The sequence below is a fragment of the Nelusetta ayraudi genome, unplaced genomic scaffold, assembly GCF_046127955.1.
Source record: "Nelusetta ayraudi isolate G7.1 ecotype Tasmania unplaced genomic scaffold, CSIRO-AGI_Nayr_v1 ptg000005l, whole genome shotgun sequence".
Taxonomy (NCBI): domain Eukaryota; kingdom Metazoa; phylum Chordata; class Actinopteri; order Tetraodontiformes; family Monacanthidae; genus Nelusetta; species Nelusetta ayraudi.
The window spans coordinates 4,962,589-5,032,887 of NW_027466055.1; the positions used below are offsets into that span (position 1 = coordinate 4,962,589).

A 70,299-nucleotide genomic window follows, 5' to 3' on the forward strand; every position below is an offset into this window, starting at 1 on the left:
ACACAGTGACAGCTGAGTGCGTTAGGAAAAAAAATGAAACTACACGGGATGGTTACCAGGACACATCAGCAAAGACATTTCAATAACAGAACTAATGGTCACTTTTATGCTGAGAGTGGACCTCTATAGGAACTGTGAACGTTTGATGCAAATGCTGATTTCTATTACTCAAAATGATTCAGCCGTTAGGGTGATAAATGCAAAGGAAACAGAAAAAAGAGAGAAACGGTGAGAAGCTTTATCATTTGGGCAGCTGGTTTTCTTGTCTGTTTCCCCAACTTTCTGAATAAAGAAACCAAAATAGTGAAGGGACCTCCTACGAAAGAGAGCAAGTGTCCATTTTTAAAGGCTCAGACCTGGTGGGAGGGACTCAGGGGGCCCTAGACTGAGAAAAACAGGTGTTCCTTGTAGGGTGGCAAGACACCAAAAATATGCACTCAACAAAACACAAGCAGGAACAGGGACTAACTGGGACACGGATGATCTTGTTCGGCGTTTACACCGCACCTTATTTTCATGTGTCGTGATTATCATTGTCTAAGCACCTTCTCCCGACCATGTAATTAATATGGTTGACAGTAAACTATTATTACTCCACCCGTCCCTGGCCACAGCTTGGGTGTGCGACAGCTGCGCCTCTGTCAAAGCTCCCGTTTACTGTCACAGAGGCACTCAGAGTGCGTGCGGTAGCTGTTGAAATGCCTGCAGTGCTTCTGGATCCTCCACCACTCACACACTACTATGTCCACTCCACATTCAAGATCCCACTCTCAGGCATGCGTTTGGCTCAGAGGGAAGCGGGACAAGCTTGATGATGTGTGTCTAAGGCTCTGATAGCTGCTCACACGCTGAACTATGCTGTGAGGAGAGGTGATCCCATGCCACCCAATATGATACCCCAGAGAGGAAAAGACTTTCACGGGGGGCTTATCCAATAACATGTGTGTGTTTTGTATGAATTGCACGGATGCATGAGCGGTCATTACAATTCATCAATCTGAAATGATACAATTTGACACACGATAGTGTCTGTTTCTGTGCATTTAAACTGGGAAATGATTGTCCAAATAGTTGACTTGACACTGGGTTGCCTTCCTCTGGGCGGTAATTAGGTCATTATTGTCATCTTGTTCTTCACAAATAACCCTCTTCAGATGAGCTACTATCACTTGACGCTATACAATACTTCCTACATGTCACTTGGAGGGTGCAAGAAACCGGAGTGGACGTCTTGGTGTCAGAGGGGGGCCGGACCTCCTTGACGTCTGTGCCCCATGTATAGTCACAAAAGCGGTCAAATGTCGCGCAGGAGCGAATCACGGACGAGATGCCGAAAAAAAATTCGTCTCCCGCGTTGGCAAGCAGCTGCAGTTGTTTCCAAAAAAGTATTGGGTATCCAGTAACTGCCCCGCCGAACTACATATTTGACTCAGTACATCCCAGGCGAGCTCGCACTCCAGCTTGACAGTCAGTGTGGTTCGGACGCTCCGATCCTTTGGTTTTCCTTTGTTTTTTCGCTGTGCGCCAAGCAGCCCCAGACACTAAGCAGCCATGGACGCCATCAAGAAGAAGATGCAGATGCTCAAGCTCGACAAGGAAAATGCCATGGACAGAGCTGAGCAGGCCGAGGCGGACAAGAAGTCAGCCGAGGACAGGAGCAAGCAGGTGGGGGACATCGCTCCGCGACTTTAACGCACCGCGGTGGAAAAAACGCGCCTCGTTCGTAGCCGAACTGAGGTTGGAACGATGCGTTGTATAAATGCGCTTAATTCGACTCCACGGAATCTCTTTAATTTCATTGCATCAGTCTCTTGTTGTGCGATTTACGCACACTACCACGTTCACACTTTCCACACAAAAGTTCCCATTTACTCCGCAAAGTTAACATGTTCTGTCAATTGATTTTGGGTTGACGTGTATTTAGCAAAATACACGTTCTTTAAGACACATCATGATGATTTGTGTTCACAGTGGTCAGTGAGTCCTGGAAGTATTTTTGCCTTGACGTCGGTGTTTCTTGACAGTAATTCTCTAATCTCTCTGTACCTAAGCTTGAAGATGACCTGGTGGCACTTCAGAAGAAGCTGAAGTCAACTGAGGATGAGTTGGACAAGTACTCTGAGGCCCTGAAGGATGCCCAGGAGAAACTGGAGCTTGCTGAGAAGAAAGCCACTGATGTGAGTTTGGGCACCAAGGCCCAGTCGGGTAACTCTTGCCTCATAGTTTGACCTTGAGACGCCTTCCCTCAGGAAACTTAGAATACAAGCTGCAGCAAAGGCACTGACCAAGACTCCGAATCACTCCAGCGACTATTATGCAACAATAAACAAAAAAATGCCCGTATAGGTTGCATAGGATGAGAGAATGCATGGTTAAATATAGCCCATGCTCTGTATATGGTAAGGTTACAGCGCACAGGTCTACCGGTACATTCCATAGCCATTTGAACAAATCTTAGTGTCAGTGTAGGGTTTCAGTGGGGCCAGTTCCAAGCATATTTGGGCCTTTAAATCCTTGACAGATTTGGCTTCCTGTTTCAATTGGCCCTCTCTGTTCAAATCTTAATGAAATTAACCACTTTATTGACTGGGTTTCATATTACACCAATTACAGCTAATTGATTTTGTTTGCAACAGCGCCACCCGTCATACCAATGACAAATGACATTTTTTTCCAAAGAAATGTCACAACATAAATTGATTATCTAGATTGATTTATTTGATGAACTGAATGACGTCAAATTTAAAATAAATAGCCTCTTCTTTAAGCGAAGAGGCTAGCCATTTAATACAAACATTATAAACCAATACAGAAAATGCACTGAAGCAAAATATATTATTTATAAGCATTACATTAGATATTACTATAATAACATCAGCAACAATATTGATGTTGGTAATAATTATATCAATTTGTGCTTTGCGTGCAATAACAATTATAATAGAAAAAATAAATTCACATAAATCTGAATCACAAATTTAACAAATTCAAAATAAGGCGAAATCAGTGAGGCAAATTAAATTTTTTAATAAAAAAAAAATTGATAAGAAAGAAAGATGTGCTGCACCAAGTATCCTGATGATGCCTTCACGGTCATAGTTCACTGCTGTGACAACGTCCAATGTCCGTCGCGGTGATTTTGATAGGGTCAGCTCAACTTCACAGTAGGGGATACGCTTTAAACAGCGCGCGATTAGGACACACGAGGCGGTAATAAAATCCGCAATAAATCGAATTAGAATAATTTCAAATGCGAAGGATAATCAAAAAGCGGTGCATTATTGTTATTTTGTAATAATACATTAGAATCTGCAAGTGCAGCGCGTTACTTCCGGGGTTGGTGGCACGTTCCAATCCTCATCAGCGGTTGATTTAGGGCGGAGGGGGGGGGGGCAGGGATCAAACGCGCCGCATCTCCAAGTGTGCGTATCTACGAGGAGGAGGAACGCACAGACCTGGCAGAAAAGGGAGAGAAAAAATAATTGCTAGCTTAGCCCGAGCGATTGAAAACATGGCCGGTAGCTCATTGGAAGCCGTGAAGAAGAAAATCAAGTCGCTGCAGGAGCAGGCCGATGTGGCGGAGGACCGGGCATCGTTACTCCAGCGGGAACTCAACCAGGAGAGGAGCGCTAGGGAATCCGTAAGCCGACGCTAATTATTTAAGGCAATTAGTCCCCCCAGACTGTCGACGGCATTAGACGTAAATCTGGTCAAAAAGCGTGGCTGCTGCACCTAGACGGCTATTTGGTTGCACCACGCCTTGCAAGCCCAGGAAAAAAATAATAAAACAAAAAAAAAATTGATATGCGAGCGTTAAAGCGATGGGCGGATGAAAGGACATCACCCGATGACTCCACCATAAACAAACAGCCCGGTTAACCTGTGTGCTAACACTGCTTCTGCCACGACCGCTGCAGTCAAATCCCCGAGTGCATTCTGAGCAGGCCACCGGCTAGTAGGTGCACCACACGGAGATGGCAACTTTTAGATGCTGATCCCGCTGAAATGGCCACACAATGCCCGCGTTGTTCGCGAAGAATGCACCTCATTTGTTTGAGGGATGGAGCGGAGCAACATGGCCGAAACCGCGGCTTTTGACAGGAAACATTTGAGGAAGCGGGTCCAAATTAGCCAAGTGTGTGCCTGTGTGTGTGTTAAAGACAGATAAAAGACCACCCGCTGCTCAGACAGTGTGGAAAATAAGCTTATGGGACCCTCCAGCCAGCAGTCCCTCCACTGACCTCCCACCACCACCACCACCCTGAGCTCTCCCCCCCCAGGAAAGCTGCAGGGATGGGCGCCTGTGGCGGTCGTAGTAGCTCAACGAGCCTGTATTGACTTGCATTTCTTGTTCTTCCAGGCTGAGGGTGATGTCGCTTCCCTGAACAGACGCATCCAGCTGGTTGAGGAGGAGTTGGACCGTGCTCAGGAGCGTCTGGCCACAGCTCTGACCAAGCTGGAGGAGGCTGAGAAGGCTGCTGATGAGAGTGAGAGGTGGGAGTCTTGCACCTGTGCAACACAGACTACCGACACTGTCCAGTGCAAAGGAGCACACATGGTTTCTAAAGGGATCTATTGGTGTTGGAGTAAAAATGTTTTAGCTAGATGGGTGGATGGATAGATTAGTCATTTAAAAAAAAAAGAAGCTAAACTTGTGTTTCCATTCACTGATGATGAGCAGCTTCACTTGCAAGGAGGCAGCCATATTGGCAGCCGTACATCTACCGTAAACCTGAAGGTTATTCAGGGTTTGGTGCTTTTCCCCGTGACTTCACAGCAGCTTTCAAACAACTGAGACATCTGGAAATGGGGCTTCAATGTTAATATTGTCTGCAATATGTTCTCTCACAATGAAATTCTCCATAGTCTTGCACCCTGGGCCTTTATCTCATATTATCTGATCATGAGTTCTGTACTCTCTCCTAGTAATGAGGAGTATGGCAATCACATACATGTAAAAGCTTCACCTCTCCTCGTATTAGTTGATCCTGTAAGTGTTGGTTGGAATGCAAATACTAAGGGAGTGTAGAAAAGGTAACCGCAGTTTACTTTGCATATTATTTTAGTTGGTAGTGTCATGGCTGTTGTAACCAACGGTAGAAACACCTCGTTGTTGTTTCCCCTGCCTTTTTATGAAGAGCACTTGTAACATTGTGTGTTGCTGTGTTGCCAGTGACCAATCCACACTGTTTACTCTCTCACAGAGGCATGAAGGTTATTGAGAACAGGGCAATGAAGGATGAGGAGAAGATGGAACTGCAGGAGATCCAGCTGAAGGAGGCCAAACACATTGCAGAGGAGGCTGACCGCAAATACGAGGAGGCAAGTCTCTCAGCTCTCACGACACTCCACTCTCTTCACTCTCCATATTCTCGCCAACGCTGTCAGCTGCTAGCTGTTTGTAATACTTGTTGCACTTCCGACTCTCTGACTTTAGGTGGCCCGTAAGCTGGTGATCATTGAGAGCGACCTGGAACGTACAGAGGAGCGTGCTGAGCTGTCTGAGAGGTACAAACTCCACTGTGGAGCCAGGCCGCCCAATCACATCATGTTTCTTATAATATTATTCAAGACCACTTCTGTTGTAACTCCTGTCTCTGGCATCTTCCAACTTCCTCTTCTAAATCTGTAATTTAATAGCAAATGCTCTGAGCTTGAGGAGGAGCTGAAAACTGTGCAGAACAACCTGAAGTCTCTGGAGGCCCAGGCTGAGAAGGTAGGAACGCAGGAGTTGCAAGCTTTCAAATCTGCTCAGAATGTTAATTCTGTCTGGTTTGTTTGTCTGACTCTGTCTATTTTGTGCGACCGCAGTATTCACAGAAGGAAGACAAGTATGAGGAGGAGATCAAGGTTCTTACAGACAAGCTGAAGGAGGTGAGTGAATTAGTTTGGTTCTTTGAATCAGTCATGCTGAATACACAGTACAGGTTTCTACTAGAGAGCTTTCGCTCCTATAAAGTGCTTGCTGTGGTTAGTAATGCAGACCTCTCAGTATGAATTACTAATGACCGACTGTCTCCCACTCAGGCTGAGACTCGTGCTGAGTTCGCTGAGAGATCAGTCGCCAAGCTTGAGAAGACCATTGATGACCTTGAGGGTATGAATCTTTTCCAATTCATTTTCAGCCTCTCATGCAGAGTATGCAGCGAATGTAATTATTCTTTCACAGCTCGTCCACTTCTTGGTCGGACGCACCGCTTTTAGAATGTTTTTCGTCTTGGTGAAGCTGGCCACACGTTGGCTCGTGATTGAATATGAACCTATTTTAAAACCGCAGACGAGGACAATTTTAACTGACTTGAATGGCACAATCCTCCCAAAGCGCAAACACGACGGAACACCTGCCATTTGTAATAATGATTCCACAGACATTCAGACGATCAAATGTGACTTGAGCAGAAATAGAAATTTAGAGCGCCGTTGGCTGACTGTCCTGGCGTGCAAAGTGTTAAACCGCTAAGACAAACGCAGGGAAATATGAAGAGTCTGAGTTCCTGGCTGAGAGGACGGTGTAGATGCTGTAAAAGGGGCACACTGTACTCGCAGCTCACCACGTGGCTGCTTTGACACTTCACATTATGTTCTCTTTCACTGGCTATTGTGAGAAGTTCTCTGGAGCCAGCACAATGATAACAATACATCAAACTTTTTTCATTGTATTTATTTATTTAAGCGCCTCAGTATTGGGGTAAGTCCTACTTGATTGGGAGCATTAACTTATTGACGCTGTGCACTGCAGGAGCACTTGGGCCAACTGTCATTTGCGAGCAAGCCGAGGGTTTTGTAATGTCCCCCCCGCCCCCAATAGTTGATGGGGGAGGGGTGGGCAGGCTTACTGTAGTCTAGTGTGTCGCCAGCTTAAGATGAACACCAGTTATTTCTAATTCCTCCTCCTGATCCTCTTTTTGATCAACACTTGGCAAGTGTTGTATTCGTTGGCCAAGGATAGACATTTTTGCTCCTCATCAGTTTCAGGAGTAAAAACAAACAGGTGGTCGTCCACAGATACTGGAGACTTTTTCCTTTGGTAATTATTGATGACTTTTAAAAAAAAAAAAAAAAATCCGCTCTGGTAACTTTTGCGAGCACGATTCTGATCAGCCGCTTGGTGTCGAGCCAGTTGGTGGCCGCCTCACTCACATCCTTCCAGGGTCGCTGAACATGTGAGGCTGTTTCTCGGTGACTCCTCAGGAATCTGACACATCAGCAGCTGCTCTGTGCGCTCCTCCTATTTCTGTCTTGCTATTCCTTTATGTTCTTCCACTTTGTCTATTTGCGTGTTTTGTTTCCTTTTGCCATATGTTCTGACGCACTTATTTCTTTTCTCTGCCATCTGTCCTCCTCCCCACCCCCCCACCCCTCCATGGTTTTATTTAATGACAAATCTCCCCGAACATCCACCTCTTTGCAATAATTACCACACAAAAGATGAGCTGTATGCCCAGAAACTGAAGTACAAGGCCATCAGCGAGGAGCTGGACCACGCCCTCAACGACATGACTTCCATGTAATTCATGCTCATGTTTTATGTATTGCGTTTAACCTTAGCAACTCCCTCCTCCCAACTACTTTTACTGACAATAGCTCCCTCTAGTGGCATGCGAGTGCAGTGGTTTTTATCTGAGCGACTTAAATACAGATTTATCCCTCTTGAGATCTTTCCCTCTGCCTAACATTGATTTGTGTTGACCTATAACCAGCTTGAGTTTTGTCTTAGACTAGATGTCCCAAAGTCTTTGACTTTGGGAAAACTAACCCTGTTCATTCCACTTGATAGTTTCACCCAAAGTCTCCACATATTTTCCTGCCATTTATTTATCATCCCTTTTCTGGTTTTGCACGCCTTTTTTTCCTGAACTCCTGCCTTTCAGTTCTCGCTTCAACACTCTTTCTCTCCTTTTTCCCACCCCACAGCTAAATCTTTACGCCCTTCACCCCAGAAGCTGGTTGAGCGTCTTCACCTCTCTCCTGTGCAGCACAGCCCATATTTCTGTCTTCTATCTTCTGCACAACGGGTTGTCGCTGCTGCCATCCATCTTTTTTTTGTCCGTGTCTCATACAGACCCTTTGAACCACATTGTTATCACTGTAAAATAAACATTCTTCCATCAATGACAGCTCTTCACCATCTCTCCTGCCACGTTTCTTCATTTCCATTTGTCACGTCTTTGTTTTTTGTTTGTTTTTCTCTGTCTTCATGTGTTTTAATTTATTCTGCTGAGTAGCTTTTTGAATAAACTCTGAAGCTCCTCTCACATTCAATGTTGCCGTTTCTGTTTGAGAGGAATGGTAATAAAATAACGATGCCAGAACAGCGCTTAGTTCTATTGCGTTAACCGCAAGGTAGTGTATGTATAAAATACAATAATGTCCTAGTTGCGTTTTGACATGGACTGATTTTTCCAGCCGTCTTGCTCTAGTTTCATTTATACAAACAGTTGACTAGACCATAATGTCCAAAACAACTGAGCAGTCTAATGTACTGTCAGGTTAGTCATCAGTTACACCGTTATACTTCAAGGAGAAATGTAAATCTAATTAAATTGATTGAGGTTTGTGTGCTAATTATCTTTTAATAATTTGTATCACAAATTGATCATTTGAGTGAAGGACTCTTCCATCACACCGTGTTTGTATTTTAAGGAGAAAACCAAATAATCCCCACTGGCTTCAGCCCTTTAAATGCTACTGAAGGAGAACGAGTTTGCAGTACTTTGAAGAAAAAGGAAAACTAATACAGCTAATAAATTATGAATATACTTGTTTGTGCAAATCCATACACTTCGGCAAAGTAGCTGAAGTACTGTATTACTAACACTTTGTCCGTTTCACTAACCTGTCTTCTCTTTCCCTTTTCTCTTACCTGCTTTCTGACTGTCAAGACCATCTGTACAAGCAGCTTGACAAAAACCGTCTTCTCACCAATGAGCTGAGAGTAGCTTTAAACGAGGCCTAAACTGGAAACGCCTCCGTCATACTGTTAATCCACTGAAACTAAAAGACGGGAGGCATCATTTCCAATTTTTTTAAGAGGAAAAAGTCAACTGTGTCTGTGACACAATAACAACAAGTGCGGCTTGTAACACACGGAATACAAATATGCGATTCTTACAATATGCATGCTAAGGACGCAGTGTAATGTAGGAGGTGGGGCACCTCAGGTTATTAAACACCATCCTAACGGTTTGATGTATTTTCCTCAGTTATGGACAGAGCTGTAGCAGATCAGTCCAGCTGAAATCTGCATGTATGAAAACCAAAAAATAACAGTTCTGGCATTGGCATGCATTGAAAATCAATGTACACCTTGACTTCAGCTGTACTGATATGCAACCTTGCCAATTTTGCTTTCTTTGTTATTGTATTGGAGGCGGATCCTTTTACTGAGGGGGGGGAAAGAAAACTATTTCTACTTGTAGCATTTCAGTCAGGCCTCTCTGTATTGTTTCAGAAATTTTACATTTGCAGTCTGTGTGATTTTTGGCAAATGCTGGATAAGAGTTGGCTCGGTAAACTCCTCCGCATCTCATTATTAAACATAAAGTCCTGAAGAGAGGAGGAGGACAAGACTGACACGAAGATGTTTCTCTTGAGGGTCCCCAATTTAAAATTCAGTTGGTGCTCAAATTTAACATTTTTATTGAGGCTTTTTATTGACTTTTTGAGATGGTGCTTGTACTTGGAATCACTATTATGGAGCAGTGAGTTGTGAAAACTGCTTTGAGAAGAACACAAACCAGTGGTTCCTGCTCTAGACTCCATTGAAAAGTATAGCACAGCCCTGTCTATATCTTGAGTTGAGTATATACAGAATTGTCCTTGAGGATTTTATTGGGTATACACTAAATAATACATACTAACTTCTGCTAATAAGAAATGTAACACAGGGACATTTTTCGTGTGTGTTTGGTCTGTAACAATGTCCTGCATGGTCGTGAGGCTCTTATGCAGGGAGAGGACTCTCTTTATGTTATGTTCATGTTTGCACAGTTTTTGTTTCCCTCGATGTTTAACTGATGCAATGCTATATTAACAGATAAACTCACGTGCGCTAAAGAAGAAGGAGTGAAACTGCAGCGGAAGCTGGATCAGACTCTAACGGAGATATTTAGCATTTGAACCCAGCTGTATTCTTCCTCTCTCATTGCCTCATCTGCTCCAATTGTGGCTGGCTCCCTCAAGTGGCTGCTACTGTTAATGTTGGGCTTTGTGCTTACGTACTCTATGTGCCCTCAAACCTTCGTTACCAAGAGGAAACGAGCTCTCCGCAAATATCACAAAAGGCCTTGGTGAGCTACAGTTCCTGCTGACACACTGTACTAAATGTCAAATAAATCTCACTGTCCTTTTTTTTTTTTTTCAAGTTTACATGTTGGGGAACTTTGCACTTTTGTAGGGAAAGTAAACTGCACATGATCATAATGAACAAAGCCATGTTAAGTCTACGCATTGTATAAGGGATTTTTTTTTTTATGTGTACTTTTCTGGAACGCTTGTGTATCTGTTAAGTCTATCATAAACATTCATCCATTTTCAGTGGACACTTCCTGAAAGAAAGAACTCCTTAGCATCATTGCTTGAGTGTACTGTCCTGTAAAATATTGTTTAGAACACTATTCACTTTTCTGTGTATTTCCTTTTTTTTTTTTTTTTTTTTTTTTTTTTTTGCTTTTCTGTTTCCCCTTCCATTTTATCGTCAACATTTAAAGATTATAAATAAATGGTTGGACAATGTATTGTTTAGGCTCTGTTTTCGTTACTAATATGGTTTATTTTCTTTGACACAAAAAATAAAAGAATCAAATAAGAAATAATACATTTTCATCCCAATTGAAACGTATTATTCATAATCGTCACTTAAAACTTAAGATAGATATTTTATTCATCTCCAAGAGAAATTCACGTCCAGTGACTTGACAAGATGGAAACACAGGGACATGCGTGAGAAATAGCAACATAAAATTATACTTAACTACATGACTCTTCAGGTAGACACAAACTTGCGTGATTATGATAACTTGTCGTTAGTGTTATTACGCTTTGAAACTCCCCAGTCAAAACATCGGAGAAACAATTTTGGACGTTGAAAAACAACTGCAAGAACTCCTCTTCGCCGCGGGGGGCACTGTGTCCCCGTCCTGCCTCACTGTAGTCGGAAGTCCTGAGTGGAAAGTTCATAGATGGACAGCCGCGCTAGAGACCTCACGACTTGTCAGGGAAACATGGGAGAAAACCAAGAGTTTAACGTCTGTTTCCAGGACACCAAAGCTACATACGTGCTCAGCAATGTCGCCGAAGTAGTTGAACGGATTCTGACGTTCGTTCCAACCAAATCGCTCCTCCGTATTGCAAGGTAACGCGCATTGCATCTACGCTAGGCTAGAAAGTAGCTAGCATCCAATATGTAAAATTACAGTTTTACACATATTTAAACGCCCAGAGCATTTGCCACATTTACGCTTTCAATGTGGTGGAATTATTTTTACAAGCCCATTCATGCGGTGCTGTCATGTCCTCATTCACGTATTACAAAATCACAAACTTTCCCTCCAGGAAACTCGTGTCTACCTCGCTAGCTGACGGTAAGGTTGTTTTTGTTTACCCACAGTGTGTGTAGACTGTGGAGGAACTGTGCCCGCAGAGTTCTGAGGACTCAGCAGCACTTGGCATTTGTTTCTGCAAGTGGAGCGTCCGACACGGATGTTCATGTTTTGTGCAGCACCCTCGCTGAGGAGGTGGAGGTAAATCAACCACAGCCGTTCACCTACGTAAAGTTGAAAAAACAGGGTTCCCTCAGCCGTATGCTGACAGCAGCAGTGTGTGTTAATGCGAGTTCTATTTTTAATGAACGGATTTATGACATTACGTTTGGCAATGAATGCATTTGTCCAGCGTAGTTATTCAATTGGGTGTAGATTTGCCGTAACCTTACTACACTGTCATTGGTGTGAAAACGAAAGTGACATTTCCATAAACGCCTATAAAACGGAACTGAATTATCTTCAAATTAAAAGTTTTGGAAAGTTCAGTCAGTTGATTAAAACTAATGTTCCGTTTTGAAGGTTGTTTTTCTTTTTTCAGTGTCCACGGTAATAAACACCGCTGCAAATTTAAACATTTATTTTGTTTTATTTTTAGAAAGTGTTTCTCCTGCCCAAAACAGTTCTGGCCATGGTAGACTGTGAATCCCTCAGTGGAGCAACGTATAACTACAGACAGAGTATAGGTTGGTTACTTCTGCATTGTATAAGAAAACAAAAATACAGTATATACAGTAATAGTGTGTCAAGTGTAAAAACTGCCTATAAAGATAATACTGGGCATTGTCTATTTGAAAAAAATAATACTGAGAGGCTTTTCCTTCTTTTCCTGATCACCCTGAAGCAAAAAGGAGTCGCCACAGTCCAGTGGAAGATTTGCATCTGCTCTTCCCCAAAGGCTGTGACATCATGGGCATTTCTTCACAAGGAATAGTCTGTAAGTAATTCCTCTCTTCACTTTCTGTCTAAGTTTTGCATTCAGATCTCATATGGTATGCGTTTCTGTTGTATAGGGGCACCTGAGCTCAGAATAATCACCTGTTGTCGCCATGTCTATCCTCACATATAGTTGAGTTAAAAGATTTAACATATTCATTTTATGCTTTGTGTGCGTTAACGGCAGTGCACAGAACGTGTAGTCTTGTACTGTCGCATTGTGCAACTGCAGTCAGTGGAAGTTCAGTGAAGTGTATTTATTGCGCTGCATCGTGCAGAAATGTGAACACAATGATGATCCTGAGGAAACTCAAGGAGTCATAGATTTGTTATCAAAATGTTTACTGTCCGACTGATTGCTACTTTCTCACTTTATTTTTGTCAGACAGAAGGTTGATTTATCTGCCTCTCATGTTCTGACTACTAGAGCCTTGATCAGAAGTGCTGTATGAGCCCAAAAAAAAAAAAAAAAAAAAAAAAAAAAATCATTGATTTAGATGCAGTAAAAAAAAATGTCCCAAGCAATCAAACTGGTAATTTGTGATTAAAAAAAAAGAATGACTTAAAAAATATCCCTTGTCCTTTAAGAGTGTGTGGCCGCTACTGATGGGAAGCTTTTGTGTCTCACGTTCTTCATAACCAAACCACTTCCCGCATTATTACCATTTGGTTGTCTCTCCTACCTCCCCAAAACAATTTTCTCATCTTTTGCATTTGAGGTTCATAAGCACTCTCTGCCTGGTCGTGGCTATTGTCAGCGGGAGGCATAAAAATGAAAGGCAGCCAGGTGCCGTGCTTGTATCTGAGACGAATGGTTCACCTCTCAGCAGCGAGGGCTGGGTATTAATCTCGCCGCTTACTGCTGCTGCGGTGGAGAGGCGCCGCCGGTGGCGGGCACGGCGCTGCCCCCCCTCCCCCACCCCACCCCACCCCACCACCACCACCACCACCACCACCACCACTCACCCTGATAGATTGCAGTTGGTTCGGTGTTGCACTCCCCCCATTTCTCCACATAATCACAAGCCTGCGGAGACGCAGCTTTCTATCAGCCAAGTTCCCTTTCCACCACATGATGGCTTATTATGCACCGGACGTCCATCAGGTTCAACGGCAGCTCGGGCGGCTTGTGTCACGACTCACTCTGCGTCGTTATGGAAGGGGGTCACCCCATGGTCACCGTGCACAACTCATTCTAGACAACTGCCAAACATTTTGATTGGATTGGGTCGGGCCAGCACATAGCTGTTAATACGTATAGGTAGGATTACAGCTAATTCTTTATAGATGTCCCTTACCATGTTTCATGGTATAAAACCAAATCACTTATAATAGAGAATAGTATATGTAAGTGTTAATGAATGAACCAGCATGTTTTCACTGCACATGCTTGTTGGAAAACTGGTGTTTCTTCTTTAGGAAGCTGACTTTCAGTTCTGTTAATGGGTGATACGATCGTGCCTTTTGTCGAAACTTTTTTCATAAGTGATCGTCTCTGTCCCGGCTGCAATAATTTAAGTACAAATGACCTTTATCATGGATTCTGCACGACCTTTTCAAAGGTTTAAGCACTGAAATAAATTCAAAATTGATGGAGTTTGACTCGAAAACCTTCTGACTCCAAGTGAACGTGCTGCTAAGTCCGACTGTGAAAAGGCATTTGAGACACAACACACATCCTGATGTCTTTTTCAGCATTGGAAGAACTTAATCATTAAACTTTTTGAATTTGTTTGTTCCTCCTTACAGTGACACCCAGTGGCTCTTCCCCCAACCCTCCTCGGGAGCACCAGGAGGGGGATGCTGGCTTTGCCATAATGTTCCCCAGCATGGAGGGCGTCCAAATCAAACCCTTTCACTTTTGCAAGAAATCCATCTCGCCGACAGCCCTCAAGGAAGCAGGTTTGCTTGATCTCACAGCTGTCTAATCACCTAGAAAGAACAAAAAAAAACAAAAAACAACGCAGAATTTAAGAAATGTTTCAGGACTTGTTTTCCCATTTGCACTCTAATTACTATGTTGGGCTTTCCTTGCAGGGCTGGTGGACAACCCACAGCTCCGTGTGGTGCTGATATTTGTCTATGAGGCTTATCAATCTGGAGGAGGACGTTTTCTTCGACGGATATTGGATCCACTCGCAAAAAGCAAAGCTCTCATTGCTGGAGGGATTGTTGAAAGTGTTTTCTCTCCGCCCAGACCCTGGTGAATTCACATTGTTTATCCAAGCTTTCGTCTCACCATTTTCAGCTAAAAACATGTTCTTCTTCTCTCTTTATATATGAGTGTGCGTGCATATATGTGTATATATATATATATGTATGTATATGTATATATATATATATATATATATATATATATATATATATATATATATATATATATATATGTGTATATGTGTGTGTGTGTATATATATATATGTTTACAACTTTCTACACATCAAGACATCAAATATAGGAGCAAGATATATGTAATTATGCTGAAAAGATTTTTTTGAAGAATTTAGATATAAAACATGTTTCAGTTATTTTATGCGTTTCTTGTTTCCTACATAATTCCATGCGTGTTCAGATGTAGTTTTGATGCCCTCAGTGAGAAACTGCAGTGTCAATAGTCCTGAGAATGAAAGAAAATACATTCATTTCATAGGGTTTGTCCAAACTTTGGACTGGTAGTGTGTGTGCATTTATATATTGTACTGGTCCAATTTTACGACTTTTCACTTCTCCTCTGTTTCTCCTTTCATTTGTGACTCTCCAGCTGTAGCGAGGGTGCATACGGGGTGGTGGGCCTGGCGCTAAGTGGCCCGAAGGTGCAAGGGGCGTCTGTGCTCTTGGACCAAGGCATCAACAACCCAAAGGAGGCCGAGGCCACGATCCGACGGTTAAAAGCGGCCAAAATCCCTGAGCGGAACACCCTGGGCTTCATGTTTGCCTGTGTGGGAAGGGGACAGAACTACTACAACCAGGCCAACGTGGAGGCCGACGCCTTCCACAAGGTGTTCCCCAACACGCCGCTCTTTGGCCTGTTTGGCAACGGTGAGCTCGGCTGCGACCGAATCGTCAAAGATGATTACACGCTGTGCGACACTGAGATGGACAGTCTGCAGCACGAGTACACCACAGTCATGACCCTGGTCCACCTCGGCTGACCCACGGCTACAGAGGATGCAAAAGAAAAGCATAGAAACCCTTGTTTTCCTCTTTTGGGAAAGAAGAAAAAAAGATTCTTTACAGCTCTCACTCCATGTTCGACCCATCATGTTGCTGCCTCATGTTTTGCTCCGAAGGCAGTGACATGATCCCTTTTTCCATCAGAGCAGTGGCATCCCAGAGGAATCGGGCCCCTGTGTGCTAACACAGCCTCATATAAAATTTGAGATGACTTGATTGTCTCTTTACATTTAACCTTACGGGGCTCTCTTGTAAAATATGTCTGTGTTTTCCCGTTCCCTTCCGCACGTTCAGGGGAGACTCGCGCTCTGACATCAAGCTCCCGATCTGTTTAGAAATAAGAACATTCGGTGCAAGCACTATTTTTTTGTTAATCCTCTAGAAAAGAGGATGGCTGTGTCCCCTCCTCCTGACGACCGAAGGTAACTTGATTGGAACGCCCTTGCTTGTCATAGAACGCTTTTGTCTTTCCTACTGAGAAGGTGATCAGCCCCTACAGTAAGTACTCTTTTGATGAAGACGTTTATATATCATAGTGCAGTTTGTAATGATCTTACAGTGCCTCTGCTTTTGTACAAAATGGTTCTCCATCAAGCACCCACTTCCAGTTGTTCCTCCAGTGGTTCCTCTTCATGTCTGGTTTATTTACCCACTTCTCAGAACAGGGCTGCCACATTGGCTTAGATGGCGACAATGTGTCGCATAATCAATTTAACCTCTGCTAAAACTGCACATTTTTTTGCATTCATCATATTCATAAGTTGATGAAAATTGATCAATTAAATGCCAGGCGTGAGGGTTTCTTGAAATAACAATTGTATAGTTCTATATGCCATAATTCCATTTTGCTGTAATTGATTTATTATTTTTGTAATTAACGAGTATTTTGATTACATAGAAGGTGCACTTTATAGTGTATACATGTTTGCCGGTGGAGTACAGTATGGAACATAAATATTTGGACGGTGACACGTTTGTGTAATTCTGACTACATGTAACTCAATGGTTTTAAATCACGCTGTTAAGATTTGATTGAAGTTGAGACTTTGGCTTAAAGGGTCTGTTATGCTAAATTAACGTAACTACTCTGAACACAAATTGTCACCAACCTTTCAGTGAACCCCCCCCCAAAAAAAAAAAATTATAAAAGACCATCCTACTTCTTTTATAGTAGGCATCAGTTGTTGCAGGATACTGTAAACAGAGGGCTAAATATGTTGTTTTCTAAAGATCATAGTTGATGATGAGAGGCTGCTTCTCTGATCAAATATCTGAAAATCTGCATTATAGCGGACCTTGAAATTTGAATTAAATTTAACCGCATTCATACATAAATAACGATATATTCTTAAATTTCACACTTCAAATAAATGCTCAACTGCTCTCTTTAAATCTTCTCCAGTTGTGTGGTGCTGCAACAATGTCCCAACTTATGTACCGGACTGTCCTTGAAAGCCTTTCTGTAAATATCACAACAATGATTGTTCCCAAACCATATGGGTGTAAATCAGTTTCCTCCAAAACAGGAACAGAAACCCTCCTCTGTAATATAATGCACATGTACGCTCTTGCCACTAACGATTATGCAGAGGAAATGAGAATATAACATGCACTTTTCTACATGTGCCAAATCGTGTCTGCTCTTTCAAAATAAACTGCAAAAAAAAAAAAATAATAAATTCGTTCCACATTCATTCCGTCGCTCTTTTCCTACAGTCCAGACCCAGCTCCAGACCCAGCTGCAGACCCTGCGCCCTCCCTCGGTTGTAACCGCAGCCCCGCTCCGCTTAATTCACAAGCGGCGCTTCCCCTCTTCACTGGTGCACACCCTGAAATATGAGCTCCAGCCTATAACATCTCCAGCAGCCCACGTCCAGGCGTGTTCAAATAGGCGAGGAGACGCCGGAGATTGATTGATGCGCGCCGTAACCATCGACTGGCTAACCCCGCTGAATGACAAACGGTTAAGCCAATTGCTTTAAAGGCAATTTATATTCCCATAGTATCTTTATTTTGGGAAACCGTGGTGGAAAAAAAAAAAAAAAATCGGCCAGTGACACAGAGAGGGACAACCTAGCAGCCACGAAGCCGATCAAATCTGGATGATTTGCTCTCAAATTGGCCTTAAATAAGAAGTGAGGGACGACGGAGGGTGAGGGGGTAAAAAAAAAAAAAAAAAAAAAAAAATCTCTTCGACTCTCGATCTTGCGCGCACACACGCGGCCAACACTTGTATGTCGTGACCGAAGCGATGCGAATGTCACTCGGTTCGCTTGCCGTACGCTGTCAGTCTGCCGGCCAGGAAAACACCGATGTTTTAATGGCGTTCGCATGAATATTTGCTGTGGATTTACGGTCGAGGCGGAAGGCAGAGTGTGTCGCTGGGGGCAGCTCGCATCAGCACCTCGGACAGCTCCTCACGCAGGGTTCCCCGCTGCGCTCGCCGGGGGAAACCCTCGGAACCCGGATCCGGATCTGGAGCAGCGACGCTGAGGAGATCGCGCTCGAAAGGGTTGTCTTTTTTTTTTTTTTTTTTTTTTCTCTTCTCCCCGCCCCCCCCCCCCCCCACCAGAATGACTCTTGAGAAGCTTTTTATGATCTCTGCGGGCGACGATGCTTCAGTTACGGTTTTGCTTTTGCCCTGAAATCCGAGCGACGAAAACGGCAGCGGCAGCGGCAGCAGCAGCAGCGGTGTTGGTGGTGCTCGCACAACGCCAAAGTGCTAAGGATAGCTCCAGCCTACACACACTGCGAGCCTGCTGCTGCTCCACTCACTCACATCTCCACCAAGGGAGACATTACAATCAGCAACGGGGCAGCGGGAGACGCGAATCACCGTCAGAAAATGTGAATCTCACACGGGTAAGGTCCTTTTTTTTGAAAACTCTTAGATATTATATTTTTTTAAATTTACACTCAGCTACGCAAACATATATAATTATCAGGTGCAGCTCTTTTAAAGCTCCCGATGGCAGGAGGTGAGGGATCAGACATGTACTCTGTATCCTTTGCACAGAGTTGAATGCTTGGGGCAGAGATGGAAGCAGAGAAATGCAGCAAGGATCAACGAACTGGAGTTGCTGTTAAGTTTAAGACTGGAAAGTCAGCTGACTGGGCCAGAGGTCTTGTTTAGAGCCCCTCCTGGAAATTCACCTCCAAGTCAACTTGTGTCAAAGAGGGGCAGCCAGTGGCTCTCTTTAAGATTGTAATCAGATGTCATTGGCATGTAGGTTTTCGTAAGAATACTCCAACATTGAATTATCTCCACCAATGCGTCATTTTGCAGAAAACCAAAGTGGTGACATAATCTTTAGTTATATCTTTGTTTGTTAGATCTAAGTTAAATCTTATTTCCGTTGTCACTTTTTCTGCTCCCAGTTCAACATGACAGCTGCATCCTTTAGGAGGGAAGGGCACCAGCAACACTAGAACTGCCTGTACTGAGTGGGAACCTTCTAATCAGCCCCTCTGCCAGCATCATGGCCAACCCTGAGTAAGTATACCGTCCACACTTAACCGTTTCTACCACCTGCGCATGTTAAACTAATGTGGCCGCTAATGTATGTTTGTGAAAAATTAAAAATAAAAATAAAAATAGGGGGCTATATTTTCCAGGGTCTTTCTTCATCCCTCTCTCAAGGCCATTACTTTCTTATTCAAACCCTCTTGCCTGCACTAATAACCAGCCTATACACTTGCGATCGCTCTGACCTGTGTCACTAGAGCCCCCCCAAAAACAGACCCGTGTGCACGCTGCCGCCAACAGAGCATCTATTCTGCGGCCACCAGTGCAGGTGACAATTTTAATTACGGTGACGGTGCTCATCCACCCTCGCGTCTGCGCCTCCAGCTTTTCTTTCGGTTCTTCCGTTTGGAGCGTTTTGCCTTCGGTGTGTGTCGTACCAAAAAAAAAAAAAAGCAGACGCCCCAAGCGTGGCTTCTGCTCGACCCCGGGCGCCCAGATGCTCTGTTGTTGCACGCTGCCAACAACAGAGCATCTTTTTGTGCGGCCACCAGTGCAGGTGACGATGTAAATTACGGTGACGGTGCTCATCCACCCTCACGTCTACGCCTCCAGCTTTTCTTTCGGTTCCTCCGTTTGGAGCGTTTTGCCTTCGGTGTGTGTCGTAAAAAAAAAAAAAAAAAACAGACGCCCCAAGCGTGGCTTCTGCTTGACCCCGGGCACCCAGCTGTGAACAGAACGTGCGTCGTCAAAGCGAGAGTTACGCAGGGACGGTGGAAATGATCTTCCTCTGTTCACTCCTGACTGTGCTGGCAGAGCGCAACTCTTGAATTTGTCCCCTCTTAATGTGTTGCATTCATTCTCTTGACCTGCGCTCCCAAATGTGTAGCTTTTTACGAGAGCACCGCTTTGCAAGACAGCGAAAGACAAACTTGCAGCTTGAAAAAAAAAAAAAAATGCATCAAGACATCTGGCCTCGTACACTCAAGTTCAAACAGTGGTCTTTTATTTAGACAACAATAATAATAATAATGATGTAATTATAATTGACTTTTTTGATGTTTCTTCATGTTCGGCACGCCGGATTCAGAAGCTTAACAGGCCGCATATGGACCGTAGTTTGCCCATGCCTGCTCTCGAATCATGTGTGTTCTACTAGTAATAACAACAACAGCAATAGTTCAAGAAGTGACCACAGTGGACTGTTCTGCTTTTCAAAGGCATCAGTGTATTTTTATTCTTTTGAAACTTGTCGTATCAGCATAAACACATTGTGTTTCGTCTTTCCTCACGCCGTTCGCAGACACCTTCCCATTCAAGTCTGCCTTTTCATTCATCAAACCCTCCTAGTCCTGCATCCTCGCATTTGTCTGTAGAAGTTATTACTATTATGTAACTATTCCTGGAAACTGACTGGGTGTATGAGGGTTCATGGACCTCTCCGTTTGGAAGAAAGCTAATATACATTTGCTGTGGTAGCCGTGCCCCGGGAGGTTCTCCACGTCTCCTGTGTCTCCCGCAGCCTGTTTCTGTAAAGGTCAGATAAGAGACTGGTCACAGCAGGGCCAGAACAGTCCATTGTGCAGTCACACAAGTTATCACAGTTTAAGCTGTAGCATTATTAATTGGCTAATGTGCCTGGCAGACTTCATTAATATCCATATCCATGAAATTATAAAAAGTTTCTCTAGAAGCTCATGTGAGGTTTTTTTTTTTTTTTCTCCCAGAAATGACTCAAGCAGTTTGTGAATTCTGTCAAACCTGCCCTTTGTTCCGCAGACTCAACAGAAGACTGCGTTTTAAAGCCAACACGGCAAAATGATCAAAGTTCCCATATTAGAACACGTAGATCTGAGGAGGTTTTTTTTTTTGATGATTTAATTTGTGTGAGGTACCAAAATGAAGACCGTCATGGTTTGCTCTGAAAAGGATCCTTTAAGTCTATGAACTGAGGCAACTCAACCGACAAGCAGTGTGGATGTGAAATAAGAGTCTACGGCTCTTGTCGGAGTTTCTACACCGTTTAATCTCGATGACGGTAATGTTTCGCAGGCGAAAGCTGATGGTATTCTTTCCATAAAATCCATATCGCGCTGTGTGTAAGTCAGCATTAAATACAAACATGATGCCGTCTTTGTTTTCCGCGAGGGCATTACTTCCCCCCCCCCCCCGACAACAAACACAGGGCCGAATCTGTCTACGCTACTGAAACCAAGGCAGAGTTAGTGGTTCAGGCTGCGAGTTTGGTGATGAGTTGGCAGTCGCGGCAAGAAGTTTGCACTCTTGGCTTTTTTTCGCAGACCGTTTTAAATGCTCCTCTTATGTGTGATGAGCCTGTAATTTTTTAATGCAACATGATGTCCAGCTCCTCCAGAGTTCCACACATCTGGCGGCCGAAGGAGACATCTGCTTTGAGTCTCCATAATCTGGAAAATGGCTTTGATACATTTTAGCTCATTGGTCCGTGAACTCACGCAATCAAAGTGAGCGTTAATCATGTCTTATATATTTTTTTCTCTCCATATTATGTACTGTAAAAAAACACTGTCACATGACACGTTGACATGGCTTCAAAAAAAATAAAACACACAAGTTTGATTTTGTGCTTATTGTCGGTGTGTAAACGCCATAATTACGCTCACAAAGATGCCTCGAAAAATGGCTTCAAGCCAGTGTCACTGCAGTGGGGTCACTTCCACCCTGATCCAGACGATATGTGAGTTTGAAGTGCAAGCGTTCTTCAACGCCACTGGCTGTGTGTAATTTACACGACCTTCTGTTTCTGTCGATCCCCCAGAGCAGCTTCTGTTGCATGATGACCTTTGCTACCTGGCCCACAACACCAGCCGTCCGCTCAGCAATTTCCTCTGCCACCCCCGGGGAACGATGCTCATTTGAATATCATTTCCTTCCTGTGGGTCCTCGCTTGCACCTTGAAGTCTGTTTGGTAATTTTACCTAAAAAAAAAAAGAAAAAAAAGAAGAGAAGTGAATTGGGTGAAAACTACTTCCTGTTTGAATATTTCCAGCACACAGACAAATCTGGTATCCAATTCAGAGAAATGACACTTAAAAAGCCACGAGTGCATTGTATGTGCATTTGATGATAGCATGATATCAGTAATATTACAGAAAAATGTCTAAAAGGCAAAAAATGATCATAATGGAAAATTGACGGATTGAAGGACAGCTGTAAAATACAGTCTTTTTTCATATTTGCAGCACACGTTTTAATTTGAATGTATTATTTGTATGTGTTAACACTCTATTCAAGTCTACGTCAACTCCCCTTGATATCTTAACCAGCCAGCCCAGCAGGTACATAAGTGTAAGCTGTGAGACGATGGTCTCGGGACAGCTTGTGGCTGTCATGAGCAGTTATGTGTGCGGTCCTGATTGCTTGGGAATAGAGCCAAGGCGGCTGCTGCTGCGCTGTAGATGAGAGCTGGTATGGATGAGGTGTTGTGTGGCGGGGAAGCCTGTAGAAAACAGCATCTATCAGGCCGGCCGGCTGGGGCTCGACGCCCTGCAACCGCGGCCGGAGACAGAGACTCAATCCTGTAAAAATAAAGGAGGAAATTTTATAGACCAACAGCTTTACATTCTTGATGACACTTTACTGAACCTCCCATATGCATAGTCAAGGAAAAAAATTCGGGCATTAAGTGAATGCTGCAGAATTTTTTTTTTTTTAAGATGAAGGAAATTTTCCATGAAGGGAAATTCATTTAAAAGTAACATTTATCAATAAAACAAACGTGTGTTTTTCCAACATATCTACAAAATTCATATTCAGTACTTCATTTGTCCCTCCAGTGGCAATTTGAAATATTACAGGTGCAAATAAGCTGTGATTTCATTCTCGTGAAATACATAAAACCCCGAGCAGACATGCATACATGGCACTATTACAACAAAAATCCCTGCGTACAGATGCAGTGTGGTTAGAAATGTGCTACATCATTAATCTGCACTATTCAGGCATTAGAAACATTTTTTATAGTGTATTTAGTCTACCTGCATGTTACTTCAGAAAAGCATTTTAGCAACAGAGATTGAAGCAACGTTCTGTTTTCGTGTCATCCTTCTCGCAGCTCAGCTCATATAAAACATATATTGGTTTGTACAGCCATCGACATCAGGATGGCCCCTGGCGACCGTCTCTCAGACTGTATAGGGTTTGCATCATGAAAGGAACGTAAAGCTCTTTTTGCCCGGGGAAATAATGCAATCAAATCGGAACGAGGGCAGCAGCTCTGGAGACAAAATTGAAATAACAACTTCTTCCTGAAAGCAAAGAGATTTTTTTCCTCTAAATTAATAAGTATCTGTGTACTGTCCATACTAACTTATGATAGACCACTCCTGGGAGCTGCTAACACTTTGCGCCCTGAATGAAAAGCCACCGCTCTACAGTGTTGTCAGCGTTGAGAATCATGAATCCTTACAGTTGTTCTGCAACTGTTCTAAAAAACGATCTTTATTTGGAGTAATTTTCTTTTCAATCAGTTTGTCATCTCATTGAACGTGAAGTCAAATCAAGCTTCCTAGAACCTTTTTTTTTTTCAATTCGATATAAAAAAAAAAAGAAGCCATTCCACAAGTTGGCATCAGCATTGTTTGTCATTGCCACACGCATTTAATTTTTAAAAATGTGTTTCCTTTTCTAAAGTGGTAACACTGGCCGGGGTAAATCCACTTTTCCTTTTATAAATTGGCTTGTTGGTTGTCCCGGGACTCTCTTCTCTTCACAGAATCAAGAGTTTAAATCAGCAGTAATGGCTGAGTTGACCTACACACACACACACACACACACACACACACACCATAGTCCCAGAAAATAGGTTGCCCTGCAGCAGCTAAGGTCACAGCAGATTGCATCTAAGGTCCTTCAGCGACCACAATATCACTGTGTATTTTAATGGTTTGTCTTTGTGTGTGTCTGTGTGCACGTCCGCATGCTCGCGCGCGCGCGTGTGTGTGTGTGTGTGTGTGTGTGTGTGTGTGTGTGTGTGTGTGTGTGTGTGTGTGTGTGTGTGTGTGTGTGTGTGTGTGCGTGCGCGCGCGTCGAGGGTTATCTGTTATCTGGCTGAGTGTCTATCTGTCCTCTCCCACAGCGTCTGTCAGATTGTGCGCCTCTCCTCTGAATGTTTCAGGTCACTCTGTGCGGCCTGTCACGAGCTTTGAGGATAACTGTGAGAGAAAAAGGAGAGTTGAAGTCTGAGGCTGCTGGGAACCGTCCTCTCCGCAACCCCCCCCCCCACCCACACACACACACACACACACACGGCCATTAACTCTCACCTCTTCTGCGGTTTCAGTTGCGTTTTACCGGCATCTCAGTGGCTGGAGTGAAATGGAACAGCCCTCAATATCAGCTGATAATAATAAAAAGCCAAACATTGTTGTGATTGTTGTGTAACAGCATCACATCTGTGGCCACCCACTTCTCTCATCGTCTGTGTGTGTCAGCCTCACTCGTCCTCCCCAACCTTTGGCCCCCATTTTCATTCAACTCTGTTCTCCGCCACATTAGAAAGAAAAATCCACCGCCTTTCATGCACAGCCATTGCTCTCCTCCCCTCTTTTTTTTTGCCCTTCTTATGCAACCCTGATATCATCCCCCTTTTTTTTCCCTGCCTCCCCCTGAGCCTCCCTCCAAGCCCCTCCCCTCACTTCCTTTGACGTTTGAGAGATAGGTGAGGATCCACTCAGCTGACAAAGAGAGAAGCGGTGACGTCACAGCAGACGTGATACACCAGCATCTGCTCTGGTCTAAAAATACACAGCACAAGACGTGCACGCGCAGGGACACACACACAGAATCAGACACACGCGCGCACACACACACACACACACACACAGAGTCAGACTGCAGCTGCACTCAGCGTTTGTTTCCACCTCCACGCACTACGGAGAGGGCCCAGCTTTTACACAACTGTGGCTAATGGGTATGCAGGGTTACACACTGCTGGACGGCAACCAAGCAGCAACACAGCAATGAAATCCTTGAAGATATACACATCTCTATCTATCTATCTATCTATCTGCAGGATGTATTGACGCATAATTAGATACTTTAAAATAAATGAAATCCAAAATGTGGTTTTAAAAAACTGTGACTTGATGACTTCCCCCTTATACAGTATCATGAAATGATTTTTGTTCTTTGTGGTCGTGTGCAATGCAAAATTCAAACGCAGGTGTGTTTTTGAACAACAGTGATATTTGTAACCTGAGATGTAGTGAAGTTCTGGAAATCAGCCCTTTGTGATGTAAAGGGTAGTGATGGTGCTAAACATGAGGGTTTAGGGTCAGGTTTAGCAGGAAGTTAGCATTTTTTTTCCCATTGCTGCAAGTTTATTTTTTTTCTTTCCTCTTCCTTTTTATATTTAAATTATTTTCATGTCCTTATTTGTGTGAGGCTGCTCCACTGGAGTCCAAGATGAGAAACAATTATCTTAAAATGCAATCAATGCTGATTTGGTATTTAAAGACGCCTCATTTCAGCCTTATGCCGACAGCGGTGCCAGTCTCCAGTGGGGAAGAAGAAACTTTGAACATTGTCTCCCATTGAAAACTGGGCCTCTTCACACGCTGATCAGTCCAGCTCCTTGTCACTCCTCTTTCTCTCTCTTGACCAGAAGCGAGCCAACTCTCAAGACCGCCCAGGAAAACGTAGCCAGCAGCAGCCATGTTTTTTTTTTCAGTCGCTTCCCTTGGGCAAGGCACTGGAGCTGCAGCTCCTCTGCTCCTCTTCAGTGTGTGTGTGTGTGTGTGTGTGTGTGTGTGTGTGTGTGTGTGTGTGTGTGTGTGTGTGTAAAAACCCTCCCTGACCCTGCGTTCACTCCCTGAGGGCGTCGCAGTAAATAAGTGTGTGTTCCCTGTCGGGTTTGCAGGACTGAATAATTAAGTCTCGTCTATCTGTGATGCTTTTGTGCCCATTACGTCCTCAGCACTGTCATTCTCCTCGCTCCCTCTCTTTTCAGGCTTCATTCATCTGCTGCTCTTATTCCAACTGCTGTTGACTGTGGGCTTTAAGAATATTTCTAAATAGAAGGACGGCTTCTTGAAGTAGTTCAAAGTCATATATTGAATTGAACTTATTGTAATATCTCTCTCCCCCCCCCCATTTTCTCTTCTCCTCGGACGTGCACCGAACCAGGGACATGGAACCGGCAGGTCCATCAGACCTGGAGATTATCTCGCAGCCGGTGGAGGATGAGAACCAGTTCTTGGCTCCTCCGGTCCAGCTGGTGAGTTTTGGCTACAGAGATCTGCCCCTGGCCGCCCTGGACCTCTCGCTGGCCGGATCTCAGCTCCTCTCCAACGCTGATGAAGATGAAAACAGGGACGGGTGAGTTGGTTGTTCCAGGTTCTGGCTACGCAAAAGATTTGTTTGTTTGTTTTTTCCCCTCGTGTGTTGATAAAAAATGTCAGACACGGGACTTTCTGCAAACATTTTCTTATTTATCGTGATTTTTACTCATATGAAGAAATTAAAATACATTGCAATGCACTGCAAAAGGACAAATATTTGAAAACTTACCAATAATAAAAATCCGATATGATCCTTTATTAAACTATTTTAACTTTTAATTTTATTTTAGAAGTTGCCTGGCTAAGGCAGGAGCAGGGAATATTGTTACAAAACAGACACTCCCGATCACATAACATAAAAGCAGGTTAAAATGCTCAGAAAGTATGTGTAAGAAGTATTAGAATGTGTTGTATTAGTATTGTTTGTTGTTTGTAAAAAGTGTTGAAATTATGCAAGGATGCTCAACGTACAGTTTTACAAGCCGATAGAGCGATTGATGGATCGCTGGACAGAGACTTTTTCACACACACACACACACACACACACACACACACACACACACACACACACACACACACACACACACACACACACACACACAGAGTTCTCCCCATCAAGGCTGCATTAACGTCACATAGCATGCATGATTATCATCCATCAAGTGTTAAGGCTCCTTCCCCTGAGTCCTTGACACTTCGTTGCTCACTATTACCACCATTTATCATCGAGTGACAGCCCTCGGGATTGTCCAGCTTCCATAAGTTAACTGGTATCAATTCATCACTTCACAGTGAATATCCATCCTGCTCCCGCCGCCAACCAGAGCCATCATCGTGAGTGGCATTTGGCAGCGTGTAAGCCAGAGGCCAGTAATAACGTCAATTAATTTCTTCTGTTCCGTGCTGTCTGATTATACTGGCTGTCACATTTCTCACCTCATTAGGTCGCCAGGTTGTGTTGCGACACGCTCCTTTTGGGTTTAGCATATTGTTGCTGTTATGCAGTTTCATTGCTTTTCGCCCCTTTATTTTGTTTTGATGGTTGTTTTTCTCCCGTACATTTGCAGCATAATTTAGAAGGTGCGATGAAAGCAGCGTCACACCGAGAACAGAGACTTCAACGTACATTGTGTGATGCTGACAGATTCAGTTAAATCCTTGCACAAAAATGGAGAGTGTACGAGTGAGGTTCGGGAGGAGGAACTGAAAAATCCAAGGCATCTCTGTTGTCTATCGAAGATTAAAAAGCCTTTACTTTGGCATGGCTACACACATTAAAAGTGACTGGACCTACATGTTTCAGCTTTGTGCCTTCATCGGGGTAAAGGTCCAAACAGTCATGAACACATCTTATGCACACACACACAGACTTCAATTAGTCCTCAATCAATGTTAAAATAAAGGCTTTTTAAATTTCTATACACAACCGAGTTACCTTGGATTTTTCAGTTCCCCATCCTGCACTTCACTCGTTCACTCCCCATTTTTGTGCAATGACTTAACTGAATCTGTCAGCTGCTATGAATGCACCCCAACCAAAGAGCACCTTTTTTTTTTTTTTTCTTTGACCAATTTTATTGAAAGGACCCAAGCAGCGCTCCTTCATCTTTCTTTTTTCTTTCATACATTTTGTGATCTGCACCTTTAACAAAAGAACGTTATCAAACCTAATGGGAAATGATCCAGCTATACAGATTCCTTTTATCTGCAATAGCGTCAAATTCCTCAAATGAGCCAAAGAGCATTCAGTGGGACTATTTTGTGTGATTATACCTTGAATAGAGGTGTGCCTAGGAGTGTGAGTGCATCTCTTCATGTCATCTCTGTGATGAGCCGATGACCTGTTCAGTGCCAGACGTCAGCTCCGGTTGACGCCGTGATGAATGACGGATGGATTGTTCTGGTCCCTGCTTTTGTCTGCTTTGACACAATTGTGCAAAACGCTCAACTGACGTATGTGCGTGAGATCACATGGCGGCTGTCCTTCCGCTTAGTCACAACCTGAACGGACCTATTTTTCCACCGCGCAAAACCTGCTCGCGCTCCTGCTTTTTTCCGTTCTGTCTGGCAACGGTGACTCAGGCGCGGCCCCTCGCTGCACAAGGCTCTCGCTGGGAAACGCGTAAACAACATAAGCACATTCGGACACACAGGATCCAATCCACATACGTGTGCGAAAAAAACAGACCTAAAAACACATGCTGCCTCATCCAAGTGCTCCGTTTGACACCAAATCAGGCCCCAGTCCATTGGCTCCCTTCAGTCCGCTTGTCTCGGCCAGAGCACAGATGGATTCTGCAGACGCGCCGTCAACAGGAGGTGGTGCTGACGCTCATGCTGCGTCTGGCCCCTCTCGTGTCCTGCTTCACGTTCAGGTTTTACACGCGGGTTCGACGGTTGTTAGATCAGATTGGATTAGACAGTTATTTTATTGATTTACTGGAGAAATTCGTATTTATATGAATGCACTAAATCCTGTTAGATTCTGCTGAAGCTCATACCTCAAAAGAACTGAGATGGTGGTGATAACTGGGCCAAATGTCTGTGAAGGTCCTCAGTTGTGCAGGTCATTGCCGTCTTGTAGGTTAAGTTGAGGCGACTGAACTGGTTTCTGGTATCATGAAGATGTTTTGCTCACATCCCAAAAGGCTTCTTCAGTTCTGAACCGGCTCACTTAACCTTCAAGATAGTAGTGGGCCATCCACCTGTTACATTGAAACCAACAAAGAAGCCAGAGCTTTGTTTCACTGTTACCTCTGGTTCTACAGTCTCATTCTGCTGTTAATGCTTTAAAAGGAAGAGTGCGGAGAACACTGGAAGACGGGAGAACCACTCCCATCCATGAAGGTTATTGTCCCAGTGAGCTTAATGTGCTCACGCTGAGCACAGTGTGATGGGGTCACTATTTCATTTTTGAGTCATTAGTCCAACTGGCAGTGCCTGTAAAAATGGTGCCAGCCCCAGTGGCAAGAGTCATTATTCTTTCTCTCAGGGTGGCTAAAACTGCATCTGAATCCACTAAGTGGCAGACAAGCACGTCCACGGCAGGTGGAGCACCAAGATTTCAACTCTGAAACCTAGCACATCCATCTTGCCAACCTATAATGGACACGGTTTTTTGAATTGCTCTCAATTTTCCCTATGTATGCTTGAAGCAAGATGTTTCCTTTATGTATAAAGAGGCTGGAGTTACGAGAGTAGAAGGCAACTGCCCCAAGCTGCAAGTCCAGGTGTGAGATATTAACATGTATGTCGGAAACAGGGGTAAAACCCAACAGCTCACTCCAAGTGTCAGTCAGTCAGTCAGTCAGCCTGTCGCCTTCCAATTCGGGCGCCGGGGTTTTCTGTGCTTCAGCCTGCGCCTTGTTCCTCTCATCAGGCCATCGATCCACCCTCAAGCAGACAGTCTTCATTAACCTCCTTTAGGGACACTTTAAAAAGCTCCCGTCCACGTAGTTTTGTCCTTCACCACATTCTACTGCATGATGGTGGGTGGTGTCTGTTTGGCTGCATGAGTCTCCAGTGGGATTTTGTTGGATCACTACGGCAATTGTAACTATCCTTGTTTGTTGAATGCAGATAGCGGAATGATGCTCCGGCTGAACGACTGATCACTTAATGATGCTCTTGGGAATTGGACCTGAGGAAATGAACCATTTCTTTTTCTTTTTTTTGGACTTGGCCACAAAGTGATGAAGTGAGGTTGAAAGTAGGCAGGACAGCAGCGGCGTGACGACCATCCGCAGCAATCAAAATGAAAAGCCGCGCAGGTGAGGAATCTATTGACTGCTCCGCTGATCCCACCCGGGGGAAAATGGAGGCAGTCACCTCTCCACCCTCAGCCAGCATCAGCCGGCTCATTGGCTCCCCGAGACAGTGAAGGATTGTTGTGAGGAAAACTGCAGTTGGGCACGGGAGTGAGATTTTGCTAAAAAAAAAAAATTGAGGTTGTCACATCCACGGAAAAGGTGTTTCATCAACTTTAGGCGGGGGAGTCGTGCCATTGGGTGATGACTGGAGGTTGTTGCTGTTTGGGCATGCCTGGGTACGCCTGCGTACATCTGCGTGAGCTTTGCCTGAGGCCATTTTCTCGCTGACCTGAGTACCGAACATTTGCATTTCAAAAAAGTGAAATTGCCACTGAAATTTCAGATGTAACGGAGATTTTTTTTAAGTTGTTTTACTAGTTTGAATCTTTAATAGTGTTACATGAGTCTATTAGACTTCAATGGCTTAAAGATTGTAACACAACTTCCCTTGTGCTTGTGCTTTAATTGTACAGATTCCCCAACGCTGATGCATGTTGAATTTTGCATAACATGGAACCTTTTAATTCCACACCAGCAGACTCCAGAATATTCCATTACATTTGAACATGTTGTGCTCATAGATGGAATTTCGTGATTTCTTTCATTGGGATTTGTTCTTTAAAGTGTAAAACACATGTATTCCCACCATTTCACACCCATTCACACCAGTCAAATGGGCCGCACTGCAAGGTTGAGATCACTCAAGCAAGCGTCTGCTTTATCACTTTTATCTCCCCAGGAAATCTGAAAACACCTGTTTATTTTTTTTTTACATTGTGCCCTTTTATCCGTGTACTTTCTTTCTTTCTGTACTTTCGTGTCAGGTGCAAAACAAACCAAACTTTGCGTCGTCGTTGTGCGAGGTTGCGTGGGGGCAGCACGGGAGCGGCGGGGGCATTAATCAAGGGGGCGAAAAAAGGCTCCCGTGTCAAAGTGCCACGGCGTGATGAAGCACCCGCTGTCAGCCGTGTTTGCATATCACAGCCAGTAGCGCTGCCAAGGTGGAGCTGACCTTACGGCCGTCCCTGGCACAGAGTGATGCTCTCGCCTCCCATCACGCCGAAGCTGTAACTTATTCACGCAATTCATTCTCACACTTGCTCCCCCCGTCCCTCCGCGGGCACACGCGCACAAGCGCTGCCTTTATGCATGCATGGGCAGACACATGGCACATAGAGTATTTATTATCTGAGTGAGAGGGGAGATAATTCCAGGCAGGAAAAGCTTTCTCACTGCTCTACAGTGGTTGTTAATGTAATCCCCGCTAGTCGAGGTTCACTTCACATTCCGGTTTATTCTGATCTGTCACATCTCATTAGGAACAGTGCTGCTCATTCATTGATGCTTCTGCACTTTTAGATTGTTTCTGTCTTATCCTCTTTTCTCCTTTTGACATTTCCTACCCGTTTGCTTTTTCCGCACTCGCCATCTCCTCCCTCTCTCGCTTGCCGTGTGCCTAATTTTAGATGCAGTGTCATTTCTCCTTTGCCAAACCAATTTACACTTGAACCTGAATAGAAACTGTGAATTGGCCCTTTTTCATTTTTCACTTTAACTCTACACACTTGGCATTTTCAACACCTATCGTAAAATGGATAAAAAAAAAAAAAATTGGATTGCAGTGAGATCGCACTGGACCGCATGAAAGTTTAAGAGTGAATACACTTGATGTGCTCACTGAGGATCAACTGTGATCCAATCCAAAGTCTAAAGGTCAGACTTGCACAGCTTTAATTGCTATGAATTCATATGTGAATTCTCCCAAAACTGATTTGAGAGCCTCCCTCTGAAAATTATTTCTTAGCTGTTTGAATATGAATGAATGACTGCGTTGTTTTGGGAGATGGACTTGGTAGCCAAAGCAACCCCCCCTGAGTCCCACTAGGTGGAAATACAATAGCTTGATAGGTGCTAAGATGGGAGCATGAAGTGGGAAACAGGACGCAGAACACGAACCTCCTCCTCACCGAGACAGTAATCCTCGACGCCCAGTGTTGCCAACTTTCATTCAGAAAAATAAAGGAGGCCTCCCGCAGCGGTCGAGTCATGACCATCACAGACCAGTGGCTCGCCAGTAGTTCAGTAAATCATAACTTAAAATAGGGTTTCAGAAAAGTATATGGTTCACATAGTAGGAACTGCTTTGTTACCAATAGACATTAGAAATAAGATGGATGTTTCAATTGGATTGAAATATTTAATTGAACACATTTTACATGACAATCAATAAAGTGCAGGATTTATGGCTTTTACAAAGGAATTAAATAAATACAGCTGGAAAGAACAAGCGATCCTGACTCGACGCAAGCTAACACATCCGGTACACTGTTGTCGTGAATGGGTTGCGCAATGGTTTTTTGCCTGTAGCTACGTAGATTACGGTTTTGAACGCAAACTCTATGGAAATGAATGTGATTTTGCATCGAAAATAAATTTATATTCAAGACAACTCAGAAATTCGAGACAAACCCCGTCTCGTTTTGATTCAAAACGGGACGCACCATTTCACTGTCGAATACGGGACAATTCTGTATTTTAAGGGACGGTTGGTAACTCTATCGTCGCCCCCCACTGGCCGCCAGCCTTTAGCTTGGCCGTCGTGTGTCTGGCTGAAGAAGGTTGAACAGGTTGGAGCATTTTCTGCGCTCCTCCTCTGCTTCTCACAGTGTTCCTGTCAAGAGAGACGTGGGCGACACTGTGGGAGGCGGTTGTTCTAGCTAGCATCAGGGGGCAGCTGCAGTGTTAGCAGTTTTGGCGTCACGGTAAGTGGAGTGTAGTTATTAATAGAGTTGGTCCCATCCATCTTCCTGTCTGGAAAAATGCTGGGAGAACCAAGGTGGTGTGGGCTTGTGTTCAGCATTTTCATTGCCGCCCACTCGCCCCTTAGTCATCAAGCTGCTTTTGTTTGTGCGCTCACTTTCCCTTGGCGTAAAAGTTCGTTTGGAGCGTTTCAGCCCGCGTTCGTCTCGGAAGCTGGCGCCGCCAGCAGGTGAGGTTAGAACGTGCAGGCCCTCATATCGCTAGCAAGAAAATGTTGGATTTAGCAAGATCTAAAAAGAAAAAGAAAGAAAAAAAAAAGTCTTTATGCACATTTAAAAGTAATTTAAAAAAACTAGCTAAGAATATCAATCACTTTATTTGATTCTTCCATCAAGCATGCAGCAACCATTTGGCGAAACAAAAAAAAAAATTATACTGTAGCTTAGGAGCAAGCAGCAGTTGCGCACATGTAGGCAAACAGTCTCCAGAAAATATGAAAATGAGGTAAATAGACTCATTAATTGATAGTCTTACAAAAAATGTTTTAATCTTTTTTGGAAAAAAAAATCTATTGTGTGTGAAATTGTTAACCCATACAGTCAGGTCAAAACCAAACCAAACAACACTTCCCAGCAAGAAACAGTAGACTTCACCAATAAATAAAAACTTCAAGGCGAACTTGAGATTGAGCAAGGGGACAAGACTTTTTGATTGATTTATTTTCAAAAAAAATTCCAAAGCATATTCTCATCCACCTTATTGCCACTGCAAGTGTGTACCTGAGCGCTGGAGTGATGTCACCTCCTATCCCAGTGATGAGTTCACGCTGCCAGACGCCGCAGCATATGCTTCTGATCTGGCTCCTCCAAATGTGCAAGTAGTTCAGCGTGAGCTACCAACGCCAGATGGTTCATCCAAATCTGCGCTGAGCGAGAGGGGAAAGAGGAAAATGCGAGACTCCGCACTGTGACACTCGCCAACTTGGGGCCAAAGGTTCTCATTTTCCATTATGGAAATAAATACCGGCCAAGTTGTGCAATATGGACGCAGATGAGGGCGGGGCTGAGACTCGCTAATTAGGTTTTTTGTTTTCTGCAAAATGAGGTTTAATTATAAACATTGTTTTCGGATAACAGATTTTCGAGGGGCATCCAGCAGAACGTAACTCAAGCTGTGTGAGCCTTTGCTGTCATTTTAGCTGCTCACACTGCAATCTTTCCAGCAGAGGGAAATACAAGTTAAGAAAAAAAAAAAAAAACCCTCTCCGTTCGAAATAATGCATTCTCTGAAGACGTCCGCCTCGCCAAGCCAGTCCGACCCGATTTAATTAAAGAGCGAAGGAAGTTGTCTGAGACAGTGACCAGAGGGCATCCGGCCTACCTGTTATCTGCCCAGCTTCTTAATTCCTCTGCCAAAAGGTATGACTGCTGCCACGGCAGCGGAGGAACTCAATCTCCAGTGTTTTGTTTTATTTTTATTTTTATTTTTTATGGGAATACATGCGTTTTACACTTTAAAGAACAAATACATACGGGGGAAAAATCGTGAAAATGGAACTTTGAGTTATAAAAATCTGTCTATGAGTACAACATGTTGAAATGTAATGGAATATTCTGGAGTTTTACAATCAGAGGTGGGGAAAAAAAACATAAAATAATGCTGGTGTGGAATTAAAGGTCTCCATGTCATGCAAGATTCATACATTTGTGCAATTAAAGCACAAACACAAGGGGATTGTGTTACAATCTTTAAGCCATTTAAGTCTCATAGACTCATGTAACGGTATTAAATATTCAAACTAATAAAATTAAAAATCACCTTTTCCTCTGCAATATCATTTTTTACCATAAGTAAAAGTGGTCATTGATGAAGTTAACTTGCTGCTGCTGCTGCTGCTGCTGCTGCTGGCCCATCTATCAGCCGTCACTGCTCCACGACTGGAAGTGAAACAAAGAAGCCGTTTTGTAATGGCCACAAACAAACAAAAGAGCAATTTGAATAAATAATATGCTTCCCTGCCATTATTGTCGCTGTGAGAAGGTAAATACTCCGAGGCCCCATTTGCATTCCGATGCCTTTCGAGCCGTTGCCAAGTTTCAGAAAGCTGCCTTGTGTATGAGCAGAAGTCGCCGCCTTGCAGATTTCCATACCGACTCACTCCGGGGTCGGCCGTCGGCTCCTTCAGGCGTCGTTTCCACTGCGTGTGTGTGTGTCTGTGTGTGTGTGTGTGTGTGTGTGTGTGTGTGTGTGTGTGTGTGTGTGTGTGTGTGTGTGTGTGGGCCTCGTGCCTGCCGGTGTGTTGTGATCAGTGGTGCGCCACGCGGCGGTAATGGGGGGAACCTTTCAAATGTAAAATTAATTACCTGCGATCCGACAGCGTGAGGGGGAACTCGGCGAGTGTTAATGCTCAGTTGATGCGTCCCCCCCACTTTCCCAGCATCCAGCTTTGTCTTTGCCCCTCGCCTGTGGCTGTGTGTGCGGTGGCTGCTGAAATATGGCGCCTGCAGGAGAGGAGACGTGTGGGTTTGCAGTGTGGTGTGACTCAAACCATCCCTCACTTTTGCAAGGACGGTGATTTCCTCCAACGGTCCCAATTCCACAAGTTTGAGTGTCTTAAACTCTGCAAAGAGCAACGCAGGCCTCGCAGTGATTGCTCGGAGTGACAAGTTGGTTTATCATTGACTTTGTTTTGTTCCTTCAATCGCTGATGTTTGTGTAAAAAGCGCTACGGGCCAAAACAATTGTCCTGGAGTTTTAAGCAATAAATGCGTGACAAATCTCCGGGGCAGGGGAATTTCTTTTATTCCAGATGTGGCAAAGTGCAGGACAGGAGCCTCCCAGTCACAGCTCGGATGGCTGCAGGAAATCAGGCTCAAATGTGCCAAGACGCTGAGTGTGTATGTACGGAACGATTTGTTTTCATTGCTGCGAAACCAAAACAAAGCAAATTATGTTCTTCACTGTTTGGACCAAAGGCCCTGAACCTGTCTTACACTCGCCTGGTCTGTCTTTGAACTTGGTTACGCCGTGTCGTCAGTGAGGAGTTTGCTCGCAAATCACTTTCTGACCTCCGGTTGCCAGATATCACAGCTGTGATGTGTCGTTGCAATATCATTTGTGCGCTCTGCAAAAGCTAAATCACATTCTGGCTGCTGACTGGTGTGGCAGACTCCCAGTGGCTGTGAGGGCGGCTAACTGCACCGTGCATCATTATTGTAGCCTTAAGTTTGTAGGGAATATGTGTAAGAAAAAAAAAAAAAAAAAAGGGCAACGTATGGAGTTTCCATCTTCAACTGTTGTTAAGCTGCCAATATTTTATCTAAAAATGCTGATCTAAATATCACCACTGACACTTAAGAACTTCTCAAACTCCTCAAATTGTAGGTATGACACACACAAGATAACAGTGAAATGTGACAGTTATGAGATTTTATTTTTATTGTAAGGAATATTTGCAGTCGTTGCAGGTCTCTCGGATTCCCACATAAAATAACACCGCGCTTTGTTTTGTCTCTGCTTGTATCTGCGCTGTTCGGCAGCAGAACCTCACTGACTGGGTGATCAGGTGGAGGTGATGCTCTCGCTCCGCCTTTCGGGGTCTTCGCTCCACACGCCGCTATCGATTAGTTGGCCTGATTTAATCTCCCAGCTCCGTGTCGCTGTCCGGCTCTCCCGCTCAATCTTAGCGACAGCGAGCAACAGTGACGGCTAAATCAAGCCGCCCCGTGCTCACAGGCGGCTGAGGAGGAGGGCGGAGAGGGAGGACATGGAACAGGAAGATGGGAGAAGAAGCTGGCAACCCTTCATTCGCTGGGGTTTTTTGTTGTTGTTGTTTTTTTTTTGTTGTAAATTGTCAGGAGTACGGTTGAAGCGGACAGAGGTGACCTTGTTCTCTGACCGTCCACACTCACACTGCCTTCCCCTCCGAGTCTGACCAGGTGGCTGCGTCAGTGTCTGTGCGGCCTTGAGAGGCAACATTTTAAGGATGTTCTGGTGCTTTAATAAAGCTCATTAATACACTGCGTGCGTCACTGACGGTGTCTCCTCCCCTCTGGACTGGTGTAGTTCAGGGATGACACCAAGGTCGGTCGCTCAGACAGACAGACAGACAGACAGACAGACAGACAGACAGACAGACACACACACACACACACACACACACACACACACATTTAATGAACTTGGTGTATTTGTCCAGTTCATCGAAGCCACTGGTGTCCTCACATGGCCTCCTTTTTCGTTTTTTTTCACGTTCCAATTTTTACCTCAGTTACTAAAGAATCATTAAGAACTGAACAAAATATAGTAACACAATACAGCCGCCACTCAGCATGCATGCCGGCTCTGGTGACTTCTTGCTCTGCTGCTCACTTCTCACCTTTCAGTTAAAAAAACCCCACCAAAATAAACAAACCAAAAAAAAACCCTCCACAAATTGAGTGCCCCTCCTTAATAACGCCGGGAGAAGGTGTTAAAGCGTGATCCTGGCAAACAGTCTGCTCCTCGCGTGGTGGCAGAGCTCAGTGGGACAGCAGACAGGTGGGCAGAGACAACAGCCCAGTCTGGCTGGAGACACGCTGGGAGCCACAGTTTGTCTCATCTGCGGTGCTGAGGTGGCTGTAACCTCTGTGAAAACACTGAGTCATGTTGGCCGACATCAATAAGCACTGCACAGTTCAAGTTGTGCACTACTTCCCTGCTTGATTTTTTCAGGATTGCATTATTGGGCAGTTTTCAATTCACGCGATCGCTGTCCAACTGCAGCCAATAATTTCCTCCTGGTTAGGCAACAGACCTTTCTTTTTGATGTGGATGTGTGTTCGTGTTTAAATCTGTGCCTTATGCAGCCCTTGCCTTCCACTCTGAGCAGCGTCCTTAACACTGACTCCTTTAATGGCTGTTTAAGGAGGAGTTGATCAATATTCCAGTCACACTGAGTGCTGATGGTGGAGTCACCAGTTCACAGAGCCTCACTGTCCCCGTCTCTGTCCAGCCTCTGTCTGAACCAACAACTCCCCGCTAGTCTGGCCATGGCCATCAAGCTCGGCTTTGATTGCAACAGGAATCCCTTTTTTTTTTTTTTTTTTTAAACAAACGGGAACTACCGCCCCCTGTTGGCCATTGGGCAGAACCGTAACACCAAGACACAAAACCCTGGATTGCAACTTCAGTACTTCAAATATCAACCGAATCGCACCCTGATGGAATATTTCCCAGGTTTAAGATATTAAACGCTAACTGATATATTCTGTATTGTTGTTGACTGTTTTAATTGACAGAAAACATCTCAGTTAAGAGGAAGACATTGAGACTGTAATGCACTTGAAGCCAGACTTTTTATTTATTTATTTATTTATTCATTCTGAATGACTTTACATACTGAAGCTCTTGTTTTGTGTGTGTTTCCTGCCTGCAGGTCCAACTGGCTGAAGCCCTGCTGCGGCCGACGAGTGGCCCTGTGGCAGGTGTGTCTGCTCAGCGCCGGCTTCAACTGCATCCTGGTGGCCTGCGTCATCCTGGTGGTGCTTTTCCTCTCGCTGGAGCTGCTCATAGACACCAAACTCCTCCAGTGTAAATGACCGTAAACTTGTTCGACCAAACTCATAAAATACCTGCCACATATTTCTGGTTTCATCCTCACGCGCTCCTCTCCCCTCTCTCCTTCCAACAGTTTCCAATGCTTTCCAGTTTGCCAGCGTCATCCACTGGATCAGCCTCATCATCCTGTCGCTCTTCTTTTCAGAGGTGAGATCTGCACGCATTGTTCAGGAAATCTGGTCGTTGTCTTCTTCTTCTTCTTCTTCTTCTTCTTCTTCTTCTACTTCTTCTTCTTCTTCTTCTTCTTCTTCTATTTATCATTTTAATTTTCTTTAATCATTTGCGCTGTCAGATAAATAAACTCCGGGTCGTGAGACTGCTGGAGCTTCTCCCAGTTGTCACGGGGCGAAAGCAGGGTGACACATTGGAGAAGTCGCCAGTTCATCGCAGGGCCACATACAGAGACAAACAACCATTCACTCTCTCTCTCTCTCTCTCACACACACACACACCTACGGTCCATTTAGAGTTCTCAATTCACCTGCACATGAATGTTTCTGGATTGTGGGAGGAAGCCTGAGAACCTGGAGAGAAGCCACAGGGAGAAGATGCATCCTCAAACACAGAAAGGCCCCAGGCCCGGGAACAAACAAACAACAGACAAAAAACACCCACACCCAACTTTTGCAGACCAGGTTGAAGCCTCAGAGAACTGGACTCCCTAATCTGCGTGACATTTCCATCCTCGTCAGGGTTCAGCTGTAAAAAAAAAAAAGTTACCTTGAGGCTGGATGTCTGAGAAAATGTCCATTTATTTGAATCGTAATTGTAATTAGTTTTATTAAAATGTGCCCATTGTTGGAGAAAATACTTAATTTTTATCGCTGCTGCAGAACAGCGGAAATAAAAAATATGAAAAAAGAGGGGGAGGTGTTGGGGGAGTGGGGGTGAGGTGGGGGGGGGGGGTAAATTTGGCCCTGAGGCCTTCACTCACGGTGCAAACCAATTACCCTGACAGCCTCGGCCCCAGCGCCCTGCAGCACACATTAATTACCCGTGAGCCGGGAGGAGCAATAATTAAAGCTGAGCTTAATGAGCGCCGAGGATGGAGTTACAGTGATACGATCCATCCCCGCACCTCGGCCGCTGACATCAAAGAAGAGGCGTCGGCCCGAGCGCGGCGCCACCCGGGCTGCTCGGCGGCCAATCGGGACGCGGGGCTGTGGGCACTTGGGCGGGGTCTTTGGTTTCTAACGTGACACTGGCGCTGTTGCCCGACAGGCGCTCCAGATGATTAACGAGCGGCGACGCCGGTACAAGACACTCTCTGCCTAATTGGAGTGTAAATCAATTGTCCCGCTCGACAAAAGGCTCGCGCGCAGGGGGAACGGCGTTTGCACGGCGCAGGTGATGGGCGATCTGATTACATTGTGTGTCTGTTGCCCCCGTTCCACATCGAGATCGAGGGACGGAATTGGCACGGAAATTAAATATTTACACTGAGCCTTTTTCTGTCCGCCATGTCAAAGGGCGACCAGTGCTCGCACAAACACAGATAGATAGATAGATAGATGGACGGATGGATGGATGGATGGATAGATGGATAGATGGATGGACGGACGGATGGATGGATGGATGGATGGATGGATAGATGGATAGATGGATGGACGGATAGATGGATGGATGGATGGATGGATAAGTACTTTATTCACCCCCTTCTGGGGAGATTCAGGTGTCCAGCAGCATACAGTGTGCGCCATACACAACCAAGCACTCTTAGTCACCCTACATAATGAAAACCACCATACCATATATTATAAGTATCAAAAAAAGTTTATAAATAAATATGTTAAAAAAAACAAACTGCTATAAATACAATAATTAATGACTTCTTCCTCATCTTAGTTCTGCACTGCATTGAGAGCAGTTGATCACTGTGGCTGACCATTGTTGCCAGGGATGGACCTCATCAAGGTCCTCGTTCTCATGTTTTCTGTCTCTTTTAACAGTCTTCATGTCGTCCTCTGTGAATTTGCAATTGAACAATGGCCACAGTGTGAGGTTGTGTATGTATATCTTATTGTGTCTCACAGTGTTCGTGGACAGGCTTTGTGACTCGCTATGTTTTGGCCTACAGAATGTCTTATGTCTGTTCCTCCTGTGGGAAGAGGTGCCGAATCCTTGTCAACCAAACTTTAGTCGTTCGCCTCCGCGACAAATTTCACAACTAAGAAAAGCACGGTCGCCTGAATGCTGAGCTATTTCGAGTGATGTATGTGTGTGTGTGTGTGTGTGTGTGTGTGTGTGTGTGTGTGTGTGTGTGTGTGTGCGCACACGTGTGCGTGGTCGGTTCGTCACGCCGCTTGAAAAGAAAGCTGATGCACGGGCTTTGTCCAAATTGTCAGTCCAGTCTCGCACGAATCTCGTGATGGCAAGCAAAGAGGCCAAAAATAATCTGCCGAGGGTTTAATTTGAATTTTTTAATTTATTTTTGTTTTGTTTTAATTCATCACCAACATCCCGCGCACATCTATTTTCACTCTCCCCATTTATCTCTGACGTAGACGGTCTTCAGAATTGTGGTGCTCGGCATCTGGGACTACATAGAGAACAAAGTTGAGGTAAGGTTTGTTTTTGTGCTTCAATTTTGACTTTCAATCCAGCCCAGTTTGGTGTCACCTAATAAACCATCTGATTTTCTCCCCTCTTTAATCAGTTGTAAAAGTGAATTATTAATTGTCACACTGATCTTTATTGAAATTGCTGCTTGATTGTAACAACAGCATATTTTACTTTCTTTTCTTTTCCTTGCTCTCAAGGCCCGTTTACACAAATATGTTGTTGTTTTTTTTGAAACTGCACATTTTCAGAAACACACTTGAAAAAAAAAACAAAAAAAACGCCTGGAAACAACTGAAAACGATGTAGTACCTATGCCAGGCCTTGTGTGGCGCCACAGGTTTACTCCCTGAAGGCGGGAGAAGCAGAACACCTGAAGCACGCCGTGTTTAAGGTTGACTTGGAGTCGTGCCAGTTAAAGTTCGCTAACATTTTTTGTCTGTTAGGTTCACTCAATACTCCAGTCCACCGACCCATAAGAAAATAAATGAAAAAGTAAAACTGGAGGTTTGAAAATTGTTTTCGTTGTGTCGTTCCAAATGTGCGGTTTCAGTGAAGACGCTGGATTCGCGTAAACGCACGGCCGAACCGACTAAATCTTACCAGAGAAACCTGTGTTTGTGTAAACGGGCTCTTGCTCTCACACCTTCTGCTACATTGAGAATGTCTGGACTCGGGTGGGGCAGGATGCTACGTTTTCAGTCTGAAAAGATTCCTCTGTGTGGGACGCCCCCCCCCCCCCCTCAGGTGTTTGATGGCGCCGTCATCGTGCTGTCCCTGGCCCCCATGGTGGCCTCCACGGTGGCCAACGGGCCCAGCAGCCCCTGGGACGCCATCAGCCTCATCATCACTCTTCGCATTTGGAGGGTGAAGAGGATTATTGACGGTGAGCCTCTCCTCATTTAACAGCCTCCACGTGAAAGGAAATCCAACCGAGTCGTTCCGAAAAGCCAAACAAAGGCACGCGCGCACCACCGCGCCTCATCGTTATACAGATTATTTACTATTCAGAGCAATAAAGGTATCGATCATCCCTCATGGTAAATTGCTGCTTCTCCAAGGTGTATTGATTGTCAGGGCCTGGCTAAGTAGATTCAGAGGGGCCATAATGAATATAGTGGTTGGTCCCCTGTATGCTAATGCAGACTGCCTCTACAGAGGTCACCCTGATCACGGGCCTCTGACTGAATGCAGAATTAAACTTGGTTGGATGGTGGATGAGAAAACGGTGCTCATCTCATAATGCTGCATTTTGTATTTGAATGAACTTTCTGACTAAATTAACTTTCATTTCTGAGTTAAATGACCTGGACGGAAACGCTGCTTTATACCGGTTCATAGAAACAGTTTAGCACAGTGTCTGTGTCATGTGACGCAAGCGGATTAACTGACTAAGACTGAAAGCAGAAGAAAAAGAAAACGTCATTCCTGTACAATGGCTCATTGCTTTGCAGTGCTGTGACTCTTTCCAGGAAGTGTGCTGTGCTATGCAAACGTCCCTTTTACAAAAGTATTCTGGTTATAGTACGCGTCTCTAGTGTGTTAAAGTGAACTTCCCATGAATGGGCAAAGTGTCCATGCCTGGAGCAGCAGCCCCCTGCATCAGATTTAGCAGGAAGAAGCCAACAGAGGGCTAAATATGCAGTTCTCTGTCACATGGTTAATCATGAAAGCCTGAATTAATTATTTAATTATTTAATGTTGGTCGCCAACATTCCTCTTATCCAGTTGTTTGTGACGACTTTGTAACAACTTGGGTTGCACGCGACTGCTGCCCAGGTTGAGTCAGGTTAAATAATATACACAAGCGCAAACACAAACACACTTGTTTCTTTAAAACCTGCAGCATTTATTCGGATTCTGTCTTGTTATGAAGTTCAGATGTATATTTTTTTATTTTATTTTGGGGGGTAGCCCTATTGCAAGGCAAGACGTAGTATTTGAACCTTTAAATAGTGCGACTCATAAGATATGCATCACGATATCGTAGCAAAAACTATGTGGAGGGTCAGGACAGCTCAGTGATTCACTGTGGATCGGTCACTCTGAGCACGTTTCCTTGTCAAGCAGCTGCCACGTTTTTTTTTTCTTTCTTTTTTTTCTCCTCACAGCGACTTCCCTGCTGCACATCTCGGCCTGTTGGCTTTGATTTTTCTGAGTGATTGGGTTTTCCTGCTCGACATGCTGCAGCACACCTGGGAGAAAAAAAAGAAATACACTCTCAGACCAATAAATGTAGAATTTAGAGGACTGGCTGTGGCCTTATAGGAAAGTGATTGAGTCCCTCGGAGAGTTACCTTGACATTTAATATTGGCGATGCACGTGTCCGTCTGACGGGGGGGGGGGGGGGGACAGCGAGAAGTGAAGTGCGGCAGATTTTCTGAGGACTGGGGTGCCTCTCAGTCATGCAAAAGAAAAGTACACATTTAAAAGAGACACGCTTGAAAATCTCTATCTGTGCCTGCCAGGTGTCACAGAATCACATTTTTTTTTTTTTTTGCTGAGACACGCTGTGGCAGAATGAGACACCTGTGACCGAGCCTTGACTGCAAGTTTAGACTGACTGGACCAAAGTCACCCTATCGGATGTCCTCACTTTTGCAACTGTGTGTGTGTGTGTGTGTGTGTGTGTGTGTGTGTGTGTGTGTGTGTGTGTGTGTGTGTGTGTGTGTGTGTGTTTGTTTTGGCTCAACACTGCTATAAATAGAAAGGAGGAGCATGTGGCGAAGGACTGCGTGCGCCGCTCTCCCCCTGTAGCGGAGAGGCTCGCCGCTCTGACCTCACTGGCAGTTGACTTGTGCGATAGACGCAGATCAGGGGCCAAAATCACAGCAATAGCAGGAACGAGCGGACGTTCCGTTTTTCCGGAGCCGCAGGGTGTGTAGCACTGACTCGTAAAATACGATCGCATGGAAGTGTGCGGTACTGGCTGCGTGCCAACAGCGATGACCATAGCATTCCAAATTTACTCTTGGATACTTTATTTAGCCCCCCCCCCCCTCCATATATAGAAGAGCCATGGCATGAGAAAAAGGCTCATTTGACTGTTGAAGACATCTCTGATTTATCAAACATAGCAGGACAGAGGGCTTCTTTTTTCTTTTTCATTAAAAAAAAAAAAATCTGACTAAATAAACATCAGTGTGGGAAAAAGATGTTATTGATGATGGAATCAAAGAGGAAGACGCTTTACAAGGAGGAATGCAAGCTTTTTGCCAAAGTGCGCTGGCAAGACTTCAGTACAGCACTGCAGTGGGATGAAGGTCATGTGAGACGCAGTGTTTATCACTGAGAGAGGGTCAAACACACAAATCTACTGTGAGCCAGCCATCAAAACACAACATTTAAAGGTGAAACTGACTTGACTACTGTTTTCTAACAATACGGTTTACATGACAAAAGTCCATCCTTTACTACGTTTACCCCAGTTTTCAGAAAACGTGGCGCCAAAGCATGAAGTTCTGGAAACCATCCCTTTGTGTTGTCACTGTTGGTTATAATAAACTAGGTTTGACATGGGCAGCGCTGTCCCAACTTGTACTTGCACACAGACAGCAGAGTGGAGCCGATGTATGACGACAACATATTACACATAAGAACCAAACCAGCCTGATTTAAAGTTGCTAATACGCCACTTAATTTTTCTTTTGGAGTGCGTGAATACCATTGCACCTCTTTAACACGATATCTTCACATGGGGCTCAATGGAAAACCCAGTGCACCCAAGCTTTCAGTGCAGGGTGATGCAATATGGGGCAGACCTTAGGCCAAATGTTTTCTGGAGATCTGCTGAATTTATGGAGAGCTAATCATGTGAGGCTGCACCCCCGCAGTCCAGCAATAAGACTGACAGTCTGAAAATTGGTCCAATGTGGGACCTTCACTTAGTTTCGTGACAACACTAAACTAAACTGAACCAACATGTGGCTACGTCACAGGGCAAGTGATTCATTCTCTCTGACCTTTGACCTTTACGTACTTCACTCACCTCCCCAAGCCTCTCACCGAAAGCCCCGCTGCCTCATTTTCCGACCTGCCGCCGTTTGCACACCGCTCGGCTTGATGCTGTTCCCCTGATAGTTAATCTGTCCCACCTCTCCTTCTGTCTCCCCGTCAGCCTATGTGCTGCAGGTCAAGGTTGAAATGGAACTGGAGATACAGCAGTGTGAGAAGACCAAGGCTGTGAGGGAGGAGCAGCTGGAGCGTCTCACTCAGATCTGCCAGGAACAGGCCGTGAGTAGCTCATGTGTCGCTTCATAGGACACGGCCGTGCAGTCGTGGTTTAGGTCCATCACACTCAAAGAGGTGTCACGGAAAAACCACTAAGAAACAAAGAAAATACGTGTACTTGTGTTACAGTCATTGTTCTTATTTTCCGTGGAAAATCTCTGGCAGCCATTGACCCGTATTCCACTTATGGCCTTTAAAGAAAATGTCAGTCCATCTACCACCAGCAGAGGGCAGCAGCAGCCCACAAACAGACCCAGGCTTTCTTGGCGTTTCATCATAACTCTTCCAGTGCTTCCAGCTGATGATGTCATACAGTGGAATGCAGACGACAATAAATATTGATAAGGACTTAACCTTCACTTGACCAGACATATAAAATACATGTTAATCAAATTCCTCCTCCGAGTGAAGGTAGAAGATATCTAGTTGTAGCTTTAATGTCTTTTTGGTGCAGTGCAATCTGGAGTGTGTGTTTTTTTTGGTCTACAACAGATAATGGCTGTGTTCTTTAATACATATTCTGCTGTCAGTATATAGACATGCATGTTATTTGCCCTTTGCCTTCTCTCTATCTCTGCTTTGTCTCTTGTCTTCTGTCCCCTTCATTCACATCCCAACTTGTCAACTGTCTCCAGTTTGAGATCCGGCAGCTGAGGGCACATTTGGCACAGCAGGACCTGGACCTGGCGGCGGAGCGCGAAGCGGCCATGCAGATTCACCACGTGTGGGCCAAACAGGGTCGCAACTTTCAGGTGGTGGAGGGAGTGACTCCCGGGGAGTCGGACGACGAAGGCGCCCAGAGGAACCCCAGGGAGCCTCTTGGCACAGCAGGTACCATCTGGTTTGCAAGGCATTTAAAGCAGTAGATGGGAGGACGCTGAGAGTCGGCCTTTAAATGGTTGATGAGTATGAAGTGTTTGAATTTTAGAAAATGAACGTTGTCAAGCTTAAAAGGAAAACACACCAGTTCACAGTTAAGCGCATAAAAACAAAAAGAGCAGAAACAGTCAGCAAACAATGGCGGCAGTGGATCCAAACGACAGCACTGCACAATTCCACAAGGACAAGAGTGATTTATGCAGCCCAAACAGGAGGGCTTGTCGCATTAACAGCGCAGCACATTTGAGCGCACGCTGGGCCAGGTGCACTGTTTGCATGAGGAAGCAGTGTGACAAACTAGGAGAGAGGCGCAGCATAAAGTATGTACATAATTATGTGGAACAAAAAGTCTCCAAAGCTGTAACATCAGGTGAACCGGATGCCGGAGCGGTGTACAGTTAATCTGGAGCACTTGCCCCGGAGCATCTCCGAGGCCAGCCTCTTAGTCCCGCCGCGCTCGCACACAACACCCATCTGACCGCAGGCGCTCTGGGATCAATACGAGGGCAAAAAAGCTTTTAGGATCTGGTGAATCCTGGAGGAGACCGGCGTGTTTCCTGACACGGGATTTCTGCCGCGCCCCAACTGTCTCCCTCACCGCACCCCATAGGTGGCGAGACCAGCCCCGGTCGGCCGGCCGGCCGGACCCACTCGGGCTATTTCAGGTACAGAGTGCTCTGTGCATTGGGCCTTGTCGGCAGAGAGTGGGCTCCTGTCAACATCTGTTCTCCTTCACCTGCAAACCACAATAGGGCACCACGAGGCTCCGAGGGGGCTGCAGTTTTACCCCAAGGGCATAGTGGGAAATCTGGCTCTCAGAAACAAATGGGGCTTTTTACAGGAACATGGACACTTAGGCCACGGGGCCAGACGAGTCAGTCCAGCTCAGATCAAGTCAGCTTCATTTTGTTTGGCTGAATATTGCACACAACCTCAGCGGGTTTCTATCTGGCCTGAAGAGTGTCCTGGCAAACTGGCTGCAACTTCTGCTGCAAGAATGCAAACCTGCAAGAGTTGGATACTTTCCATGACACTAAAGAGAATTTAACATTAGTGAGTGGACTGCGGCGGTTTGAAAGTTCCTCATTCTGCAACAGCACTGTGACCACACCAGTCAGAGAAAGGTGGATATGTTTAGAAAATTAATTTATATCCTTGCAATCTAAAATGATATCTGGTTTTCTAAACACGCAGACAAAGACTCTCTTAAGCTTTTAAACAAAATGATTTTAAACCAAATGCTAACTACTCGAGAATGCAAAATGCAGCGTCTACAGTAGCCCAGAACATGGTTCCACTCAGAGTTTCATGACCTTTCACCCTCATCACAGATCATATGATAAAGATGTGAGATCGGAAGATACAAACCATCACCAGGGGTCGACATTAAGCGATGCCATTATCACCGGACAGAATATGGAGATGATATTGTGTCTTTCAAACTGCGTCTGTAAATTGCCCCGCTCGTTTTTCCTGAATTAAGCAACTTTACTTGCTAATAAGAATCAAATGAAAAGTAAGACTAGTGAGAAGGATCAGTTTTTATTAGCTGTGGCAAAATGTTATTTCTAACAGAATGGGAGTGAATCAAAGTATCAATACTGCAAATGATTGCTGATTTATTGAATCCTCCCAACAAAAACGACTTTGATTTGCTAAAAAAAAAAACAGTTTCCCTCGAGTCGAAACGGAGGAGCGTCTGTTCACGACGCGTCAATGCCAACTGCAGCCCCTCCACCTGTGACGCTCAAGTCGCACTCAACCCGCCAGAAGCGCCGCTCGCATCTGAACCAGAGGGACCTCGGCGTGCCGTCCCTCCTCCCACTGTCACAGACAGAAAGTCTTTCATGCACGCTGGACCGCCCGCTCTTTTTTTTTTTCTTTCTCGAGACTCATGCGTTATTAATTGTGGAGTGATTGTCTCAGTCTTGTTTGAGTGAGTGCAATGCTTCCTCTCCGGGGCTGGCTCAGGGATTAATATTTTAGACTGAAAAATAAATGAAATTACCCATCGGAGTCTGCAGCCCGTCCCGGGGGACAGGGGCTAGCACTCTGGGTACTCTGGCTTCGCACTCAGCCATCGGACAGTGAGCTCAAGCTCAATCAAGCGGACGGAAGAGCGCGGCAGATCACGGCCACTCACCCAGCGCGCAGAGGCCCGCGGAGCTGGAGGGATCCGTGGCCAAACAAAGAGATCCTGCTCTCCGGCCGGCTCTCCGCCTTTCCCCTTCATTTCTCTCACCCCTGAAACCAAGCTCACCCCGTCCATGTCCCAGTTTATTTCTGGTGCACTAGGGTGCAGCTAATGCACAGCCTAGCCGTGCGTGACCCCCGCCGCCTCACCCCCCCCACCCCTTCCCCCTTCTCCCCCACACTCGCCAATAAAGCACCTGTGGCCCGGGGCAGGAGACATCGCCGTCAATATTATGTTGTAAACATATGGGATATTTTCCGTCTGGACTACTTTGGGATTGTTAACACTGAGATCCATCAACTTGCTAACAAGGGAAGTGGTTCAGGTGGTCGCCCACTTAGGGAATCGATTTATTTAAATGACATATTTATGCAACTGTTTTAAATACTTAAGATGCTGGCATATTTTTAGCCATTGTTGGTATTGCGGGGAATTGCTTTATACGTCTACGTGCTTTATTAAGGTTCAGTGCACTTGCTGTTTGGTTTGTTTAAAGCTCTTCCGTGCAACTTTTGTTGTACCAATGTGTTCTGAGAATGAAAATAAATTGGGCTAGTATGTCTGACAGTGACCCTCATCCAGAAATGAGAAAATACATTTTTAAAAAGCAGTTGTGTAAATCTGTTGTGATGTCACAAAGGGCTCTGCTGCTCCATTGTTACCTCTCCAAAGTTAGTGACCACACCCACTGTCAGGCTCCTTAGTTTTTTTCTCCCTTCCAAAAACTTGTATTAGCAACAGAATAGTTAGCATAGTTTTTTTTTTGTAGGAAGCTGCAAACACAGGGCTAAATTAACTGTTATCTGGTGATCTACAGAGTTTTTTGGTTAGTGGTTTGTGCAAGGCTGCTCATCCGGACTATGCGATGCAGAAAGTGAAATTATTAACCATAGTACAATATTTGTCATTTATGTCGTCTGTTATTCTTCTTACTTGTCTCCTTTTATCTCTAGTTGTTCGTGACGACATGAACAACTACATCAGCCAGTACTACAGTGAAGCAAGCAGTGGTAAGTGGTAATGAACACTTTACTAGTTGTTTACTACAGTTGTAGTGTAAACAAAAATGTAAAAACAGAATAGAATAGAATAGAATAGAATGCATAATTACAGCAGCATATGTAGTGCAAAGAGAAGAAAAAAAAAAAGTCCATGAATTAAAAATAAATAAAGAAATAAAATAAAAATTTATAGAGTAAGTAAGGAAAACAAATATTTCCATCTGGAGGGACATTTGAATCATGCAGCTATTTGAAAGCAACGTTGGAAGGAACGGACTTGAACCAAACTGGACGCAACTTTTAGACCTAAACTTTTCATTTTTCATCCCAACTTTCCTCAAATCTTTTACCCCTGAAGATGCGGGAGTGTCTGGATTCGGAGCCCAGATCATCACGACGGCAGCCATCGACGTTCACCTCCCGACCAACCCCGCCCCCGCCGTGTCCAACCCCATGCTGGCCATGGAGCGGGTGTGCAGCACCATGAGCGAGGCCTCGCAGAGCGCCTGCCCCCCCGGCCACCGCTGCTGCCACCCGTCCTTCTCGGGCCAGGACCCCAGCGTGGTGGTGCAGGAGCTGCTCTCCTCGCTGTCCGAGGACCCGTGCCTGGCTCAGAAGGGCCTGGCGGTGGACCCCGTCAACCTGAAGCTGCCCAGCCCCGCCGGCTCGGAGACGGCCAGCCCCGAGCTGGACAACAGGATCAACATCTTCAACCGCAGGAACCAGGAGGAGAGGCGGGCCCTGGGCCGCGGCTGCGTGCTGCTGCAGACTAAACCTCTCATCCACCTGCAGGGCGGCGCCACCGAGCCGTCCTTAGAGGATAAGTACCGCCTCCTGGGACCAGCGGACGGGTCCCTCGGCCACATGCCCGACACATAAGCTACCTTTGACTCAGCAGCGGAAGACTCTTGTCTTATTTTTTTTACTGCCATCACGTTTTTTGGAGTCCATCAGAGTTTCTAGTGGCAGGTGAAAGTCCCACAGAAGGGACGACGCGTTTTGGATCAAATGGACCACAGTTTCTTTGTTATTTGAAATATGAACCTGTACTGTTGCTGTGGTGTTCCAACTCTCGGCCAATCCAGAGCGAGCTTGAGCCGTAGCGTCCGGCTAACACTGACACACCTGCATTTGAGGTGCTCAGAAGTCAACGGTGGAGATGGTGGCAGACTTCAGAATGGCCCTGATATAGCACAACAAAGACATGGACGTCCCCGGGCGGGGGATGGTCTAACGTGTTCTCAAACACACTCTTCATCAGGAAATCCCACTTTGAATTGTCCCTAAAAGCACTAAACTTCACAAGAATTCAAACCAGCAAAGGCCGTTCAAGCCTACAGTGATGGAGACGTTGCGAACCAAGACGCTGATGTCTGTTTTTCCAAATTTAATTTTTCTTTTTTGTTTTTGTGCTGACTTTTTTTTCATTTCAAATGAAAACACCAGTCATTGCTTTCTTTGTCCAACTAGAAACACCATTTGCAAGATTGATACAACAAAACAGTTTGTTTCTGTTCATTTTCTTCTGTCTGAAAACTTTACTTCACGTTATTGGTTCACAGTTACTTTTTAAGAAGAAAGTCATGACAAAGAATTAAATCTGCGCTTCATTCATGCAGAATTATTAAGGGGAAAAAAAATGAAAAATGACTTATCATGTCACCATGGAGGCTTTCACACCTGGAGTGATCGGAGACGTTCCTCACTGGGGATTTTCAGAGTGGACATATGGGCGTAACACAATAATGACACAACACTGGGCTAGGTTCACCCACAAGAGGTGGCCTTGGATTGAATACTAACACCAAACATGCTGAGGTTTGTTTGCAGTGAGAACACAAGCAACCCACAAACCGGAACTAACAGCCTTGACTGAGCAGCCAAACGTTTGCTCGTCAATCTGTACACAATGGTGTCTTGAACGTTGCGCCGTCTTTGTGTGTCACTGCATTTAGAAGCCCCCCCACCCCCCACTCCTCCATTCATTCCACCTTCATTTTAGAATGAAATTCTAAAATCACAGAGGGTGAGCAACGCATTGGCGTGTGCTGTCTGTGTGTGAATAATGTGAATAACGGCTCAAAGAAAAATACGGAAATCGACTCAAAACAAATATTCCCTTTAAAGTGAAGTCAAAAGTGGTCCAGGTGTGAAGCCAACCTACAAAAAAAATTCCATATTCATCAACATTCAGCATTTACTTGCATCCAATGATATACAGTTTGCTTACATGCCGTGTTTTCAATACATCCAAATCCTATCAGTTCCTAGTAATTTGTGTATTTCTTTTTTGATGTATTCCTTTTTTTTTTTTTTTTTTAGGCAAAGGGATTAGAATTCTCACACAGGGACCGTCAGCAGGAATAAGAGTACAATAACTCGCCATAACGGCCCACGGCCTTTATCAGAACTGATCAAATACTATTTTTCTTTTACCAGTCGAGAGTAGGATGCATTTATGTAGATAAGATAAACAGGTAAGTGACAGGATTCTGGGCGTGAAACCGGGCCTGGAGTGCTTGTAGCATGAACCTTTAAAAGACGCGCCCTATAACTGGCAAGCAGATCCTTTTGCACTTTAATGTTTACAGACACTCTTTTTTGTAAACTTGATATGAAGGAGGTTCTTTGCCAAATGCGAACGTTATCATTTTAATGAAACTGGCAAAAAATAAAGTTAGTCTTTCATTGACTTCTTCCAGCTGGGTGACTCTTCTTGATGCTCCCGCCAACTGATCGAAGGCGCTGAGGCAGACGCTCCTCTCACAGGCTCCTTGTTATGCACTGCACCGTACAACATTATTACATTAGTGCGTCTTCTTATATGCATACGCCTTTTTTTTTGTTGTTGGAAAAGCCTGAATTATTCATGTTTATTAAGATTAAGGGACCGGGTGCAGCTAGCGCTAATTGGTCGAGTCACTGCAAAGTGTGCCGTGAGAGGGTTGGAGCCCTAATTACCTTCTCATGTCACGCATTCACAGTGGCAAACTGCTGTACCATTTTGTTGCTTGTCAAATGTTTACAAGTATCGGGAGGATGTTTTAATTGTTAATCACTGCAATTAGGCGAGCGACGCCACTCCTCTTCTTCAAGTTTGCTGAGCGCTTAATTAGTGGTTAATCATACTGAAGCGGCCACGAGGGAAAACCACAAATAGCTGAACACAAAAAAAAGTGAAAAACTTCTTTGGCTTGAAGTCTTTTTTAAAGCCCTTTGCCAGATTATTTGCTGTTTCAAAGTGGTGCCTTGAAACATTAACTGACTAAAAGTCCAAGACCAAGTTCTATAACAAATTTTGTGACACAGGGTTGAACTTGCATAGGTTCTAATGCGAATGATGCTATTTGTAAAATGTAATGAATCGATATGAAGCACACAGTTAGATATATAAAAAAAAAAAGTGTGAAAGGGTTTTAATATTCCTGAGTTTATTTGCTGAGTATTAATGAGAGTGATTCAACTCCACACTGGTGATGACTGCTCTGTTACTGCGCTCTACTCACTCAACAGGAGTCAGTTGAGCTTCATTGTGAAGAAGGTAAGGAGTCTTATTTTACCTCTCAAACTAATGCTGAATAAATGTTATAGATGAAGTGAAGGACGTTTCTAGCAATGTTCTAGCAACGTTGCATTTGTATGTTTTAGCCACAAAATTATATTTTACCAAAATTTAAAGCATAGTTGAAGTCATTTTAGCAATTAGCCGTAGCTAAATTTGTTAGCTAGCTGCTGAAGCAGCCAGATGCATGAACACACAACGTGCATTTTTTTGTTTTTACTCTCTTGCAGATCTTCTTTCCGATGTTTGGAGCTGAAACAGCCTCCAGTTTCCTTGGAAAATGTAATGTTGGCCCATTTAAAAAAGATCATCCAAGAGGCCAGAACCGTGAGAGACCCCTCCTGAAAAACATTTTTCATACATTTCAGAATGTATTATTTCATTTTATGTCAGGGATTGCTTACATAAAATAATATGAACAAAGAAGCAAACTAAACCCACAGTTTTATGAACATAAATATCTCATGTTTCTCCAGGCAATTGAAAAAGGAGGGCACCTCCGTGTCAAAGTGTGATGTCCAGTTACTTCTGTTCAGACAAAAGGCAGAGTGATAAGTGGGCCTAAATGATTCATATGATCCCAATTTGTCGATACGTATCATAGCAGGACAGCCTGAGTGTGCTGCTGAGTTTTGACAGGCGGGGACACGGAGCAGACCTTCAGGAGATGGGCTGAGATCGCAAATTGCTTTTGGGACGTCTCTGACGAAGCGAGAGGTGGCGCCGCTGTCCTCCTCACAGGAAGCTCAGCGAATTAACAGTGACCATTAGACGCTCAATAATTAAAATGTTTTAATAATGGCACAGAGGGAGTCACTTTAACCGCATTAACATTACATGATCATTGTTTTCATTCTCATTGACGGGGGGAATACGGGCTGGTGATACATTAAGGTTCTTCTGAGGTTTAAAAGTGACATGGGATCAGCAGTGAGCAGGTACGATCATAAAAGCTATGGGACGCATGTAGCTTTGGTGGGCAACAGGAAGAGCTCAGCTTAGCTTTTTTTAAATGTTAATCCTCAGCGGTAGATACAGACTCACTGTGTGGGACCTCTGAGGGCGAGAAAACAGAAGGTTTTATATGTTGTATTTTAGGAGATTGATTTTGGTCACGTTATCATGTATCAAAAATTAAATGTGAAAAAAATTATCCACACTTGACCTTTGACTCCCGTTTGTACAGCCAAACATTTATTTTCATATTCTGGTAGCACAGTGTCCATTTTTTTTTTTTTTTTTTACATCATCAGTGGTTAAAAACGATTGAAACTGTGCTGCAAACCAAAAAAGGAAATGTGGTTCAAAAATAAAATCGAGAAAAGAAATTAAGGACAAAAGAAGATCGCCAAACTTTGAAGAGAAGGTCCTGCTGCTTTTGAAGCTGTTGCCATCCTGCTGTAACTTCCTTTCCCCCTCATCTTTGGAACAAAATCTCCCCCCCAAAAAAACCCAAACAAACCCAGGAAGGCGAGTCTGTCTGTCTCTTGCGCCGTTGGATTCGTCTTCACGCATGTAGCACAGAGATCATCGTGCCATTCTGCCTTGTGCATCGCACGTGCACACAAACGTTCTCAAACATCTCTGATGCGAAGCGTTAATTCCACTCAGTCGTCGACGGGAGCGGCGCCGAGCGACGCTGGAATTGTGGTTTCCTTTTTTTTTTTAAAGTGCGCGGTAGAGATTTTGAAGGCTGCCCTGCGACTCTGAACAGCTGGCTGTGAGTAAAAAAAAAGGGTCGATTTCATTGAGAACAAACATGTGGCGAGCGCGAGTGCATGACTGCTGCGGTCTGACAGATTCAGAACATGTCTCGCACAGGACCGTCTTTCCACAGGCTGCCAGCAGGAGAAAAAACACAAATAAATTATACATCATTTTTTAAAAAGCTTCTCAGGTTTTCTTTTCGAAACATATTTTCTTAAGTGCACAGGTTCCAGAGGCTCACTTGGTGGAAGAAACCGACTCATGAGACTGTTGTCATGACTACAGCCAAAGCTTCTCTTTTTTGTGACACACCAAGTACATTTTTCCCTGCGCTGCAGCTTCTGGAGCTGCAGCTGAGAATAAAAGTGGGTCAACAATGCAAAGAAATGGTCTGAAAAGACGAGGCGACCAAGCTCAATCACTTCAGTTCCCTTGAGATATTATCTCAATTATTAAAACTGTTTTTAGTCAATGTAAATCACATGTGCTTTAAATTCATCTCTCCATGAAGAGAACTGAAATCAAAAACTCACCCTGAAATCCAGTTTGCTGCTCTTCTTTGATCCCTTTGATCCCCCAGTTTTCCCCCAAAGGAAAGAAATCAAGAAACGGCGAATATTTTATTCTCGCCGCTCCTGCATATGTTATAAACAAACAGAAGAAGACATATTCTAGTTAGTCATGTGACAAACGCGCAAACACGGCCGAGGAGATCCCCGGGGAGCTGCGGCCTCTGCACCGCTCTGTGCTCCAAAGAACTGCATATAATAGCATTAAATACATCAAAATTAATTCAGGGGCCCAATATGCAGGTGTCTCCTTATGCATGACTTGACGCATGGGCTAAATTAGCAAACATTTCTTAAGTAAAAAGCACAGTTCCTCCGGGAAAACAGCGCCACACAGTCAATGTTGTTGTTTTTTTTTTCTACTTTAACTCTGTTGGGGCCCTGTGCATTTTCCTGTGCACCGATTCGCTTGTTAACACTTTACATGCAGTTTTACAAGATGCAATGTTTCATGAGTCTCGGAAAACAAATTAGTTACACAACATTTATTCCAACTGAAAAAAAAAGAACACTCAAATCTCGTCTCTGACTGATAGCTGTTAATTCCTGATTTAACTTTTATTTTCAAAAAAGCATCAGCACAATATACACAATGTTAATCCCTGTTTTCTGATGTTCCACTTGATCTCACATCTTTCTGTAAAACCACAAGCAGATTTGTGTCGTGCAAAATGTAGAATTGTAGTGGTGCAGCACTCTGTATAAATGGACCTCTCTTTATGGAAATACATACTCCTATTATTAGCAAATTAAAACATAAGAAATTGATTTTTAGTCACTTTATTGACCTAAAACATAAAACATAAAAACTACATTTTTAACCCCCATTATAGTCGGCCCTTAATAAGTGGCAATAATTGAGGTATTTGTATTTTTGGAAAAAAATAAATAAATCACAATTTATATATAAAATAATACAGAAAACACCGTGTGATAATCCACTGTTCAATGCAATGTCCATCACAATCTGCCAGGCAAATTAAAAAAAAAAACTGACGGTTTTATTTCTTTCTTTTCAACCCTGAAGTTTGGCAGCACAGGATCAGATATTTTCTGGACACGGCGCCGACTCATCAGCCGTGCAGAAACCGGTGGCCTTCTGCTCGGGTCCGACTTGGAAGCCTTGGCTTCGTCCCAATGGCCGTAGCTCAGGGTGTCTGCCAGCGCGTGCCGCGGCCCTGCAACATTTCCATTCAGCGTCTGGGGAGTCGCACATCAATTGCTCTCAGCTAAATGCACTCACATATGAATATTTCAGTACAATTTAATGTTTCAGCTACAACCCCAAAGGAGCAGAGCATCAATTTGTGAACACAGTTCTCCTGGAGTTAAAAGCCAGGCCGGATAATACAGTATGAAAGGCGCTGTCAATCCAGAGGGCCCCCTTCTTTCTTTTTTTTTCCACTGGAGAGACAGAAGAAGAGGAGAAGCCCGCCCACTTTGCCTCCAGTATCCAGCTGCAGAACAAACAGCTTTTCAAAGTTTCCTCTGGAAAGCCGCAAGCTGAGGCAGCAGCAGGCGGTTTTTGGTTCGCCAGAGTCCAGCAGGCAGCCAGTTTTCCCAGAGCTCTGGTTGTTGTCTGCCATTTGGTCTCCACACGCTCAGCACACACACATAAACATGGCCAGACACACACGCACTTGTACACAAACACACACACACACACACACACACACACACACAAGCTTGCACGCAGCTGGTGGAGGGAGCAGGTCAGGGAGCCGTGCACCTGCTGTCCTGTTAATAAAATACCCCAAAGTGATGCTGAGACCTCTTCATTCACACAGCGAAGCTTCCCTCAGGTGTGAGAACACGAGTGTGGGACAGAACACGCAGACTGTCACCAGCCTGAATTAACACGCCGGCCAGGAAGCAAAGCGGCGAGCAGCACGTGGGCTGCTCCTGGAGATTCATGTTCTTAAAGCAGACAATCATGATGAAAACTGAGTAACCCTGTGTGTCAAATGCAGCTTTATATTACTTCTCCTCGACTTGCTGCCTAAATCCAGATTTTTAATGTGGGTTATATATGGCTAACATGAGATAATCCTATTATGGCTAAATGAAGTCTTCCACTCTAGTCATGAATAAATCATGCTCATTCTGTTTATTTCCACACCTGCCAATCATTCTTGGATTCAAAATGTCATTGTTTCTTCTCTGTGTAATAATAAACTGAATACATTTTAGTAAACACAGAAAAACTTCTGTGAAATTTAAAAGAATTTGGTTATTAAAAGTAACTGTGCAATTCATTATGTACATTTTTAGTTGCTGATTAATCAGTTGTGTCTGTTTCTGTTGGAAGTAATATGAAAGCGGAAGATGTGACGAGGTGGTTTTAGTACGTATCTCTTTAGATATTGACAGTGAATGAATGATTTGTTTGTCATTTTTTTTATCTCCACATTTGTTTGATGGCGTCACACAGGTGACGGCCCCATTGTGATTGGTCCAAACAGAGATACAGAGACACTCCTTCCTCTGCCGAAGTGACACATGCTCTTGTTCAGGATGGCGATTGGAAACGCGGCCGCCGCTCTGTGCTGATGAGGGCGACTGATAAGAAAATACAAGATGTGCATTTGTAAAATAAAACAGGCGGCTGACAGTTACACTAATAAGGTAATAATGGCACAGGTTCTCCGGCCCAACAATGCCGAAACGCCTCTAGGCTCTAATCAAAAATTCATTCTAATTATCATGTGAATACTGCATTAACTCTGAAGAATTATAAATTATAAATCTGCAACATGGTTCCCCTCTCAGAGTGGTCTCGCTTGCATGTTGACGTGATTCTTTTCTTCTTCAGTGCAGGCCTCAGGAAGCCCAAACTACAATAAATAACTGTGCATGCAGACATACCGTCACTGCTGTGGTGTCTTCAACAAATTGCAAACTTTAGAGATAAGAGTAAACTGTGAACTCTTTTATACCAGGAATCATTTACAGCGTGTGACACCCTGACATCCTCAAGAAAGTAAGTGTCATCCTTGAAAAGGTGCTGCTGTGCTGTTAGTTACCCATTTATTTATCATTAGTAGACAACACTTATAACGACAGTAAGACCCAAAACATCTTTAAGAATTTGCAATCAAAGCGTCTTGGCTCGCTTTCTCTTCATATATTCTATTCTTTTTAATTTTCAGGTTCTTGTTACTGTGTTTTTGTGTTAATTTAACCACTCAGCCATATAAAAAAGTACATATTACAGAATTAAACAAATGATTTATAAATGATCAATTTACATTATTTTGATAAATAATGAATTTCTCCTTTTTTTTCTAAAACTGAACTAATCGTTGCATTATTATTATAGATTTTCTGTCATGACAAGAGTGTAAATAAAGCACTACAAGAGTATTGCACACAGAGTCAGAGAGGAAGTGGGAGAGAGACAGACAGAGGGAGAGAGAGAGAGAGAGAGAGAGAGAGAGAGAGAGAGAGAGAGAGAGAGTAAATTGTAAGTACTTGTTCTGAATAAACATGGAAATATTAGAGGTCAGCAGTGTCCAATGTGCAGCCCAAACAATGGCCTCAAATAAAAAAGAAAGAAAGAAAAAAATCCTTCACAATGCATTTTTATTATTTTGTTTTATTTAGTCTTTTAAACTCAAACAAGGCCATGAATAAAGAAAACCAAATATCAGGACATGCTAAGTAATATGTTTCTTAATCCTCTGCTCATGTATTCCACGCATGGAGAGGGCAGCTGTTTACAGTTTAAGGCTCCACTGCATGGAAACACAGTCTCCACTGCTCTTTTAACTGGAAAAACTGGTGAAGATGCTCCAGAGGACCCGGAGCAGTTGGCACAGCCGGACCGAGCCCAGGGAGTCGCAGGGAGCTGGCACAGTCCACGTGACTTATGGGCCTGACAATAAAGGCAAAGTGCCATAAAACCCTAAAACAGTCAAGAGACACTAGAAAGTTGGATAATGCATCCCACAAAAGCTGCCCCTCCCCACCCCCACTTGAATTCCAAACAAGAGCAGCTCACTCTTGCCAAAGTTTAAGTGGATGATTTCAGTTACACATGTATATTTCATGAGGTTAATGGGTGCCATCAAACTGTGATTGGAGATTCTTCTGGGAGTTTTTTTTTTTTTTCATGTCAGCGTGACAGTAAGAATTGCTGTGTTTGATTTGGCAGGCTTTCATAGGTCACAAACGTATCCATATATATGTATGTACTTGAATTTATGTTATAATTTCACCTACATTTAACGTTACTCTATTCAAATTCCAAGCATGTGTGCACGGAATTTAGAACACAAGCAGAATTTTTTAATTGGACAAATTTAAAAACTTTGGGTTTGAGACACCAAGTTTCTGTGTGCGTGTGCGTGTGTGTGTGTGTGTGTGTGTGTGTGTGCATGTATGTCCACGAGCGTGTGTACGTGTGTGTCTTTACATTTTTATTGTGTCTGCCACTTAATGCATTTGCAACAACAAGAGGCTTACGGACACACTCGGCTAGGACAAGGGCATCGTGGGATTTGACCTCGGCGCTGTCTGAAATAGTAGCCACCTTCGGCTTAGCCGACACTCTGGGGAGGAGAATCCGTAAAGGGAACCACAACATGTTAAGACGTACAGAGCCGTACAGTGACGGTGGCAGAGTCTATAAAAGTGGAAGTAACGCTCGTAATAAGCCCCCAAAGGACGGCCTGGAAATGTAAAAGCATTAAATCTGTATTTTCAAAGAAAAAACAAAACTGTGCAATAAAATTTTCACTGCATCCAGAAGGTTTTTGCCGAGTAATAAGAGCGCACCAAATCTGATACCACTCTGTCTGAAGAACACCAGGACCATGGCACAATTAAAAGTGACTGACGCAAGTAAGTCAGTCGCATTGAATTAACCCCAGACTGCACCTTGTTGTAATAATGCACAGAGCAAAGTATAGCCTAGAAATAAAGATCAATATGAGCTGTAATAAAATACCTAGGATTTAGTTTAATGCATCCTAATTCAATTGAAACGCCATTAGATCTATGAGCTGACGGCTCTATTGAGTAGTCACAGATTATGCAGTGAGGTAACCTATTAAAACAAAAGAAAACTTTGAGATGCATTAGATTATTGGGACTTAACTGTTGAGCATGCAAAATCCGATATGCCTGCTAGAGTGTTTTTATTATTCTTCCCCCAAGCACATCACTGTTTAACTCTTTGCAAAGATTGGGCCAAAAAATTCTAGAGTTCAACTATAGCCGGTTGTTTTTTGGATTCAAAACAACGTTTCTACTTGACAGCAGACTTTTTAAGATATTAAAAACATGGATATTATTATCTGATCAGTGATAATTTTTAACACTAAAAACAGTTGCCTTTAGTCGACAACTACTGCCGAGAAACGGACACTCAATGCTTTTCTCTTTGGACAAATTGTTTTTTTTACACATTACTTCCATATTTAGCAGAAATAAAATTACATGTTGCAGAGGCATTAGAGGCTTGCCAAGGACAGTGATGTGTGTGGCAATGTGTGAAAGATAGCATTTTCCCTGCAACAAAAGGAACAAAATGGATAAATAATAATTCCAGCTTTATGGCTAAGCCTTATTCAATGCAAGTCTATGGGGGTCAAAGGTCAACTTTGTCCTAGAGACATGGGGCCACTTGCTGCTTAATCGGGATCCGCCAAGACACACCCACACCAAATTTGGGGCTTCTAGCGCATGAGGAAGCCTAAAACCCTAACGCTAATTTAAGCTAACCCTAACCCTAACTTCAGCATTATCGCTATCCCTAATTCAGTGAAAGTCTATGGGGGCCAAAAATCAACTTTGTCCAAGAGATATGGGGCCACTTGCTTTTTCATCAGGAGCCCCCAAGAAGCGCCCACACCAAGTTTGGGGCTTCTAGTACTTGAGGAACCCTAACCCTAACCCTAACCCTAACCCTAGCTTCAGCCTTATTTCAATGCAAGTCTATGGGGTGAAATTTCAACTTCCTAGGACAAAGTTGAAATTTCACCCCATAGACTTGCATTGAAATAAGGCTGAAGCTAGGGTTAGGGTTAGGGTTAGGGTTTCGGGGTTCCTCAAGTACTAGAAGCCCCAAATTTGGCGTTGGCGCTTCTTGGGGGCTCCTGATGAAAAAGCAAGTGGCCCCATGTCTCTAGGACAAAGTTGAAATTTCACCCCATAGACTTGCATTGAGTTAGGGTTCACGATAAGCCTGAAGCTAGGGTTAGGGTTAGGGTTAGGGTTAGGGTATTGGGGTTCCTCAAGTACTAGAAGTCCCAAACTTGGCGTGGGTGCTTCTTGGGGGCTCCTGATGGAAAAGCAAGTGGCCCCATGTCTCTAGGACAAAGTTGAAATTTCACCCCATAGACTTGCATTGAACTAACCCTAACCCTAATTTCAGCTAACCCTAACCCTAACCCTAGCTTCAGCCTTATTTCAATGCAAGTCTATGGGGTGAAATTTCAACTTTGTCCTAGAGACATGGGGCCACTTGCTTTTTCATCAGGAGCCCCCAAGAAGAGCCCACACCAAATTTGGGGCTTCTAGTACTTGAGGAACCCTAACCCTAACCCTAACCCTAACCCTAGCTTCAGACTTATCGTTAACCCTAATTCAATGCAAGTCTATGGGGTGAAATTTGAACTTTGTCCTAGAGACATGGGGCCACTTTCTTTTTCATCAGGAGCCCCCAAGAAGCGCCCACACCAAATTTGGGGCTTCTAGTACTTGAGGAACCCATAGACTTGTATTGAATTAGGGTTAACGATAAGCCTGAAACTAGGGTTAGGGTTAGGGTTAGCTGAAATTAGGGTTAGGGTTTCGGGGTTCCTCAAGTACTAGAAGCCCCAAATTTGGTGTGGGTGCTTCTTGGGGGCTCCTGATGCAAAAGCAAGTGGCCCCATGTCTCTAGGACAAAGTTGAAATTTCACCCCATAGACTTGCATTGAAATAAGGCTGAAGCTAGGGTTAGGGTTAGGGTTCCTCAAGTACTAGAAGCCCCAAATTTGGTGTGGGCGCTTCTTGGGGGCTCCTGATGAAAAAGTAAGTGGCCCCATGTCTCTAGGACAAAGTTGAAATTTCACCCCATAGACTTGCATTGAACTAACCCTAACCCTAATTTCAGCTAACCCTAACCCTAACCCTAGCTTCAGCCTTATTTCAATGCAAGTCTATGGTGTGAAATTTCAACTTTGTCCTAGAGACATGGGGCCACTTGCATTTTCATCAGGAGCCCCCAAGAAGCGCCCACGCCAAGTTTGGGACTTCTAGTACTTGAGGAACCCATAGACTTGCATTGAATTACGGTTAACGATAAGCCTGAAGCTAGGGTTAGGGTTAGGGTTAGGGTTAACTGAAATTAGGGTTAGGGTTTCGGGGTTCCTCAAGTACTAGAAGTCCCAAATTTGGCGTTGGCGCTTCTTGGGGGCTCCTGATGAAAAAGCAAGTGGCCCCATGTCTCTAGGACAAAGTTGAAATTTCACCCCATAGACTTGCATTGAAATAAGGCTGAAGCTAGGGTTAGGGTTAGGGTTAGGGTTCCTCAAGTACTAGAAGCCCCAAATTTGGTGTGGGCGCTTCTTGGGGGCTCCTGATGAAAAAGCAAGTGGCCCCATGTCTCTAGGACAAAGTTGAAATTTCACCCCATAGACTTGCATTGAAATAAGGCTGAAGCTAGGGTTAGGGTTAGGGTTAGGGTTCCTCAAGTACTAGAAGCCCCAAATTTGGTGTGGGCGCTTCTTGGGGGCTCCTGATGAAAAAGCAAGTGGCCCCATGTCTCTAGGACAAAGTTGAAATTTCACCCCATAGACTTGCATTGAAATAAGGCTGAAGCTAGGGTTAGGGTTAGGGTTAGGGTTAGGGTTCCTCAAGTACTAGAAGCCCCAAATTTGGTGTGGGCGCTTCTTGGGGGCTCCTGATGAAAAAGCAAGTGGCCCCATGTCTCTAGGACAAAGTTGAAATTTCACCCCATAGACTTGCATTGAAATAAGGCTGAAGCTAGGGTTAGGGTTAGGGTTAGGGTTAGGGTTCCTCAAGTACTAGAAGCCCCAAATTTGGTGTGGGCGCTTCTTGGGGGCTCCTGATGAAAAAGCAAGTGGCCCCATGTCTCTAGGACAAAGTTGAAATTTCACCCCATAGACTTGCATTGAAATAAGGCTGAAGCTAGGGTTAGGGTTAGGGTTAGGGTTAGGGTTCCTCAAGTACTAGAAGCCCCAAATTTGGTGTGGGCGCTTCTTGGGGGCTCCTGATGAAAAAGCAAGTGGCCCCATGTCTCTAGGACAAAGTTGAAATTTCACCCCATAGACTTGCATTGAATCAGGGTTAACGATAAGACTGAAACTAGGGTTAGGGTTAGGGTTAGCTGAAATTAGGGTTAGGGTTTCGGGGTTCCTCAAGTACTAGAAGCCCCAAATTTGGTGTGGGTGCTTCTTGGGGGCTCCTGATGAAAAAGCAAGTGGCCCCATGTCTCTAGGACAAAGTTGACATTTCACCCCATAGACTTGCATTGAAATAAGGCTGAAGCTAGGGTTAGGGTTAGGGTTAGGGTTCCTCAAGTACTAGAAGCCCCAAATTTGGTGTGGGCGCTTCTTGGGGGCTCCTGATGAAAAAGCAAGTGGCCCCATGTCTCTAGGACAAAGTTGAAATTTCACCCCATAGACTTGCATTGAAATAAGGCTGAAGCTAGGGTTAGGGTTAGGGTTAGGGTTAGGGTTCCTCAAGTACTAGAAGCCCCAAATTTGGTGTGGGCGCTTCTTGGGGGCTCCTGATGAAAAAGCAAGTGGCCCCATGTCTCTAGGACAAAGTTGAAATTTCACCCCATAGACTTGCATTGAATCAGGGTTAACGATAAGACTGAAACTAGGGTTAGGGTTAGGGTTAGCTGAAATTAGGGTTAGGGTTTCGGGGTTCCTCAAGTACTAGAAGCCCCAAATTTGGTGTGGGTGCTTCTTGGGGGCTCCTGATGAAAAAGCAAGTGGCCCCATGTCTCTAGGACAAAGTTGAAATTTCACCCCATAGACTTGCATTGAACTAACCCTAACCCTAATTTCAGCTAACCCTAACCCTAACCCTAGCTTCAGGCTTATCGTTAACCCTAATTCAATGCAAGTCCATGGGGTGAAATTTGAACTTTGTCCTAGAAAGATGGGGCCACTTGCTTTTTCATCAGGAGCCCTCAAGAAGCGCCCACGCCAAATTTGGGACTTCTAGTACTTGAGGAACCCCGAAACCCTAACCCTAATTACAGCCCAAAAAATCAAACCCTTATCAAAATTTGATTAATTGAGAAACCCTTGGTTACACCCTTGACAAGTCACAAGTTTTTCAGCCATCAAATATGACATTTGTCCTCACATTCACACCTAATTCAGATTTACTAGAGTGTAAATTTGAGTTCTGTGTCTTAATATTGCGGTTGCCTTCGGAATGTTCATGTTGCTTGGATTTTTTTAATGACCTTTTGCTTTTTTTTATTGCTTCCTGCACTTTTGTGTCTTTGGTTTTAAAAAGTATGAGTTCCTATTGTTGTTGTTCTAATTCTTTTCAGTCAAAGAGAAGTTGCTGCTCTTCACTCAGACAAGGTCAATAGAAAAAAAGTGCCTTAGTGATAGTGCGCCACAATATGCCAGTATACAAATAGACGTGACAGACAAGCAACCTTACAAATTTGCTTGCTTGATGTACTTATGGAGAGCTGAACTGACTCCCTTGACGTAAACTCCTTTGCCTAAATATAGACATACAGCTGAATTCTTACCCTTAGTTCTCATTTTGTTAGTTTACATCCAGTGAAACACTACACAATGACTGTTGAACAATGGCAGCGCAGCGCAAAAGGGGTGGTGGCCGGGATGCTGAGGGAAGCATGCAGTATGTTACTATAGAAAGTCAAGTCATACAATAGAAAATAAATAGCAAGATTCAGCATTCAACCACAATACTTGTCATTCTAATTTCATTCCCTGTGCAGTTTGGCATGATGGCCAACAACTTGCATCTAGGTCATCGGCCAGGCTTCTTTTATAGTTTAGTCAAGTGTCAATAAACACAATTGTGTCAAAGGCCAGAAGCATTTTCTACAGCAGCAGTTATGACACAGAAACTAAAGTGCATGAAAACACAGCAGCCAGGTCTCTGAAGATCCACCCATATTTTCTGGGACAGTTCTCCCAGATTTCTTGTTTTGCACCCCACTGTCTTTGTTCAGCTTAAGCATCTATTCAGAAAGCAGTGATAAAATCTGTCTTACAAAAAATCCATGCAATTTTATTTGATCCCGCCATTTTAATTCTGATTATTGGTTAACAAAGAAAAGGTCTGAGTGGCTCTCCAAGAAGATTACAGGAGTTGCAATGTTTTCTGTCCAAAATGCAAATGATACAATAATAGTTCAACAATTCGGTCAGCTTTCCAACATTAGATTTAATCACTCTAAAAGCCCTAGAGTAAGCATTCTTGTTTCCAGATCTACATTAAAAAAAAAACCCTGACCCTGACCTGACCTTAGCTGCGCTGGAACGAGACAACATTACTCCTGACTAACCGCGGGAGATCACTGCCCGCACATTTTTCCTCACCATCCTCGCCAGAACTCCTCCTCTCACATCCTCATGTCTGGGCTGTGCAGGGCTACGACGTAGACGACCAATGAAAGCCACTGTTTTAAGTGCAGGGGTATCATTCTTTTTTTCTTTTTTTTTTTAACAGAGATTTTCAAAATAAGAGTCCTCGGCCGCTGTAGCTGGAGTCCTTTAATCCAGGGTAGCAGTATGGTTGAATATATATTTATTTTTAGTTTGTTCTTGAATGAGAGACAACATGTGACTGGGCAAGTCTCCAAATCATATTCTTGGTTGAGTACACTCATCGGTCAAAAGCAAGAAAAGCAAGAAATTTTGAGACTTTTTGTACTTTTTTATCTGAAATTTAAAAAACAAATGATTTTGCGCTGTGATTTGATATTTAAACATTAATCGAAAACTTGCACTACACTACACGCATTTCAGATTTTTTGTTCAATATTTTGAGTTTTCTTTTTATTTTATTATATGGTCAGCAACACACACCAAAGGTATCTCCTCTTGTCCGACTGCAATTCTACTTTTCCTCCAATAGATGGCCGTATTTTCGAGTTAATGAGGAACCGGCCAGCGAGGAGAAGACGAGCAGAAAAGCCTCAGAAACGAACGATTAGGACAATGTTTTTTTGTAAATTTGTGAGCTGTTTTAGAAATATGAGAGTGGCAGTGGAGTTACAGTAATTTTTTTCATTATTGATTATTTTCAATATTTAATTAATCTATTATTATTTTTATTGAAATAAACTGGCATACATTTATAAGATGAAGGGATATTTGTAAAGACAATTTTCAATCATTGTAAATGTGTTTTTTTTTGTTATGAGAAAAAAAAGTTAATATGGGTAAAATAAAATAAAAAAAATAATAAACTAAACTAAACTAAAAATCTTTAGACCAAATAAACAAAGACAATATTTTCCCCTGTAATTGTATTTGCAATTCAGGATGCCATGTTCTTAGCACAACCTCTAAACATTCTGATCAATAATAAATAAACAACAGATTTAAATCCAGCATCACAAAAACTTCATGTGTCTCAAATCTTTATCCTGGCCAGTGACAAACCAAAAGCGAGCGCCTCCATTTTTCTTTTTAATTTATTATTATTATCATTATTATTATTTTGAAATATATACCAGTTAATACACATCAGGTTGGCTTTATTTATTTATTGCGTGCAGGGGGGTTAGATGTGCACTCGCGCGATTGGAGAAGGTCCCGTGGTGACGTCATTACGTCAGAGCCGCAGCGTGTGGGACCCTGCATCCTCTTCGGCTGCCCTCCCCGAGTCCGGAGAGACACACGCGTGTTATGAGGGAGGCAGCCGAAGGGCCGGTCATCTCCGCACACCGTTTCTGCGCCGCGCACAGTCCCCTCTATCCGTCCTGTATGGTGGATATTATTTTCAGCTCTTCTTTCTTGGGTGATATGGGGGATCATTCCAAAAGTAAGTCAATTAAACTTCCGCGGGGGGGTCGGTTCGTCGTTTATTTTGGCGCACCAGAGTTATTTTTTTTTCCGAAGCAGAGACATTAAAACTCTGCAGAGGCTCCTTGGAAAATTGTAATTTTTTGTTTCAACTTATTTGTTGTGAGACTGTTGACGTTTTTAAGACGGCGTGATCGTGTCATCTTTTTTGGAAAACCCACTATCCGCTGTCCGGTCTGCAGACTGCAAACCAACCGCAGCACACCGACAGCACCGACAAGACTTCAAAAAAAACACACAAAAAAAACGATTTAAAAGAACAACAATTTAGACTTTACACTGGTTTGTGTTGTTGATGCGTTTGGGGATTTCCTGTCAGCCGTCCCACTCCAACCACTGCGTGCGTGTGTGTGTGTGTGTGTGTGATCTTTGCAGAGAAGCCAGGATTCGCGATGTGTGTAGGATGTGGAAGTCAGATCCATGACCAGTACATACTGAGAGTCTCCCCCGACCTGGAGTGGCACGCAGCCTGCCTCAAATGTGCGGAATGCAGCCAGTACTTGGATGAGACCTGCACTTGTTTCGTCCGGGACGGAAAGACCTATTGCAAAAGAGACTATGTGAGGTAGGAGAGGGGGCAATAATAACCGAGAGGTGTTTTAAGATTATAAGGGTGATGCTGATTGAGAATAAAATATTTTTAAAGGGGCCTGGTGACAGAACCGGAAAAAAACAAAACATAAGTAAACAACGTAAACAATTGAAGTTGTTCTTTATTTCATGAAAAAACAAAACAAAAACATTTGTGTGATTTTGTAATATTGCAACATCCATTTCATCTGATGTCAACATCTGAGTGTAATTCTGAAACGATTCCATGCTATGACGCCTGATTGTCCCCGCTCACATTTTGCAGGCTCTTCGGAATAAAGTGCGCAAAATGCAACCTGGGATTCAGCAGCAGCGACCTGGTGATGAGAGCCCGGGAGAACGTCTATCACATCGAGTGTTTTCGCTGCTCGGTGTGTAGCAGGCAGCTGCTGCCGGGGGACGAGTTCTCCCTGCGGGAGGACGAGTTGCTGTGCCGGGCCGACCACAGCCTCCTGCTGGAGAGGAGTTCCGCAGGAAGCCCCATTAGCCCCGGACACGTCCACCCCAACAGACCGCTGCACCTCACAGGTACCAGGCTGCTGCTGCTGCTGCTGCTGCTGCTGCTGCTTCTGCTTCAGTTGTTTTATCGAGCGAATAATACAGACAGTTGTGTGGTTTTTAAAACAAAACCAGGTTAGGAAAAAAAATGGAATAAAATCTTGAATTATAGAAGCAAAGACATTTAATACATTTTAAAAATAAAGAATAATCTCTCATTTCTTCTCATTATAACCTAAATTACACTGTGTTTTTCTCCAGTTAAAATAACAGAATATTTTGAGGAAATCGAAATTAGAAGTCAGCATTCAGCCAATATAGAAAGAGTTTTATTTGTTCTTAATCTTATCATAAACGGATGTGTGTGTGTGTGTGTGTGTGTGTGTGTGTGTGTGTGTGTGTGTGTGTGTGTGTGAGAGAGAGAGAGAGAGAGAGAGAGAGAGAGAGAGAGAGAGAGAGAACGCGCGCACGCGTGTGTGAAAGTGTTTTGAAGCGCGCGCGCCGCCGCCGTCTAACCTTTCGTTAGACTGATTTCATAATTGATCTCATTAGCGCTAACCTGCTCTGGTGTCATGATCTGAATAATCTGGCACGCAAGAAGAGCCAGTGGGCTTCGTGCACGTGTCCGTGCGACCGTGCACGCGCGCTGTCAGATTTCTTTTTTTTTTGTGAAGGACGGCTGCCAAACAGGATAAATGGAACAAAACAGTGTGTCATTGTGTGTGTGTGTGTGTGTGTGTGTGTTTTTTTTTTTTTTTTTTTTTTAACCAACTGCACAAAAAGCGGTCCGCTCCAAAAAGTGACTGCAGCCTCCGGCGTAAAAATCAAACTGGGGTTTCATTTTTTGGAGGCTCTTTTAAGTGCTGTGGGCCCAGCTGAAATAAGACTGTGTATGAATTATATAATCCCCGTATTATTTTTTTTTAACAACAAAAATGGGAAATAAAAATCGAGCGAGGGTGGCGCGCAGCTGCGTAAAACACCTAATTTGACGTAAAATTACACAAATTATCTTCCTTTATGTTTCTTTATTAAAGAGTGAACCAATGCAGGACGGGGGGGCACAGATCCACCGATGCAAAATACAAACCCTTCCCATGTATATTGACATATTTTTGCTTTCGATTCTTTTTCTCCAAAACTTCTTCTGGAGGTTGTTGTTGTTTTCACCTGTGTTAGGGCGATGATGATGTTTCAAATAATGACGTCTCGAACGTCATTTTCTTCTCAAAAGTCAGTGAATCGCTCTCTAACCAAATTCGTCCGCCCCCCCTTCGACGTGCAGAGCCGGTGACAGTGCGGCAGGCCCCGCACCGGAACCACGTCCACAAGCAGTCGGAAAAGACGACGCGGGTGCGGACGGTGCTGAACGAGAAGCAGCTGCACACGCTGCGGACGTGCTACAACGCCAACCCGAGGCCGGACGCGCTGATGAAGGAGCAGCTGGTAGAGATGACGGGCCTGAGCCCGCGGGTGATCCGCGTGTGGTTCCAGAACAAGCGCTGCAAAGACAAGAAGAAGTCCATCCTGATGAAGCAGCTCCAGCAGCAGCAGCACAGCGATAAGACTGTAAGCATCTTCGTAAGTCGGACCCTCTTGATTACTAACCGTCGTGTTTGTGTGTGTCTGTCCCGCGAGCATGAACGTCGAACAACCCCAGAGACATAGCATTAAAACAAGAAGAAATGTGGCTTTTACATCACAATTTTCCCATAACATCGGAGGTTTCTATACTTCTGTCTTGATCAGTTTTCTCTCTGCTGTGAATCATATTTGTCCAGTCTAATGTGGAAACTCACACGTTCATCAAAAGTAACCATCAGAGCACTGCATTTCAATTGTATTCACGGCATTCATTGTGATGAGAGAC

General features: G+C 44.1%; 4 protein-coding genes across 10 annotated transcripts in view; all 4 read left to right on the plus strand.

Moving 5' to 3' along the window:
- The first annotated feature begins 1,430 nt into the window (after positions 1-1,430).
- On the plus strand, positions 1,431-10,734 carry LOC142904526 (tropomyosin alpha-1 chain-like). 5 transcript variants are annotated; one of them, XM_076050681.1, is made up of 10 exons: positions 1,433-1,665; positions 2,052-2,177; positions 4,361-4,494; positions 5,205-5,322; positions 5,438-5,508; positions 5,641-5,716; positions 5,812-5,874; positions 6,028-6,097; positions 7,429-7,507; positions 7,915-8,117. In XM_076050681.1, the coding sequence occupies exons 1-10, from the start codon at positions 1,552-1,554 to the stop codon at positions 7,916-7,918; spliced, it is 855 nt and encodes a 284-aa protein (XP_075906796.1). In that variant the 5' UTR covers positions 1,433-1,551; the 3' UTR covers positions 7,919-8,117. The 5 variants fall into 5 exon arrangements, with proteins under 5 accessions (XP_075906813.1, XP_075906805.1, XP_075906796.1 ...); XM_076050698.1 differs by lacking the exons at positions 7,429-7,507; positions 7,915-8,117 and adding an exon at positions 10,037-10,734 and having other exon boundaries at positions 1,431-1,665; XM_076050690.1 differs by lacking the exon at positions 7,915-8,117 and having other exon boundaries at positions 1,432-1,665; positions 7,429-7,511.
- Positions 10,735-11,140: 406 nt separating this feature from the next.
- On the plus strand, positions 11,141-16,615 carry fbxo22 (F-box protein 22). The gene is made up of 7 exons (XM_076050924.1): positions 11,141-11,353; positions 11,609-11,741; positions 12,139-12,226; positions 12,385-12,477; positions 14,226-14,378; positions 14,514-14,679; positions 15,236-16,615. Exons 1-7 carry the CDS (start codon positions 11,181-11,183, stop codon positions 15,624-15,626), a joined length of 1,197 nt encoding a protein of 398 aa, XP_075907039.1. The 5' UTR covers positions 11,141-11,180; the 3' UTR covers positions 15,627-16,615.
- Positions 16,616-17,291: 676 nt separating this feature from the next.
- LOC142904656 (transmembrane protein 266-like) lies at positions 17,292-51,327 on the plus strand. 2 transcript variants are annotated; one of them, XM_076050900.1, is made up of 12 exons: positions 17,292-18,510; positions 19,069-19,141; positions 21,909-22,058; positions 26,276-26,467; positions 38,416-38,570; positions 38,671-38,744; positions 41,102-41,158; positions 41,904-42,042; positions 45,275-45,390; positions 46,023-46,218; positions 49,414-49,470; positions 49,820-51,327. In XM_076050900.1, exons 4-12 carry the CDS (start codon positions 26,280-26,282, stop codon positions 50,338-50,340), a joined length of 1,503 nt encoding a protein of 500 aa, XP_075907015.1. In that variant the 5' UTR covers positions 17,292-18,510; positions 19,069-19,141; positions 21,909-22,058; positions 26,276-26,279; the 3' UTR covers positions 50,341-51,327. The 2 variants fall into 2 exon arrangements, with proteins under 2 accessions (XP_075907015.1, XP_075907009.1); XM_076050894.1 differs by lacking the exon at positions 21,909-22,058.
- Positions 51,328-67,141: 15,814 nt separating this feature from the next.
- Positions 67,142-70,299, plus strand: part of isl2b (ISL LIM homeobox 2b) — a 5,008-nt gene continuing 1,850 nt past the window's right edge. The window contains exons 1-4 of one of the 2 annotated variants that reach the window (XM_076050725.1): positions 67,142-67,299; positions 67,716-67,905; positions 68,197-68,459; positions 69,715-70,010. In XM_076050725.1, coding sequence (XP_075906840.1) covers positions 67,164-67,299; positions 67,716-67,905; positions 68,197-68,459; positions 69,715-70,010 — 885 coding nt within the window. In that variant the 5' untranslated portion in view covers positions 67,142-67,163. The remainder of the gene's footprint in view (positions 67,300-67,715; positions 67,906-68,196; positions 68,460-69,714; positions 70,011-70,299) is intronic. The other variant, XM_076050734.1, reaches the window with a different exon arrangement.

Coding starts and splice junctions, on each gene's coding strand:
- LOC142904526 (XM_076050698.1), top strand. CDS start 1,552: ATGGACGCCATCAAGAAGAAGATGCAGATGCTCAAGCTCGACAAGGAA. Junction 2,178..4,360: donor CTGAGAAGAAAGCCACTGAT/GTGAGTTTGGGC, acceptor TTGTTCTTCCAG/GCTGAGGGTGATGTCGCTTC. Junction 5,717..5,811: donor TGGAGGCCCAGGCTGAGAAG/GTAGGAACGCAG, acceptor GTGCGACCGCAG/TATTCACAGAAGGAAGACAA.
- fbxo22 (XM_076050924.1), top strand. CDS start 11,181: ATGGACAGCCGCGCTAGAGACCTCACGACTTGTCAGGGAAACATGGGA. Junction 11,354..11,608: donor TCGCTCCTCCGTATTGCAAG/GTAACGCGCATT, acceptor GTTTACCCACAG/TGTGTGTAGACTGTGGAGGA. Junction 11,742..12,138: donor CCCTCGCTGAGGAGGTGGAG/GTAAATCAACCA, acceptor TTTTATTTTTAG/AAAGTGTTTCTCCTGCCCAA.
- LOC142904656 (XM_076050894.1), top strand. Junction 38,571..38,670: donor AGACACCAAACTCCTCCAGT/GTAAATGACCGT, acceptor TCCTTCCAACAG/TTTCCAATGCTTTCCAGTTT. Junction 38,745..41,101: donor TGTCGCTCTTCTTTTCAGAG/GTGAGATCTGCA, acceptor TCTCTGACGTAG/ACGGTCTTCAGAATTGTGGT.